General features: G+C 38.6%; 1 protein-coding gene across 5 annotated transcripts; it reads right to left on the bottom strand.

The window, feature by feature from the left end:
* Window positions 1-39,250: 39,250 nt before the first annotated feature.
* On the bottom strand, window positions 39,251-43,114 carry LOC148034826 (F-box protein At2g32560-like). Of its 5 annotated transcripts, XM_087679801.1 has the most exons (8): window positions 42,628-43,114; window positions 42,411-42,478; window positions 41,663-42,304; window positions 41,487-41,566; window positions 41,028-41,206; window positions 40,865-40,939; window positions 40,424-40,537; window positions 39,251-39,923 (listed from the first exon to the last, which is right to left on the bottom strand). In XM_087679801.1, the coding sequence occupies exons 2-8, from the start codon at window positions 42,471-42,473 to the stop codon at window positions 39,760-39,762; spliced, it is 1,317 nt and encodes a 438-aa protein (XP_087535927.1). In that variant the 5' UTR covers window positions 42,474-42,478; window positions 42,628-43,114; the 3' UTR covers window positions 39,251-39,759. The 5 variants fall into 5 exon arrangements, with proteins under 5 accessions (XP_087535927.1, XP_087535926.1, XP_087535930.1 ...); XM_087679800.1 differs by having other exon boundaries at window positions 42,411-43,114; XM_087679804.1 differs by lacking the exon at window positions 42,411-42,478 and having other exon boundaries at window positions 41,663-42,275; window positions 42,628-43,112.
* Between the last annotated feature and the right edge of the window lie 28,975 nt (window positions 43,115-72,089).

A 72,089-nucleotide genomic window follows, 5' to 3' on the forward strand; every position in this document is an offset into this window, starting at 1 on the left:
GATCCTACTTTTCAAGCTGATTGGAATAAACTAGTTGCAAATAATTGGATTCCTATTGATTCATTGTCTTACACTAATGGATTTATGTTTTATAAAAAAAGATAATGTGTGACTGTTCCATTTCGATCATTTGTTTTGCATGAAATTCATTGTCCCCCATATCAAGGTCATAGAGGAATTATATCTACTTTGCGTATATTGATTGAAGATTTTTATTGGTCACATATGGACACTGATATATCTAATTTTGTATCTGAATGCCTAATTTGTCAATGAGTTAAAAGGCACCACGGTAAACAATATGGTTTACTAATGCCATTATCTATTCCATCACGACCATGGGAACAGATTTCAATGGATTTTATCACTGGTCTACCTAACACTAAAGCTAGTCATGATATGATTTGGACTATTGTAGACAGGTTTAGCAAACAAGCATATTTTATTCCATGCAAGAAAACTTTAACTGCATCTCAAGCTGCTCAATTGTTTTTTAAAACTGTTTTCACTAACCATGGTTTACCAAAAGTCATTATTTCTTATCGTGATTCTAGATTCTGCAATAATTTTTGGATTACTTTGTTTGCTAACTTAGGTACAAATATTGATTTTTCATCTGTATTTCATCCTGAAACAAATGGTCAAACAAAAGCTACTAACAGTACTATTTTAGATCTTTTGCGTGCTTATACCATTTCAAAACCACACACATGGGATACATATCTACATTTACTTCAGTTTGCATATAATAACACACCACATACATCTACAAAGAAAGCACCATTTGAAGTTATTTATAGATATCGATTGCTTACACCTGTTACATCATTATCAAACAAAATTCAAACTGCTGATGATATTGCTAACATGCATGCTACTATTTTTTATGAAGTTAAAGATATGATTGCCAAAGCCCAGCAATCATATACAAAACAAGCAAACAAGAAAAGACAGGCTATGAATTTTAAAGTTGATGATTATGTTTGGTTACGAATTGAAAAACGAAGATTACAAAGTGTAGATAAATACCCCGTTGTCAAATTAGCACCTAGATTTTATGGACCATTCAAGATCATACACAAAATCAATGACAATGCATTTAAACTAGAATTACCACAACATTGGAAAATTCACAACACCTTCCATATCAGTTTATTACGACCTTTTAGAGGACAATTACCTATACACCCTGTCTATGAAAACCCTCCTTTGTTAGATGATGAAACTGAAATCCTTGAGCCTGAAACTATTATAGATTCTGACTTTATGACCACTAGAACTGGCCGTAGATATTCTAGATATTTAGTCAAGTTTAAAAATCATCCTGTTGAAGAGACCCAATGGATGCACGCTAGAGACCTAAGTGTTTTCCCCGCACTGTTAGCTCCACATTGAGCTAATAGCAATTGAGGACAATTGCTATCCCACCCCAGGGGTATAATGCCAGGAGGCATATTCCACAGTGGATTCCGTGAGGTTTTGCGGTGGATTCCATAAAATTTTATTACCGGGCTCATACACAAGGTGGATTCTTTGTGCGAAAAGTTAATGGGGACGCCTATCCTTTTCGGGTGTTTTATTAATTTAATGTGTAAATGGGTGATTCCATAGCGGGTGATTCCACAAAATACATATTTAAATTAATAAACGTTTATGAGTTTAGAGTGCGCACTCGTAATAAATTGAGGTTAGGATTGAGTTCTAACCAATTTATTTTTGTAGCTGAAGACTGCTAGGTATTCACTTTTGTCGGTTTAATTGTATTATTTTTCTAACAATTGTGAATGCTTCAGTTGATGTGTAGAGCAAGCAGCGGTGGCATTGGGAAGTATTGGAGGATAGCGTGTATTCAAATTATCATCAATTTTTTATGGGCACGTATCTTAGGCATGGCGTCCATATTTTGACGCGCTTATTTATTAAAGCGCTTGATATTTATTTATTACTTTTGTATGCGCATGGGCGCACGATTTAAATATTTGTATTGGACATTGTATTTGGGTATCGTCTGACTTCTTGGGCGCCTAATAGCTTTAATTCTTTAGTGGCACAAAAGCAAACACAAAAAGCTAAAGCGTGCTAATTGTAAATTGGGCTATTTTTTGAGCTTGAAGATGAATAATATATAAAATACATGCTTTGTGGAGCGCTCACAAAAGGCATGGGGGGAGATTGCACCCAATTGGTCTCTTGTTCATGTCGTGCAAGCTTTCTTCATTGTTTTTTGTGCAAAAAGTAGAGTTCTTTTGTTCTTGGGGACCTTCTGACGCTCACTACGTGCGCATACGGCGTCTGATCTGTGCACCACTTGATTATGCTCTAACTTCTACATACAGACCCAAAACATAGTCATCAAGATCCTCAAATTGATTAGATAGGTCTTTGTAAGCCAATGAGGGAAAATTTATGAAAATCTTCCTAGAATAGTCAAAAATCTACTTTTCATAAAACACATTGATTTTCCTTAGTCTTTTTGGCTCTAAACGCCCCATATCAATTGAACATAGACTTGAGTTAACCCACTCATGTCATGTACTATAAACTAAGGTCCTTATCTCTACATTCATACATAATGACTGAGCCTTTTAGTACTCCAAAATACCATCCAACAGGTAGGAAATAATAATGCATTTTTAATAAAGCTCACTTGAATCTTGACAAGTAGCCAAAAGAATGAGTCCAGTGCACACCCCCTCTCCTTCACAAAGAAAGCAAGAAGGAAGACCTCCTGATAATGGAAAATTTTCTCTACTTCTCTTTTCCATTGTAGCTTGAGCCTTGAAGGAGGAAAATACCCCTCTTCTACGTCATTTCCATTTTCTCTACCCCCTCTTACGCCTTCCTCCCATACAGCCATATCGCTAAGAAAAATGCTAGCAAAATTTTTCTAAACGACCACCAACTCTCCTTGAACTATCACATCAATTTCACCTAACATCCATGGCTCCATGAGGTCACAGAAATTCAAAAATCCCATTTGAAGCAAGGGAAGCAAGGAACGCGACCGATGGAGAAAATAACACAGTAGAAATTGGCAAAACCCCCATTATAGCAAAACTGAGAGAGGTAACATCTCATCAGTTTGAAAAAAAATAATTTTTTATAAGCATATCACTATATTTTGCTTTAAACAATTACAAACGCACTCTAAAGAAAATGCATATAAACCACCGCTTAGGAAAATAACCTAAGTAGTATAATAATTAACTATTCATTGAAAAGACTCTTTCACTTGGAAAAGTATTATATGCCAGTCATTAAGAAAATATCTTAATTATGGTTTGTTTCGTGATATTTATTGTTATTTCATTAATGACGCATGTGATCATAATAACACAAAAACGGTAGACGGTATTAGAGAAGGGAATATTTTATAATTTTTCCTTGAAAGTGACTATCTCTATTTCATTTTGCTAATGATAAACAACCACATATGAGTTTTGTAATAATTTATAGAAAATCATTTAGATAATATCATGAAATAACCAGTGCATTAAATCAACAAAAAATTGAATAGAAAATTTTGAAAATATAATTCAATGTTTGAAAGATTTTAAAAAAATTACACTTATGATTTTTGCATTGCCAAAAAAAAAGATTTTTAATAAAACAATCAACATTGCACTTAGGACATAGCTAAATGAAAATTGATGTTTCTAGATAACATTGAAAGTTCGGCAATGGACATCATCGATTAAACCATAGAATATGAGTATAATAAAATAAAAAATATTTTCTTACTGAAAGCACATGAAATGTTAATATTAATGATTATATTAGCGAGAGAGTCAATATCATGAGTTGATCCATGTACGAATCAGTGAGAAAACCTAACCTAAAATATCGAGAATATTGAAGCAAAAACAAGTATGAAATACTCGACAACCCTGAAACTATCAGGATCAGAAAATTAAATAAATATCAAAAGTCTACATGACTTGTTGGACATTGATAAGAATTTGTTGATACAAATTCTAAAGTCTAAACATACTTGGAAAAGCATTTGAAATCTTGCTAAGCGCGGGTTAGGGCAAGACAGTACATGAATTGCTTGCCATAGGTATAAATGCGCATATTATCTTTTAGGGAAAAAATACCAAATTTTTCATATAGATATAATAGACTTCAGATTTGCAAAATAACTTGGGGATCTCGAAAAAGAGTTGCAAGTAGGAAGTGAAACCCTAAGAATAAGGTGGGACCTTAAAAGAGAAACCCTAGATTTGGGTGGGGCTGCTTCCTATGTTAAAAACACTTGCTGCTATTTCTTTTTTATTTGTGCATGCATTGACGATTGCACAGGAAAGATTGATTGTGCTAACAACAATTAGATCTGATTGTAAATATATAAGCAGGATAATAAGAGGAAAGATCACCCTATGCCTCCCCCATGGCTAAACATGGAACCCTGCTCCAAGGGGGATTGTTTTATATCTCCGTGAGAGGAGCTTTGGGCCAGCCCTGACGGTGAGAGGTCTCTCAGTGAGGAATCCCTTAGACAGGAGGAGGCGGGAGTGCTAGGGGGGCTCTGGGCATAAATCTCTCGACGATCGCTCCTAAGAACTGCCTGACCCTCACACAAATCAGGATGGGATCCTGGAGTCCCCGGCATTGGTGAAGGAACGAAAATCTCATAGGGTTTCTTTTCTTTTGCACAGACAGAAGGGATTTTCTGGTAAACTGAGGTTCATCTTCTGCGTAGGCAGAAGCACTACAACAGAAACGAGGCATAGACGCGCATGTTAGATACGCAAAGTCAGACACGTCTATAATTACGTCTATATGTGCGTGTAAAAGAGCGTGTAAATAGGTGCGAATTTTGCATCTATATATCCACGTAAATAGACGCTAGTATAGACGCGCCTTCAGACACGTAATTATTTAACCACCTAAAATTGGACTTAATATAATAAAAAAACCAGAGTTAATAATTATTTTTGCATTGCTCTCTAATGAATGGCAGTTTCTCTAGTTGAAAAGCCTGATATAAGTAATTAGCGGTAAGCGACAGAAACCTTATTATACAACTAGTAGCAAGCATTGCATGTATCTCGTAATTTCTCTACTTGAAGATGATAAAAAATACTTCCTTTTTATTATGGAAATTTCAATTTAGCTTTAACTTGACTATTGATTCTTGAGTATGCACGTGTGCGCATGATAAAAACCATAGAATTAAGAATACATATTGAATCATTAAGCAAATTAAGTATGTTACAGTGAATGATCCATCTCATCTTCAATGAGATCAGCCCTTGCTAAACTATCTACTTCTAGGTCTATGTTACCAAGAGGTAACGAAACAAATAATTCTATCCCACTATCAGATGTGTTGCTATATTGCTCAGTAACTTCATCAATATCATCGACAATCACATTATTGTCTTCTTCTGTGTTTCCATGAACATCCTCGCGAGGTTTATCTTGTACTATATCACGCATATCATCCATTATGGTGTCATCATGTACATCATCATTAATTGTTGGATTGTCATATGCTATCTCTATGTCGGTAATATTACCATATATTGGTTTTGAACGATTAGATATAGGGATGACAGACCACCATCGGTTATTGTTTACCATTGGATGATACACAATGTATTTGAAAAACAAAAGCAAGAAACTTAAATACTTATTATATTGTGTATATGTATCACATGTATACATATAAAAAAATTAGCTTTTGCATATATACCTGCTCGCATTGTTGAGGTAGTACTAATGTGTCATTCTTGTTTTGGTGAAATTTTGTAGAGTTAATGATTACAAAACCACTTGGATGACGTCTGATTGTGCAATGCTCACCATTTATTACCACTTCACATCCAGTACATATATAGAGAAACGTCTGAAGTCAAGCTTCAAAATATCTTGGATCAAGCCACAATAACCTTCCATGGTACCATTGGCATCCTCGAAGTGAGCAAGGACACCACAATCTTGGGTATTTCTCTTTTCATCTATACGTTGAGTTTGAATATGTTTACCCTCACACCAAATAGCATTGAATAATGTGTACTAGTACTAAAAGATTAAGATCAAACATGTCAATTATTTATATAAAATATAACTTATAGAAACAAATTAATTGATAGTATGTCTCACCTTTGATAAGCAACCTCGTGTGTATTCCCACTCTTCTTGAGATATATTAATTTCCTCCTCTTTTTCCATTCTCTCCATTTCCTCATGTAACCAATCTATATCAATATGACGTGGGAGTGCATTTAGATGATCTGGAAATGAGACATTACGTCCATATCTGGTGCGTGCTTGTCTTTCGCTTTTTCTTCTTGCCCTTGCTTCATTATATAGTGTCACCCATTTGCTCATTACATCACTATTGAGCACACACAAACTATTTAACTTACGAAGTTCTTCTTTTGTTAGCACTTTACTCATTCCTTTTCCTTGAGGTATTATAGAGGTCATCCTCAAGTCTTCATCATCTTTCCATAGTCGTGGTTGAGAGGGGTCTACTTCAGCAAGATATTCAGAGATATAAACAAGGGATGATTGTACTAACCAACCCTTAGCCATGCTTCCCTCAGGCCGTGCTTTTTGCCTCACAAAATCTTTCAAGGTTTTCATAAAGCGCTCAAGAAAAAACATCCACCTTGCATGAACTGCCCCACAAAGTGCGATCTCATCAATCAAATGTACGAGTAAATGTAATTGAGTAGTCAAAATGGATCGAGGAAAAATTTCCTCCACCAAATAAACCACCTCAACAGATAATACTCGAGCATCTTGCAATGTGTTTGGATCAAGTTCCTTCGAGCTCACGTATCTGTCAGGATGTATTTGAGAATTACTATATTCATGGTTAGAGATACCCTTACTTGAATCATTTTGTGCCAATCTTGGGACTTCAAACCAGATAGTTGATCCACACCTCTTTTCTTTTTCTTTATGAAGGCTCCCTTGAGACATCTCATACATCCTGTGGGTGTTCGGAAGCTACATATTTGTTCCTTCACTATTTTTTCCTCATTCTTTGACAACATCCAAGGTGCATGGGGTAGCTCAATCTTTCCTCTAGGTCCAATGCATGGCCAGGCTCATCTCATGCGACCAATGTTATGTAAATCCTCCCTTACATTGACTGAATCACGAGCCCCTATCAAGTGATCTCATAATGTAGATACAACATTTTTGAATATGTGCATGGGATCCAACAGGTGATTGATCTTGAGTTCAGTCCAGTATGAAAGACGAAAAAATATAGAGAACCTAACAAACAAACAATATATTATGTAAACAATTCATCATGCTAAATACTTTAAAGTCAATCGAGAGAAATGCACTTCTTACCGATTCATGCCGAGTGGAGGGTGGTTGTCCGCATTAATCCATCTCTCCTTCCAATCTCGAATGGTTAGAGATTATGGAGTCATTCCATTAGTAGGGAGAACATATTTGGGATGGTCAATAGGAAGAAATCGATGATGATTGTCATAGATAACCTTCTTTAAATGTGCCGGCCTAGAGGAAACTAGAGAGGGACCGCAAATAGGACATGCATGATATGCTGATGTGGTTAAACCTAAATAAACAAGTGAATTAATAAAATGCAATTGATTCAAGTCTTGAATTTCAAATATAGAGTTATATACATGTACCTGAACACTCTCCGTATCCTGGAAAGTCATGCATGGTCCACAACAACATGGCCTTCAACGTGAAATCTCTAGAGGATGTAGATGCGCTTGTATCTTGCACCTCAATACCTTCCCATAACATTTCTAACTCTTCAATCAAAGGCTCTAAGTAAATGTCCATGTTTTTTACCTTGTGCTTTCCAGGAATCAGAAGGGACAACATTACATGTCCCTTTTTAATTGCCATGGATGGAGGAATATTATAGTTCACCAATACCATTGGCCATACACTGTATGATGTGCTTTTGATGCCAAATGGATTGATTCCATCCATACCTAAACCAAATCTCAAATTTCTTGGCTCTTCTTTGAAAACGGGCCACAAATTATCTATATGTTGCCATGCCGGTGTGTTTGTAGGGATCCTCCATTTTTCATCACTTGAACGATGACTAGCATGCCATGACATGAGCTTTCCAATAGACTTACACTTGAACATAAGTTTTATATGTGGAACAATTGGAAAATGTCGCAAAACCTTACGAGGCACATCCATTGACTTCATCTCCACTTCGTATCTTGATTCACCACAAACAGGGCACTCTCGTGCAAACTCATGAATCCCACGAAATAAGACACAATCATTGACACATGCATGGATCTTGACATAATCGAGGCCTCCCAGAGATGTCAAGTAATGTCTTGTTTGCTCTCTCTTAGTTGGCAATTTGTTTCCTTTTGGAAGCATTTGTGATAATAACCTACATATATTTTTAAAAGTGAGTTAAAAAACCACCAACGTATATTTGTATCTGATTTCAAAATAGAACAACTAATATTATGATTCATAAGCCAAATTGAATTGATACCTACTTCAATAACGCATTCAAACTGACATTACTCCATCCATAAATTGTTTGCAAGTTAAGTATCTCGAGGGACGCACGAAGAACGGAGTACGTACAACCTTCATACAACGTCGAGTTGCAATGTCACACCTCAATATGTATGGAGAATGGGACCGAGAAAAATCACCGGTATTCATTGTTTTTTTTTAACACTAAGATTGCTAGTCTATGTTACTCAATATATATCAACGTACATGAAACTCCCTTTTGTGGTTGAGCAGGATGCGGTGCCACATCCTCAGATGCTCCCTCCCGAGCGTCGAGAGGCTGCAAAACGTCGACGTGAGGAGGCAGAGTCTTCAAGAAGAGTGGAGACTGACGACCATGATAGTAGCCCTCATGAAATGCCCCATCAAGTCGTAGAGGATGAGATTTTGGACAACATGGTACACCATCTATTTTTGCAACCGGTTCAGGGAGAAGGTCACTCTATGAAGCCAGATGATCCACTATACGTAGCGTCATCTAATGTAGACGTGCTGGCAAACACGCTCAGTCGACTGATTTCAGTCCGACGACTGCCATTCATGATTTATTTGTGCTATATAAAATGCAATCATAAATCCTAATACAGAGAGAGAGAGAGAGAGAGAGAGAGAGAGAAAGAGGACTCACCTTGGGTGTTTGGTGTGGCGGGTGGTGGCGCTTCTTCCTCTCCTTGGTGAGTTACTCTCCCTTGATGCTTGCTTACTGCTTGTTGTTTCCTCCCTTAAACATAAATATTCTTTTTTCAAGACAAAGAGAAGCCCCGGGATTAGCTCTTTGATAGCATACAATGATAAGATGAATCTTTGCAAAGGAGACTTGAATCACCAACGAACATTCAAGTTTTTAAATGTCCTATAATCTCAATCTTCACCACAAAAGTAATAGAATCATAAAACAAAAAATGCCACATAACTCCAAGAAAGACAAGAAAAATCTATGAGGTTAGCCTTTGTTACTTGTTAGTAGCTCTTGGTTCAAACTTTACATGCCCATATGATAGGCCTTCAAAGTAATCTTCTGGCAAGGATTTACATGTATGGTTCGGGTGCTGAAAGAGAGAAAGGTTTCAAAGAAACATTGGCCCATGTGAAAGGGCTCTTAGGCTCATTTTTACAAAGCGTTTAGAGTAGAGCTTATGAGATTTGAGGAAATGAGATTATGGATGAGAAAGGAGGCTAGGAATCGAGGAACCATCTCGACGGCCCTACATGGACCTTCGCCACCATTCAAATGATCGTGTTATATAGATTTTTCGCCATCCTACATCATCTTAGTGCTAGCGAAGCATCACCACAAGGCGGACATGCAAGAGAGCCAATCCATCATCTAACTTAAAGATGGGATCCATGCATCACCACCAAATACATGCCAAGAAGATAATCCTTCTATTTTCATGCATCCCGTTGGTGACTAAATCATCGAGACGTCTCCTTGATTTTCCACATAGCTAAGCGGCCCAATATTCATAAGACAAGCCTCACGTAAGGCTTAACCAAGGTATCCTTTTAACCCTATAAACCCCCTTCACATAGGGGCTATGCACACAACTCATATTCCTATATCATAGGCCTTTCATTGTGACAAAAGTGCCAATAGTTGAATCCTTTAGCATTCTATCGATCCTCTTCTCTTTTAAATGCTATTATGCACCTAAGGCCCCATTGCCATCAGCGAAAGATAAATTGAAATTCTTCTCATCGCCCAAAGACTTGGCCTTGTGAGTAGGATACTTTGAGAAAAAAAGTTAACACCACATGCAAAGAAATATTACAAACACCTCACTTTCACACCCCCTTTTTTAAATAGATAGGTGGCCTCACAAAACCATTTCTTAAACTAAGAAGAAAAGCTTACAATTGTATCTACCATTGTGTAACAAGTCATGTCAAAAGACTGTCGTGTATTTTATGAATAAGAAGTGCCAGTTTACTTGTGCATCTAACTAGTCACGGTCTATAATTTTCAAAATCTTTTAAATACGAATATACACATGCTAGCACTATAAATTTCACATGATATTTAACATGATTTAAAACACACTAGGCATAGAGAAAAAAATCAAGGATCTTTTGATTGTAGATTTTATTCCTCAAGCCACAATTCTATAACCAAGGTTCTTTTATTTTCCCCTTGCATGCTAGATGGGCATTATTTTCATGAATTGAATCCATTGATTGTGAAAGACTACACAGAATAACATAGTTGAGACAACAAAGGTCAAATAGTAGTGTTCTTTGTATTCACTTTGTACATGAGTATAGATAAAGTCTTGGAAGCCAGGTTTGGCTTAAATACAATATATGAGAACTCAAAGATTACAATGTACACATTTTGGAATCAAAGATAGTGTGTATCATCCATCGTCCTTGCCAAAACCATGTGTTTAACTTTCTATTAACTTCCAAGTCTTCCTCTTCAATGTTGTTTACCTTCATAAATGAGACATCTTACATATCAACAATGTGAAAATGAATATAGTGTAACTAAGGAGTATACTATCTAAAATAGTTCAAGACTATAATAAAAGAACCAAATTACATCTAGCATTATACATCACATTTCCTTTACGAGCAATGGCATTCCAAATGCACCAAACAAGAACAAAACATTTAACCTCCATAGAAGAAACCCAATAAAAATTCACCAATAAGTTATTTAAATACCAAGAGAAGCATGCCTCAAATCCTTTATGAGAAGGCCGCTATTGGTGCTATGAAGAATCCTCCAATGGGCTTGCTCGCACAAGCATATATATATATATATATATATATATATATATATATATATATACATATATATATATATATATATATACATATATATATATATATATATATACATATATATATATATATATATATATATATATGTATATATATATATATATATATATATGTATGTATGTATGTATATATGTATATGTATATGTATATATATCGCTTGGAGATTTAGACATTTAGATGCTCTTTCAACTTCATGTTTGGAAACTGTAGGGAAGAAGGTCAAAGTTTGTGCGATTGAAAGTGTAAAGTGTAGATCACATTTATGATTTGTGCTAAAAGAAGCATAACATAGCCTTTTCATTTTTACATATAAGAGTATATTTATACAAATGTTATTTTTCACATCAACCCACATGTTTTACAAGATTTTACACATGATTATAAACACAATCATAAATTCATGATTGACCTTTGTATCTGTACTTCCATTTTTTTGTAGTTGACTATATTATATGCAAAAATGTACTTTTAGCATGACTCCAATAATCCAAAAAATGATACTTGATTCACCTTCTAATTCTTCATCCAATGAAACAGCTTTCTCTTTGTGTTTAGACCTTCGCTTTGTTGTACCAACCTCATTTGATTCACTTATATTACCTACGCAATATAAAGACAACAAAATAATACTTTAATAAATTGACTCGTCAAATGAAAATCCTAAACTCTATCATTCATGCAAATTGTCTTACCCTTGCTATGCTTCAACGCATCATCTATCATGGGGATATTCTTTCGTTTTCCCATGGACTTTTTCTTCATTGTAGTATCAACACTTGCATCAATAATGGCACCTAAGTAGTGTGAAGTCAACACAATATAATATCATATTCATGCAAATTAGAAACAAGGCTACTTGGATCAAACTAAAAATTTGCATTCCATCCAATATACCATTTGCCATGCTACCACCACAAGTCACCTTTATCCCCACAACATGAGGGACCATGTCTATTGTATTGGACATTTCTAATTTGCAAAAACAACAAAGTTAAGAAAACACAAAAGTCTAAAAAGTTATGATAAGTTTCATGTTAAACGAATACATTTTTAGAAAGTACCATTTCCTTCATCCTCTTCTTTGTGCATAGAAATTACTCTATTTTGTTCCAGAAATCCTGCATATAAGGCAAGTATTACTAAACAAATAGCTAAGAGCAAGAGTTACCACATATTTACTATGTTTGGCTCTCAAAGTACTTACTCTCTCTTAATTCAATCTCTTGCCGTGGAATGTCATCCAATGGATACTCTATCCACCATGGACAAATACGCATTTCCCATTCCGACAGACCCCTCTCAAGCAGTGCTTTTGAGAACATACAATTTTCACATCCCAAGTCCATCCACTCCTCCACTAGAGGAGGGAGGCTTTCTAGCACTCCACTTTCCTATAGACTACGCAACCATCTTTTCCAAAAACATAAGAACAAACAACAAAAGCACTCTTAAGTTAGAATACATTTGTACATATGGTATTTAGAAAATATAGTTTCTTTATACTAGAAATACATGTATACCACCCTCTTGCTTGATTGTGTGAGCTCTGGAACCTTCTCAGAGTCTCCAACATTCTTCATTTCACCAAAAATATTTGCAAATGCCTTTAAAATATGTAAACGTCTTTGGCCTTTAAAAAAAACATCAAAGCCTCCTGGAATCTCAGTGCCATCAACTTGTAAGCTCCTGATCAATAAGGAGCATTCTCCAATCATATGAAACCAATACACCTCTTACTTCATGTAGCTACGAAATCTCCTTACATCCGCAAAGTGTGACATAGTGGAGTCCTTTGCCTTTGTGACAGTCATGAGAAGTAAAATTTCCCTTTTTCTAATATATTGGTTATTGAACAAAACATAACTTCAATATTGTTGAACCAAATTATGTTCAATTCCAAAAAATAAGAGAACATTAGTCCATGAGGAAAACATACCTCTCCGCAGCAATATTAGCACTACAAATGGCATATAATTTGTCCTTGGTAATAGCCATCATGTTCTTTTCATCCCAATTCAACGCAAACAAAACAGAAAAGAAATCCTCTCCATGCGCAGGATTAGCTATTCCAAGGTACTTGTATCCTTTGTCCCTCAATTTATCTTGCTCTTTGTTTATGAATTGTTTTCTTTTTGCCTCTGGCAATGCAAGCTCCTTGAGATGGGCCTCCTCTTTGAGTATGGCAGAGTTATAGTAATCCTAAATAGAAAAACCAATACACTATTCTTAGTTATGGTTAAATTCAAGATACCACAATTTGTTATGCTAAAAACTAAAATACTATACCAAACTTTTTACCTTCCACACCAAAAGCGATATTAGCAAACATGGGTTCTTGTACCATGGATCATTGCCATGGTTACTTTTTCCCTCAATTTCATACTCTATTTCAGCCCACTATCTTTGAGAAGGGCTCATCCTTTCCAAAATGCTTTGTTTATCAGCGATGCCAAACTTTTGGAACATGAAAATTTCATGGCCTAGGTTGGGTTTGACATGTGCTCTTGTTACACTACAACATTGAAAATTGTCTTTAAATTTTAAGATTCGCACAAAAATAAAACCTATTCACATTCACATAACTAATAAATGAAACCTATTGGCATTCACAAGTAAATGAAATCTATTGGTATAAATAAAATATCTTGACATTCACACATAAATTATCTTTATATTTTGAGATTCACACATAAATAAAAACTATTGGCAATATTCACACACAATTGATGATCTATTAACCCATTTGAAAAAGTTAATAGTGAGAAGTGCCTATTCATTGCAAACGAAAATGTTTTGGTATTATAAATAGAAAGAAGTGCTGCAACGTGATAGAAAGTAGATCACCTGGGTTACTATGCCCTTCATTTTGGTTAGAGAGGGAATTTCAAGGTAAGCCTATTGCACAATGGTTCTGGTTTTGCAGTCATGATGTGGAGCATACATGGGATGTTGATAAACAAGTTAAGCATGTGCCCTTGCGACCAAGGATTTGGTCTATTGACAAGGGCACCAATGCTTCTGCAGAGGAGATTTCAATTCTTATAAAAGGAGGTTTTGTATTCAAGCATGATGGCATTCCACCTACCCCCAAAAATACTACGACCCATGGGACAAAACCACTTACCTCTTCAAGTGGCAAGCGAAGAAAAAAATGGAGACATGGTATTTCTAAGGATGCAGAAAGAAAATTTGCATTGGCTGAGGCATTGGATGTAGTTTTCATGGAAGAGAAAGTAGTGGTGGCAAATGAGAAAGTCATATTTTATGTTATGTCAGAGCATTTGTATGAGGTGCATGTCAATCCCGAGCCCTTTTGCACGTGTCCTGACTTTCAAAAGAGAGAGTTGGAAAGTAAACCCTTCCTGGCCTGCAAGCACATGTATTATGTCTACATTCGTGTGCTTGGGATGGACAAAAATCAACATATGATGATGCATCAACCTTCCCTTAAGCAAACTGATTTAAATTTTATGCTTGCCCTTCCGCGACACATAAAATGCAAATCAAAGACTTGAGAGTTTTATGTTGGCTATTGTTCAATGAGATGGGGACCATGCAGTACTGAATGAAAGATTTAAAGAGCATATGAAGAAGTGGAGATGGACATTCATTTTGGATACATGATGTGAAGGGACCACATATTTGGTATTTTTCTTTTTGAGCATAATCATGGACCAGTTATCCGTTTGTGGACATGATTGGACGAGGATCTAAAAGTGGAATTATTGATCATGCTTTTTTGATTCATTGAGGGGACCATCTATTTATAGGTTAGGGATCTCTTTATAAACTATGCTTATTTAGTATGCAAAGTAATTTCAAAATTCCTGATTTGATGCTCCAACTTCATTTTTGTTGAGCCAATTTTTTTTCAAGGTAATCTAGATCTTGTTCCTCTTCTCCTATTATGAAAAGTATGCAAGTTTATTGTTTGCCTTTTGCTATGATGAATACATCCATAAAGCTTGGTATTCACTGAGGGGGGTACCTATTTGTAGGTGATGGACCTCATTATAAATCATGCTTATTTTGTGTGCAAAGAAATTTTATTTTTCTTAATTTTAATGCTCCAAGTTCATTTTTGCTAGTTGTGACAATTTTTTTCTCAAGGTAATCTCGATTTTGTTTCATAAAGCTTATTGATCACTTCATTTGAATTCTCCTCAGAGGATTGTCTATTTATGTGTGAAATATCTCTTTATAAATCATTCTTGTTTTGTGTGCAAAGTATTTTCATTTTTCCTGGTATTGATGTTTCAAGTTCGTTTTTGTTGATTGTGATACTTTTTTCTTAAGGTAATCTTGATCTTTGTCCTTTACTCCTATTATGGAAAGCATGGTTACATAGAATCTAATCATGTATCATCTACTCTAGTCACAATATATATTATGGTTGCTTCTCCTTCCCATGTTACACCTTCTCAATTGTTTGCTTCCCCTTATCACGTTATCAAGGTGTTTTTTATCTAAACGATGTTCTAATTTCTAATTTTCATTTATTAATTGGGTATTTTTTATCTAAACCATGTTTCATCTAACCTTTGATTGGTAAGTCTGCTATTGATATAAACCATGGCCAAGTTTGATGTTGAACCAAACCATGATATGGTTGCTTCCCGTCCTTATGCAACAACTCTACTCTTTGCTTCTCTTTTGCATATTGCTCTTCCTTCCACTTTCCATAGTCAATTCTACTAATTTTTATTTTTAGCACAAGGTTTTCTTTAAATTCTACATGAGTCAAATCATGCCTAAACCTACACAGGAGGAGCTAGACATGAGAAAGACCTTCAGAACCGCAAATGGTAAACTAGATTCGTTGTCAAAAGCTACAAACTATGATGAGAAGTGGTCAATAAATGATGTAATCTTTGCCATTGGAAAGGTTGAACAAATACTTGGCCAAATTTTTCAACAAGAGGATGAAAATGATATATCCCTTGTAGATATGTTAGAGTTAAAGCTCCCTACAACCATTGCATATATGAGAAGCTTTGGAGTGATTAGTAAAAAAGATGAGGAAGATATTGACATTTGTTGCTCTATCAAGTCCACATATCGATACTATATAATAGTTATATATGAGTGGCTTTCATAATTTGCCTAAATAGTTGCAAGAGAAATAATTATATTTTCCTATATTGAGTTCTTTTTGTGTTTTGTTTAGATTGACTCATAATTTTAGAGATTAGTCTGATTGATAAGGGTACTTTTTGAGATGTGTGGTAGAAACCCAATTTTGTTCATTTTTCTCTCTTCGGTATATTTTGAGAGAACTTTGAAAAAAATTGTCCCTTGAATAGCTTGTTTAATACAAATTTTCAATATGGGTAACAAGATTATCCCTCATAAAGTTACAAATTTTGTGAAAAAACTCCAAGTTTTGGCAAATACATTGAAAAACTCCAAGTTTTGGAAAATTTTGTGAAAACTTTTCAAATTGGAGGCTTGCTTTTTTAAATCCCCCGTTACATTGTTTGGAGCCGATTGCTACTAGTGCCTTGTCTTGTCTTGCATCTGGCTTTCCGAAACTTACTTGGGATATTTCTTGGCTTGCCAGAGTTATATTTGGGATACAGTTGATGTCAATGGATGCTCTACTTGGAGGCTACAGAGCCTATATGCTCATGATGTCTTATTGATTCTTGGTCTTGGATCTTTCATCATTGGTGGTCTCATATGCCTTTCTTGAGCTTCTTGGCTTGATCCATACAGCTTTTGTGCCAGTATAATCATGCCTCCTTATGCTAGTGGGTTATGACTTTGGCCAAGTAAAGGACATGTGATGTTAAGAACTAGGATGCATGCAAATCAACCCTCAAAAAAGGAAGGTATTTCAACAAATCACCTTACTTTGCGCACATGATAGATGCTCATTGGGACACATGCATGCTTGCTCTCTCTTCCATTCTGGCTCTCATAAAGTAGCATAGTCATATGCCATTTAAAGTGTGAGCGGGGCGAAGGGCTAAAAATCTAGCTCCACTCACCTTGAGGTGGTACCATACTATGGAGGGAGAGGGGAACGGAGAGGAGGTATTGATGATGACAAGCATGGTAATAAAATTTTTAACAAAAAAAAATTCAATTGAATGCGTAGAGAAAAAGGTCTACATGTGTGTTGAAGGTATCCAATGGGAGGCCTAGGATCCCCTTCATGCCCTACTAGCATGATGCTAAATGGGTGCTAGCAGGACGAGTGTGAGGGGAAAGCTCTCCCCACAAACCTTGCCAATATAGGGGTTTCAACTTGCCCCTCACCTTGCAAGTATAGGGTTCACCCCTTGTATTAGTAGGGGGAGTGGGGATCCATTCCACCCACTCCCCCCTAGGTGTGACCTGGCTCTAACAAGCCATACTATTGAAGGCGGTATACTGCATTTGGACACTATTATAGGCAAGGAGTAGGGTGACTGGGGGGAGAGAGAGAGAGAGAGAGAGAAGGGGAGGGTTGGGGGAGGGGGAGGGGGCTCCTCACGAGAACAACAAAACGTGCAGGATTCTGAGATCCTGGGTATTTGCTTTTCTGCCACTAAGAGCAACTTTTGTGCAGGCAAGGAAAAGGAAAAGGAAGACGACAGAGGGATCAGCGAGGAAGCAAGCGGACAAGGCCATGTTCTGCCAAATTAGGAGCTGGGGGGGTTTGGCCTGTTATAGCATAGCGACCCTTTACATAAATGCACCAAATATGTAAGTAGCCTCCGCAGTCACACCTCCATCTGAGGTCGCACTAACTATATATCATCCCTTCCCTTGCATGTCTTCAGGGAATCGGCCCTGTTTCTCAGCAACGCATAAATGTGCGTGCGTGTGTGTGTGTGTGTGTGTGTGAGAGAGAGAGAGAGAGAGAGCGTGAAGTATACATGAGGTGAGAGAAGCCGACCGCCACCTGGCGGTCCGGATCACTCGCACCCACCTCTTGCTTTATCGGGCTGGAGCTGCCCTCAGTCCAATAGTGGGGGGAGATGATATATGTGCTGCTGGCAGCTGCCGGTTCATGCATTTCTTCCTTGAAGAAGAGGCATATCATACTGCGTACATCAAGGAGCGTTCTTGAGGTGAGGGGTTGCATGAACCGGGAGCTTCCATAAATTATTCATTCTTCTTGCGCTCTGCTCTTGGACTGAAGGGAGCTCCACCAGACAGAGAGAGAGAGAGAGAGAGAGAGAGAGTCGACGATCCTGTGTGCTTAATTACTTCAGGCATGCAGACCCTTTCATCCTTCTAAATGTAGGTTTAGCATGTATCGTTGGTCTATACAGCGCGCTCTTCTCTCTCTCTCTCTCTCTCTCTCTCTCACACAAATCCTTCTGTCTCGTGCTTCGTACTCGAGCCATTCTGCCTGATGATGCTTCTTCTCTTCAAATCTCCACCGTCAAAATGTCGCAATTGTGTGGTTACGATTGAATACTAAGCAGGATATTGATGTCAAGTGACTTGCCTTACGCATGGGCATTTGTCATTCATGGAGTTGGGGAGGAGGTCACTCTGATAAATTACCATTCTATCGCCTAACTCTTGCTAACTATTGTAATATCGTTCTAGTGCCCACCCTCTCCCCTTCAAATTCCCTTGAGGTATAGAGATCATCCCTTCCATTTATCCATTATCCCCTTCATGTGCATACAATGTTCACAATTTAAGCACATCCTAACATTTCTAGTAGCAATCACAAAAACCTTTGACTCAACACTCTGGAGGGATTTTTAAATCAAATTTTATTTGCTAGTCATTCTCAATTTTAACAACGCTACAAAGTCAATGTTTTCAAACCTTATTCTTTCACTTTTGAAGGTTATTTGAAAATTTTGAAATTCATTTTTCTTAAAGCCTCAAGTTTTCAGAAACAATAGGTGTATATCATGTCATGCATAATATATATCGCCTCATCCTGAATGGTGACAATCCCAGTTTATTGGCTAATATTAAGAACAGGGCTACTCAACAAGAAACAATGCAAAGCAAATGATAGATTTCAACAATAAAATCCAAAGGCCTATGGCACGCATGAATGATGCACTAGAAACAATGTTGAATGTATCGTGTTGTGCAAAGTGCATGATTGAAATGTTTTTTAAATCATTGACTTGTAAATACATAAGTGACTCCTTTATGTACTCTTCTACAAATGGATTGGTTAAATTCAAAATGAGAAAAGGAAATCTTATGTTGTAAAACAATGACATTCACATTGTTTTTAAAAAATGATGGTGATAAAAACCAATTACACAAGCATTAAAACCTATGCTCAATATGATGTGAGGCCTACATCATCTTCACCTTAAGTATTTTTCTTCATTGTAATATCCTTATCTAATATTCACCTAAATTAATTTCTCATTTGGAGATGTGAAACTCGTTTTTATTCATTTGAACTTTGCTAATTGGAGACAAAATTTTCAATACATTGGCTAACGTTATGCAATCACACATTTTACATTTGAGGTAAGGGGGCTAGCCTTATCATATAATCACACAACTGATGTTTAAGGTAATGAAACTATAAGCATGTTAACATTTATACAAGCTTGAATTACATTTAGAGTAGGCAATAACAAGGAAAATTGAAGAATTTGGACACCAATATAGATTGTCCAATCCTTATTTGGTGAATTAACATGCTTGGTCATCGGAATGTAGATTGATAACATCATTAAGATGACTTTGTGGATACATACACCAAAAATAATGTCAACACTCGACTCTCTCTCTCTCTCTCTATATGTGTGTGTGTGTGTGTGTGTGTGTGTGTGTGTGTGTGTGTGTGTGTGTGTGTGTGTGTGTGTGTGTGTGTGTGTGTGTGTGTGTGTGTGTGTGTGTGTGTGTGTGTGTGTGTGTGTGTGTGTGTGTGTGTGTGTGTGTGTGTGTGTGTGTGTGTGTGTGTGTGTGTGTGTGATATCTGAATGCATATTCTTCCATGTGCAAAAACTCATATCGATGAATATACTAATGATTGGGGGGGGAATCAGCAAGGATCTAGCCTCTGAAAAGGCAAATCCCTATTATCCATGTCATCATTCCATTAGGCATGGATTAATGTTCAAGCTTGTATAAAACCCTATCTAGACCTGCAAACAAAAGTGGTACATATTGCACTAAATTCAAAGGTGGTACTTAGATTCTGTGTAAAACAACAAACATATTCTAATCCTTCAATATACATTTACACATATTAAACCAAGAATTCAAGAGAACAAAAGTTACAAGATATAAAAGAATGGAGAAGACATGCATGGCATAAGATTGGGTATAATTTCCCCTAATGCATGGGCGAGCACCTCCCCCATGCATGTACATTGAAAAGCATCTCCTTTTTGGACTCTTGCTTTCCTTGCATGAATGCCATGCTTTTACTTCAATATTTTCTAACATCTTTTTTCTATGGAACCTAAATTAAGATCTACAAAATAAAAATCAAGCCTACTAGGCCTTATAAAATAATTGTATCCAAAGAAATTTGCATATGCACTTACAATTTCCTTATGCTACGAATCACACAAGAATACAATAAATCCATGTTATGAAGCATTCAACCATAATGAATTTCTACACATTAAATGAACTTCTTCAAAATATTTATTCTCCATAACTCCATCTAATAATATGTTCATTGTAACACAAAACACATTAGTATCTTCCATCAATTTACTAGCCATAATTTGACCAATATCATATGTGTGCACTCATGCAACAAGTCACGAATTGTGTGATAAATAAACCAAATTCACAAATAAATAAAATAAAAACCATATTATTTTCATAGTGAGTTTCGGTAGACTCTATAATTTCATAATATTTCCTAGGATTAAAAATCAATTGCTCTTAGTTAATCAAATTAAAAAAACCACATGGTCAATCAACTATGTGCTAGTGTTTCCTCATGTGATGAATTTGTACATTTTCTATGAAAATAAGGTAACCATGGATCTCCATGGAATACTACCTAATGTAGCAAATCTATGCTTGCAAGACATTAAGGTGACTATAAGTGGTAGGCATTTACTATATGGTCATAAGCTAGAGTTAGCACTAAGTTTTGAATCCGTTGAGATTCATCAATAGAATGATTTCTATAGTGCATTAGATAGCTATGATACTAACTTGTAGTTCTAGTTGCGGTCTAGTCATGGTCAAGAATCACTTTAAGTATCAAAATTTGTGTATCTTCCTCTAATAATGGAGGGATATCTACAACTAGAGTTACATGTGATATTCGTTTAAAGGGTCTTAGCAAGCTAATACGGAATGGATTATGAATTTGGCTACGAGGAGGAAAGCCCAAATAGAGTAGTCTATAATATATTGAACATAGTTTATCTTTGGATGCTTTTCAATGGTTTTAGTCTTCTGTTTTCAATATGAAGCAAGGGGGAGTCATTTTCTTTGAACTTAGCCATGTAGTATTTCTAAAATTAAGAAATTATGAAGTAGAAATAAATCATTTTCTTTGAACTTATAGGCTTGAACGATATAAGATCTCTAGACTTAAGCAATTATGTTTGGAGATTGAACTAGGATAGATAAATGGTCTTGTATATTGAAGTCGTCTAACTAGGATGGAAAATCTACTAGGACTACAAGTAACTTGCATGGGGAGGAAGACATAGGATCATCCTCTAAAATGGATATAATATCTAGGAAAATTATTACACATATGATAGGAAATTAGTATTGAAATACATGAAACAAAGAATGCCTATTTAAGGATATTGTAAATCCTAGTAACTTGTACATTAAAAACTCTAAGTATTCAAATACCTAGTTACATCTAAGTATACACATTCTATTGAATGTATGTATGATTAACATCATATATAATAATTGATTATGTAAATGTGTTAACCTAATTATCAAACATTGTCAATAATATTGGGGTAAATGCCAATGGCCAATAGTCGAGCAAGCACCCTTTGTATATGAACACTCTAGATAATCATATATAAGTAAAGATAACAAAAAAATAAGGGTATTGTTTATTTTGTACCCACATAACTCTCGTGTTCTTCTCTCTCTCTTAATCATCCTCTTACACTCCATAGCTTCTATCTCGCATCCCACCATTGTTTCCCTCTCAACCAGTATCAAAGTGGCATTTAGTGTTCATTGGAGCTTGTGCTTTTGGAGCAAGGAGTAAGAGAAGTGAAGGTTTGTATTATGAAGGTTGAGGATTCGAGCTTCTTCTTTAAAATTGGCACTTGTTGTCCATATCTTACTAGATATATTATCCTCATCATTGAGCTTCACATCTAAGAAAAAGATGTGATTTCTCTTGTGGAGCCATTGAGGCTCGATTCAAGGTCTTCAATAGCTCAATTTGCTTATATTTGGGCAACCATTAGTGGCTTGAACTGATGCAAAATAGTGTTTGGAAGGAAACTAGAGAGGAGAGAGAAGAGTGCAGAAGAGAGAGAAATGAGGAGAGAAAGATTGGTGAGAAGAGAGAAAAACTAGAATGGGAGATAGATGTGGAGTGAAGCCATGAAACCTACAAGAAGTTGAGAGATGAAGTGACTATTTTGGTTGTTGAGATGAATGATGAAAAAAATACAAGTCGCTTACATCTTATAGCTAGCTATTGTATCTTGGTATTTTACTTTTCCCAAATACTATATCTTGCTAACTCTTTACATTCCATCCTTGCCCTATGGTTTTTGCCCTCAAAAACAAAATGGTGGTTGAGATTATAGGCAATACTAGTACTTCTCTATTTTTAGCATCACAAAAGATATAAGAATGTTTGGAGGTAATCAAAATTTTGGTTAAAATGAAGACTAAAGTAGAAGACTCTTTAGTATATAGCATCTTGATGTCTTCAAAGAAAATTATTAGCCACAAAATCCTCCTCATGAAATTATGTTTACATCTAGTAGACAACTTACTATATAAAATAGACCTTGTTCAACAAAAATTAGAGGTAATTGTTGGGGATAAAGGCACCTTTTGCCTAGCCGCCCATGTATTACTACACTGACAGTACCCCCGCCTGCACACTACAGGCGGCAAGCACCCATCACTGTCACTTCATTCTTTATTCTAATTTCAATGACATCTGAATAAAGGGAAGGTTGGTCACACATTGTGACAGTTGGAGTTCCAACATTGTGTGTCTCTCTCTTGCTCTTGCTCCTTCCACCATAGCTCTTGCTCCCGGTTGTGCTCCCACTTCAGGGCTCACCTCCCTTCATCTCATATTAGAGCATTATTCTTTACGAGCTGATCTTGGTCACTCTCAACTTCCATTCGAATACCTACAGCAATCATCTCTTTGTTGGCAGCCATAGCCACTCCGTTCGAGCTTCCTTTCGATTGCATTGTTCTTCGACACTCTATGAGCCTTCTCGAGTAAGTTGGAGCAACCCCCATAGCCATCACCTTATTGGTGCAGCATCATGTTGTGTGGAACATGCCCTTTTTTGGCAGGAGCTCACATTTTTCATCTCCTACAACATATCTTCTTCATTGGGTAGTTATACAAGCACTTATACACTTGGTTTTGATATTTGGCATTGATCCTTCCACTCTTGTATTCCTTTTGAGTGCTAAGCTTTAGTTTTGGAGTGTTATAATAGTCTACAAGCTGTCATAAAACAGGGTAGCACTTATTGATGTCTACACTCATTGCCATTGGTTGGATGATGCCCGATTATGCCGCCCGGTTGATGCTTATATATTCGGGGATGCTATGTCATTGGTTGGGCTTGATGTTAGAAAAATTTGACAACTTCATTTACTATGTTTTGGCTGAGACTTTCTGGCTGGAAATATAGGACAACACTCTATTTGATGCTTCTATGGTCAGCTTTATTGGTCTTATGATGCCGGGAAGTGATGTCTACATGTATAGGAATTCTATGCCCATGTTATGCATTGGATTTGGAGCCAATTTTGGTATTAAAATAGCTTGGTTTGATAATCTATTCATTGTTGTATATAGCAAGGCTAAACCACTTTTAACAGGGATTTTATGTGCCTATTGCTTCTGGCTATGATTCGAGTGTTCTATATGCACTCCTCATGTGTGCTATTGATGCTAGTGCATTGGTATATCATATGCCCATGATTTGAGGTGGCTTTGAGCTTCATTTGAGGACTAGTTTACTCAGTTTTGACAGTGAATTTATTATTGTAATAACCAGGGCTGAAGCCTATTTGGTCAGTGTATATGCTCTACCTATTAGTCACAGGTGACTCATATGACTACACGGATGTATACGGAGGTTGCACGCATCTTGTATTGCTCTAGAATTCCTATTAAGCTTCAATTTAGCTCTGTCTTGGTTGGCATTTGATTGACATTGATCTACAGTGGCATACTTTGTGACAGTCATTATGCCTATGATCTATGCTTGACTCTTCAGTCCATGATTTGATGCAATGTCAGAAATGCAAGCTCCTTACATTGTCTATGTTTGGTGTGCAAATCGAATGTTGGATGCATACGTAGCAAGTGTCGAAAGGTCCCCAAGAACAAAGAACTCTACTTTAAGCTCAAAAAACAAGAAGATAGACTTACACGACATGAGGTAAAAAGACCAATTGGATACAATCTCCCCCCATGCCTTGTGTGAGCACTTTACAAGGCATGTATTTATAAATTTATTCATCTCAAAGCTTAAAAATAGCCCAATTTTACAATAAGCATGCTTTAGCTTTTGTGTTTATTTTTTTTCAAATAAAGAATAAAGCGGTTGGGTGGCCCAAAAGTCGAGATGTGCCCAAATACAATGTCTAATAATGAAATATTTAAACCATGCGTCCATGCGCATTCAAAATAATAAATATTTACCAAGCGCTTCAATAAATAAGCGGCCTAAATAGATATGAGTGCCATGCCTTTAATAATAATACGCGTACCCATCAAAAATGATAATTCCTTCTAGGTAATTTGAATATACCCTATCGCCTAGTGCTTCCCAACACCACCACTGCCTGCTCTACACATCAACTGAAGCATTCACAATTGTTAGAAAATAATAAAATTAAACCGACAAAAGTGAATACCTAGCAGTCTTCTTCACCTACAAAATAAATAAATAAGTTGAAACTCTGTACTAACCTTAATTTAATACGAGTGTACTCTAAACTCATAAACATCCATTAATTTAAATATATATTTTGTGGAATCACCCATTGTGGAACCACTCACGTGTACATTAAATTAACATGATACCCGAAAAGGACAAGTGTCCCTGTCAACTTCTTGCACAAGGAATCCACCTTGTGTACGAGCCTCGATAAATAAATATAGTTTTACGAGATCCACCGCAAAACCTCACAGAATCCACCTGGAATAAAAAACTCACGGAATCCATCGTGGTCTCATGAAATCCATTGTGAAATATGCCTCCTGGCATCATATCCCCGGGGTGGGATAGCAATTGTCCTCAATTGCTATTAGCTCAATGTGGAGTGAGCAGTGAGGAGTAAACACTTAGGTCATGAGCGTGCATCCATTGGGCCTCTTTAACATGATGATTTTTAAACTTAACCAAATATCTAGAGTATCTATGGCCAATTCTAGTGATCATAAAGTTAGTGTCTATAATAGTTTCAAGTTCAAGGATTTCAGTTTTTTCTTCTAACAAAGGAGGGTTTTCATAAATAGGGTGAACATGTAATTCGCCTTTAAAAGGTCGTAACAAACTGATATGAAAAGTATTGTGGATTTTTCAGTGTTGGGGTAATTCTAATTTAAATGCGTTGTCATTGATTTTGTGAATGATTTTGAAAGGTCCATAAAATCTAGGGGCTAACTTAATAACAGGGTGTTTCTCAATACTTTGTAATCCTCTTTTCAATGCGTACCAAACATAATCATCAACTTTGAAACTCATAGCTTTTCTTTTCTTGTTAGCTTGTTTAGTATATGATTGCTAGGCTTTCGCAATCATGTCTTTGACTTTAGCAAAAATAGTAGCATGTGTATTGGCAATATCATCAGCAGCTTTAACTTTGTTTGATAATGATGTAACAAGTGTAGGCAATCTATGTCCATAAATGATTTCAAAATGTGCTTTTTATGTAGTTGTACGTAGTGTATTATTGTATGCAAACTGAAGTAAATGTAAGTGTATATCCCATGTTTGTGGTTTTGAAATTGTGTATGAAAGCAAAAGATCTAAAATGGTACTGTTAGTAGCTTCTATTTGTCCATTTGTTTCAGGATGAAATGCAAATGAGAAATCAATCTTTGTACCTAAATTAGCAAACAAAGTAGTCCAAAAATTATTATAGAATCTAGAATCACAATCAGAAATAATAACTTTTGGCAAACCATGATTGGTGAAAATAATTTTCAAAAACAATTGAGCAGCTTGAGATGTAGTTAATGTTTTCTTGCATGGAATGAAATATGCTTGTTTGCTAAATCGATCTACAATGGTCCAAATCATATCATGATTAGCTTGGGTGTTAGGCAAACCACTTATAAAATCCATTGAAATATGTCCCCATGGTCATTTAAGAATCGGTAAAGGCATTAATAAACCATATTGCTTACCATGGTGTCGCTTAATTCTTTGATAAATTAAACACTCAGATACAAAGTTAGAAACATCAGATTCCATCTGTGGTCAGTAAAAATCATCAACCAATGTACGCAAAGTAGAAATAATACCTCTATAACCTTGATATGGGGGACAATGAATTTGCACGCAGTTACACACAACCTTTTCTCCTAAAACATAAATCCGTTAGTATAAGACAATGAATCTATTGGAATCTAGTTATTTGCAACTAATTTATTCCAATCAATGTGAAAACTGAGATCTTGGTCATAGTTATCTTTTATAGGGATAAGGGAATCAAAAGATATAACAAAGATATTATGGATACTTGGTCTTCTACTTAAGGCATTGGCAATAACATTCTCTTTTCTAGGTTGATATTGGATAAGTGGATGAAAACTTTGAATAAAAGAAGCCCATTTAATATGACGGTCAGAAATTTGTGGCTGACTAAGGAGATGTTTGATACTTTTTTTGTTAGTTTTGATCATGAATTGAGATCCCATTAAGTAGTGTTTCCATTGACGTAAAGCTTGTACTACAGCTAGCAATTCCTTATCATAAGTAGAATAGTTGAGTTCATATGGTTTAAGTTTGCAGCTAGAGTAGGCTATGGGATGTGAATCTTACATAAGAACAACTCTTATTCCAGATCCACTAGCATCAGTGACTACTAGGAAGAATGGTCTATTAAAGTTAGATAATTGCAAAATAGGGGCATGTGTTAAGGCATATTTCAGTAAATCAAAAGACTTTTGCTGATTATCAGACCAATGATGCACAATACATTTCTTTAATAATTTTATCAAAGGCAATGCAAGCAATGAAAAATTTCTCACAAATTTTTTATAAAAGTTGACAAGACCTAAGAAAGAATGTAATTCATGCACATTTTTAGGTATCGACCAATTCAAAATTGCTTCTATCTTTTTAGGATCAACTTTAATACCGTCAGATGAAACAATATGTCCTAAGTATTCAATGTGGGTTTGGAAAATTTCATTCTTTTCAAGATTAGCATATAATTGATTTTCTTTCAATAATTTTAAAACCAAGGATAAATGTTCATAATACTCGTTCTCATTCTTACTGAAAACCAATATGTCATCAAAGAAAACAATTGCACAATGCTGATGCTTCAAAAATATGTGATTCATCATATGATTGAATGTGGCTGGTACATTAGTTAAACCAAAAGGCATAACAAGGAATTCATAATGACCAAATTTAGTTCTAAATGCAGTTTTGAAAATATCAGGTGTATCCAGTCGTACTTGATGATATCCAAATTTAAGATCTATCTTGCTAAATATTGTGGCTCCTTGTAGTTTATCCATGAGGTCGTCTACCCTAGGAATCGGATATCTATTCTTGACAGTGATCTTTTTTAGGGCACGATAATCAATGAATATCCTATAGGTGTTATTTTTCTTTTTAACTAATAGGACAAGTGCACCAAAAGGAGAACTATTGGGCCTAATGAGTCCTCGGGTTAACAATTCTTCAACTTGGGTTGGAATTTCTTTCTAGTCAATTTGATTATGTCGATAAAGTGCTTTACATGGTGGTTGAGAACCTAGAATTAAATCTATTTTATGATCTTCAGGACATGTAGGTGGTAAGCCAAGTGGTAAGTCAACAGTAAAACAATATTTAAATTGCGAAAGAAATTATGAGTGCCTAGGATGCATCTGATTTTCCTTAGCTTCAATTTCATTTACCCATATTAAATAGGATTTGCTACCTTTTCTTAATGCACGTTTAGCTTGTGTGTGACTAAGCAATTGAAAATTATCTAAAGTGTGCGTACCATGTAATGTCATTTGTTTCCCATTAGAATGAATTTTCATTGAATGCGTGGAATAATCTAATTAGGATTATATTTATGATGCCAAGGCATTCCTAAAATAATGTCACTAGATTGCAAAAGCTCGAGAGAGTCGGTTATCGCTGTCGAGAGGGAGACCCAATGAGTGTAGGTAATCAATCGAGGACGCCACAAACCAAGCTCGAGTAGTCATGAATCCATGCTTTGATACCAGTTAAAAGGAGAGAAGAATTGAATCTTTCTTGAAAGAGCTATGGTGGGACGCTCAAGCTCAACTATCCAAAAATCTATATAACATCCAAAGTAGCATAAATAACTTCCATTGAAACAAAATCGAATGCTAAGGAGCAATGCAAGCTCAAAACATCAAGTACATGACATTCGAGCATCCAAGATACATGAAGCATAAGCCAAGAGAAATTTATGTGCTCAACATAATCGCCAATTTTAATTTCTAAGTCATGAACTTCTTGTGTACCATTATATCTAGTACCTAAGAATGAAGCCTTGATGCGATAATGAGTTGAAAAAGTATGTAGATTCAATTCGTTGACCAATTTTGTAGAAATAAAATCGTGTGTGCTCCCCTCATCATGTAAAACAATCTTTTCTTTACCATGCATAAGACATTTCATCATTAATAAAAAATAAGGATTTAGCATACCTGGTAAAGTATCTAAAGTAGTACCAATATCGTCATTGTCTTCTATGAAATCGGGCATTTCCTCATGGTCTTTATCTTCAATCGCTCCCAAGTAGTTGATGTGAACAGTTGGTTTTTTGGATTGACAATTCACCACTAGATGTCCAAGTTAGTGGCACTTGTAGCAAACTATGGTTTTGACTTTGGAAACATTATTAGTAATAGCGGAGAGTTTAGGGAAGTTGGGATTCGACTGGAAAGATGGCTTAGGATTTGAATTTGTGTTTGGTGGTAAAGCAGGGGGTCGTGTCTAAGATTTACGAAGAGAAGATGGAACAAAGAGATTTTGATTGAATCTTCGAAAGTTAGAATTTAATTGCTTTGTACCGAAGTAACCGTTAGTTGGAAATTGTTGTGGTCGATTTTCTCGTCCTCGAATTTTGTCTTCAGCATCATGGGCCAAAGAAATCGCATCCTCGAGCCTGTCGTTGGCTTGAACATGTTCACCTCTACATAAAAGTGACCAAGCAAACCGGACATAAACTTGCGCTTGTGGATCGCCTCAGGTACATCTTCAAGTATTCGAAGTTGCAATAAGGCATTCCAGAAACGCTCGGTATATTGTGAAATAGGCTCGCGATCTCTTTGTTGCAGAAGATCCCACTGTTTGATTGCTTTTTCGTGGAATTGAGGTGGAAAAAAAATTTGTAAAATTTTCTTTTGAAAAGCCTCCCAAGTAGTAGGAAAATCAATACTTTTGCAGATAACAATCTACCATAGCGATACTCTGCCCACTAAATGGTTAGTGACACACTTGAGTTTGTATTTTTCGGCATACTGTTCTTCATGGAAATAATCATCAAATTAACGGATAAAAGCGAGAACAGTCTTTCCATCATGTAACCCATTAAAAGTACGGAATTTGAAATTTCTTTTACTTATCTTGGCTTCTTTCCTGATAGATTGTGCCTTGAGTGTCACATCAATCGTATGTCATATAACATCTTCGGGTTGGGGTCCATCTTGTTTGACAGTAGATCGTTGAAGAGTGGCCAGTTGAGCTTGCAAAGTTTGACGTACTCTTCGTTCCTCTTGAAGTTGCATCATAATTAGGTCCAATTTTTGCTCCATCGTTGGTTTTGGTAAGTCACCTTCTGCCATAAAATCTTCCATATTTTGATCGATCATCCTGCAAAATTTCAAACAACCTCACACACTCGAAATCTTGTTAGCGGGATGAGCATAGCTCAAAGTTGGGTTTACAAGGCTTGCTTTTTTTTAAATGGATTTTTATAATCTTTCTTCTTTTTGCAGGTACGAAAATTGATGAAATCCTTCTTCCAAGTGGAAAATATACTGCATGTATCAGTTTGCTCGCTAGAAATTGTATCTGTCAGAGTGCAGATACGAACAGGGGCTTGCTGAAGGTTAAAAGCCGGTTTGAAAATATAGCAATGGGAACAACTACTATGTAGGAGGTTATTAATAAAACTTCTAAGCTTAATTAAGCTTAGTATTAAGCTTTTGAACTTATGTAAATCGTCAGCAAATGACCAGGACGAGAGGATGTTGACGCCGCATTCGACGCCGTCCAGGACATGCTGCTGCCACGATTGCTTGGAATTATGGGAATAAGCTTCTTTTTAAAGCTTATTATGCTTTTAAGCTTAAATTGACTTATCTCTCTTCTCTGCTACTCTGAGGAAAAAAATGTGTTGATGAAGGAGCTTTCAAAGTGGTCCTCCATCCGTCTGGAAGTGGTCCTTCGCGATCCAACAGCACAGCAGGGGGTTCTTCACCACTAGGAACATGTTGGTATTGACAGTTCGTCGACTATAGAGCCCGTTCATTCTAGGAGCTTCGCCTTTGCGTGATGCTTATTTGGGTTGTCAGAGATTTGACATTGACAGTTACATGATGTACTGGATGTTATAGGTGATGCTTGACCGATCCCTTGCTCTAGATGCTCCGTTGATATACGATCTTGGCTCCACAATGTCTTATACATTCACATGCTATCTTTGAGCTTGGTTGCTCAATTGACATGGATCTTTCTATCAGTGGGAGCTTCATGCTATCTTTGGATATTGTAGAGCTTGTGGTTTATGTAGTTGAGCTTCTTGAGTAGATGAGAGTGGGATCTCTTACATGTCTATGCTTTTAATAGATACTTGTCTGCATTGGATGCTTTTGGGCTGATTTGATCTATCTTCTCTTGGATCATACACCGACCTTTGTTAGGTATTCGGGTGTTTGACTCATGGTTCTTGGCTGCTACAGTGTTTGTTACATGCCTACTTCATGCAGGATCTGACCTGGCAGTCATACTTGACTTTGGATCGTTGTTATCTCATAGTTTACTCTCTTTTTCTCACTACTATGATTTATTACATTAAGATATTTTATGCGGACCATGATGTATTTACTGAGCTTAATCATATCATTTTGATGTACTTTTGATACTATTTGGTGGACAACTGGTCATTTTAGTAGTTTCTCTTATTTTCAACTTGTTTTGGCAATGGTTTGAGCCTGTTTATTGCTAATTACATCATGATATTTTTTGCATAGTCTGCCTCTATTTGACTCATTATGGCTAGTTATCTCAAAGATACGGCTTTGTTTAACATTGCCAAGTTGGATGGCACCAACTATGGCTATTGGAAGTCTCAAATATGACAAGTTTTGGTGCAAAAATTGCAGATTAGGCCACTAAGAAACAAAGGTATTAAACCCAAGAATATGGATGATGATGATTGGGCTAATTTAGATGCACTATGCAAGTCCACTATCATTTTATCACACTCTGAAGAGTTCCACAATAATGTTGTTGAATATGAAGATTAGAGTGCATGGAAATAATGGGAAAAGATTCAAGAACTTTATGCAAAGTAGCCCTACTTCATAGATGTATTGGCTTAAACAATTGATGGATCTCCGCATGAAGGAGAGGACCCATTGTCTGCTCACTTTAGCCAATTTCATTCTATCATGAAGAATCTGCTTCAACGAGGTATTGAGTTTCAGGATAATCTGCATCCTTTGTTTCTACTTGGCACTTTACTTGAGTCTTGGGATGTATTTCACACTATGATTTGTACCAACAAACTTGATGGGCTGAAATTGAAAGATGTAGAGAGCGCTCTTTTGATTGAAGAAATTAACAGGAAAAACAATGATGCTTCCTACAGTTCATATGCTTTATCCATGAGAGGTGGCAAAAGTGGCAAGAAAGATAATGATCATTATGGGAAGGACTCTTAGAAGTCATGATCTAAGTCACGTGGATATAACAAGTCCTGTGGATGTAAGCCTAATAGTACATGCCATTATTGTGGGAAAGTAGGACACATATGGCCACAGTGCCATAAGATGCACGATGACAAACGCAAAGAAAAGGGGGGGAAAAAGGTGCAAGAAAAATCCAATTAAAGATTGAGGAGATAAATGTTATGTAGCTTGAGGAGTCCGATGGTGACTACATCTTAGCAGCCTCTTCATGTGATGCCTCTCAGCTGTGACCGAGGTTTAGTCAATTCATGCACATTGTTGGCTCTTGAATTCAGGTGCATCTTTTCATGTGACCCGCTACCATGAGTGGTTTCATACCTATTGAAGTGTATCTGGTATTGTGCGCTTAGGTGATGATCGGTCTCTTGCTATTATTGGCATTGGTAATGTCACTCTATAGTTTTCCTCTAGTAGCACTTTTGTTCTGCATAATGTATGTCATGTACCTACCTTGACTAAAATCCTTATGTCTGTTGGGAAACTTGATGATACAAGTTATCATATATGCTTTGGTGATTCTGCATGGAAGATAACTCGTGGCAGGATTGTTCTTGCAAGAGGTTCTAAGTCTGGCTGCCTCTACCCCTTGGTTGTATCTAGTTCTATTGACCATGTTTTATCAATGGGTTCTACTCCACATGTATCTCTCTGACATGCTCGTCTTAGGCATATGTCACTTAAGGGAATGAAAATTATTAGTGCTTTGCAGTATCTTCTGCCTTTTGATTACTCGCATTTTGAGTTGTGTGATCATTGTTTATATGGCAGGCATACTATGAATTTGCATAAAAAGTCTGGTATTCCACACATGGGTGAGCCTTTGGCTCTTGTGCATTCTGATGTATGTGGGCCCATGCATTGTCAGTCATTAGGGGGTGCAAAGTACTTTGTCATATTTATTGATGATTATTCACGTAAGGTTTGGGCTTATCCTATAAAGTAGAAAATTGATGTCTTGGCCATCTTTCAGCTTTGTCTTTCTTTAGCAGAGAATGAGTTTGGGCATAGGCTAAAATGCCTAAGGACCAATAATAGGGGTGAGTATGTCTCACGTGCCTTTGAGCAATTTTGTGACAAGCCTGGTATTAAGTATCAATTGACCGCCCCTTACACCCCTCCCCAGAATGGTATGGTTGAGTGATGAATAGGATTATCTAGGAGGGGGTCCATAGTATGCTTAGCCAAGTAGGCTTACCACATCATTTTTTGGGACTGAGGCAGTCTCTACTGCCGTGCATCTCATTAACAATATGGCTTCAATCCAAATTTGCTACTACAATCGGTCACATTTGAATGTAATTAGGATGTGGTAGGTCTGGACTGAGTTTATACTTGGACTTAGCACTTTTTAGGAGGGCATGGATGCAGTGTCATCACTTGAGGGAGAGGGCTTTGGAATTGCTCAATTAGTCAAGTGGACCGCTCGAAGTTGGTTAATATTGCTAACTTCATGATGTTTGTGGTGGGAGCAGAGGGGTCTTTAGAGAGTGGATCATCAAGGTTAGGATCTCCGTCTTCCTAATCCTTTCTTGGATCATAAGGATTTGGGGATTCTTCTCCTTGATCTAGGCATGGTTTCTTCTTGACTCCAACTTTGGGCTAGAGGCGGGCTAGAGGCAGGCACTCTAAAAGTGCTTCGGTGCAGGGCATGGGTCCATTGAATCCTAAACTAGATGGGCAATACCAACCTTCTACATATCTCATGCTATTTTGGCCTATTGTTCCTCTAGAGTGTGCTACCAAAGAAGTGGATTATACCTTCCAGTCTTGGTTCAAGTCCAACACCGCTTGCTACAATACCTCGATCCTCTCCTCTGCCTCAGTGTTCCACTACTCCAGTGCATGGCAATACTCCACCATGATCTGCCACTTCAGATCGATAGAACTGGTGGTGACGTCTATGGAGAAGTCAAAGAAGTCTAGAGCCTGGGGTTGCAGAGATGCATCCTCCTTGTTGGTGGTACTAGTGGGCTCATCATGGCAATATGCTTCACCTATTCGCATGCCTCCAGTCTTTGTCAGTGTTCCTAGAGAGCAGCATCCTTCTACAGAAGTTGCTCATAGAGGGTAGTGCTGCCCTGTTTGAGGCATTCCACTTGGGTGGTGAGGTCCTACTTCTAGTGTTGTACCTGATCAAGAACCCATTGATGAAGTTCAATGACTAATGAGCCATTTCTCAACTAAATTCCAAGTGGTGTTCAAGGTGCTACTCCATAGGGTCTTAGGAAGGGTTAGGACTGGACGACATCCCCACAGGTGATGAGAGTTGACTGGTGGGGTGGGGCTTAATTAAAGCAAGTGGTGGGAATAGCTGATTAAAGTGCTATCCACACATTACCTTCGTTGTTTTGATGTAGGATAGCCTATGGGATAGGCATCTCACCTTGACAAAGAGGCACTCACAAGGAACAATGACCGACGCAATGGGGAGATCGGGATGAGAGAAGAAGAGAGAGACTACCTTTTTTGAGATGTGGAACACCTTGTAGAGGGCCTTGACCAGGAACCTTAGGGTATCGAGCTTGGATTTGTGGATGTCGATGAGGTTGCTCAAATGGTACTCCTTTTTTAGCATGGGGCCAAAGACTTCTTCAATGGTTGCAGGAAAATGGATTTTATATAGGCACAACTTCTCCTACACTCTCTTTGCAAAAAACTAGGTATATTTGTGGCCTTGAATGTGGATTGTGGAGCTTCTGAGGAGCTACTCTAGGATGGACTAAGTGTTGGGGTGGACTGGGATAGTGCTCCATGGGAGCTTGATGAAGTTAGTGAGCTGTAAGGAGTTGAGGCATCTATGGCTTAGAGAGAAAACCTCCTCAATATAGTGAGTTGGAAGGTCACCATGATAGTGTTAAGATGGAAGAAGGGCAGGACAACTGAGAAAGCAAGAGAAGTGAAAGTAGGTTTGAGAAACATGCCAATGCTCACAAGTCTTGGATGACAAATAAGAGTGTTGAAAAGGAGAATCTTTCTTAAAAGGCCATTTGGTTAATGCAAAATGACTGTAGCCAATGCATATGCATCATGCCAGCAAAATAGGCCATAACAAGGCATGATGAAAATGTGTTTTTTGAGATATCATGCCACCATTGGGAGTATGAGTGAATGAGTGGGATTTATAAATGAATGCCACATCAACAAGACAAGTGGCTTCTAGTAGCAATTCGTAGGCAAGTAACAAATGGGGAACAAAATCTGCAATTTGATTGAGAAGGAGTGATAAGGGAATTTGGTTTGGTAAGAAATGGGTATTGGAATCCTTCACTGTGATAGTGATGCAATCGAAATCCGTTGATAGGCTTTGGCAGATAGAAAGAGTTAGTTTTGGAATCATGAAAGACCCAGAAAGGACTACTCCATTGAAATTTGAGCTTTCTCAAAAGCCTGCCCATTCGAGTCTTAAAGACTAGTATGAGTTGACTATTTTGAAAAAAAAATCTTGGACAGTTTGTCCACTGGGTGCTTTTGTTGAGCTTGGACTTTGGATAAAATGTAGGTGTTATAGATCTAGTCTTCTTCCAATTGTGCAATGGCTTTCATCTGGAATGGAAGAGATCTCTTCGGGATGAGCCAATCTTGTACTGTGAGATGTAAACTAGGTACTATATACTCCAGAGGTGCAATGGCTTCTAGACCAAATGCTAATTTGTACCGAGTCATGTTGATAGTGGCCTTGAAGGAAGTCCAAAAGACCCATAGTGTTGTAGGGAGCTTGATATCCCAATATTTTCTATTCTGATATGCCAACTTGGTTGAAATTTTACACAGGACCTTATTGGTTGATTTTGCTAAGCCATTGGCTTGTGGATAATGAGGATAATACATTTTATGTACAATGAGAAAAAAGAAGGTGAGTTCTCCGATGACCTTATTTACAAAGGTTGTACCTCTATCACAAACCAATTCAATAAGAGTTCCATACCTAGTGAAGATATACTAGAATAAACATTCAGTTATCTAATTTGGTAGTGTTGTCTAGTAGAGCCCATGCTTCTACCCATTTTGTGCAATAATTATTTGCAACCAGGATGTGCTTGTTTTTTGTGTAAGCATCTACTAAAGAGATCAGACCAATAAAGTCGAAACCCCTTTTTTGGAAGGGCTCCAAAGGTAGGATTGGTTGGAGTGGTAAGCAGTCTCTATGATTGACCATCACACACCAGCTTGCTCGATTTTTCATATTGTTGCTTTAGCAGAGCGAAGTGGCCGCCGAAAATCCCTTGATGAGCTTTCTCTAAGATGACAAGCTACTCCATTGGAAGTACTACTCTTTGTAGCACTCTTGAGAGGGTGTGATATTACAACTAGCCTATAATGGCCTCAAAACATCAGCTCCATAGAGCCAGGTTCTACTTGCATAAAATACCGGGGACAAAACTATTGCTATCTTTGCATAAGCGCACTACCAATAGCCATGTCAAAGGCATCAAAAAATACATGAAAGGTTCTTTTCCAATCTAGTGGAATCATGATTGGGGCTCTAGAAAGTAATAGCTTGACGCATGGAGAAATGCCAAGTCGGCCTCTTCATTGCACTAATAGACATGTTTGGCCACATGCACCAATTTATTCAAGGAGATGGATAAGCTCAAAAAATAAATCATCCTGCATTTATTAAGTCTATTCAAAATTGGGAAGATGATTATCATCCCCTTTTGTTTAGGATTATGAGAGCTTGGTGGGATAAAAGTAGAATTGGAGCTTCCCAAAATTAGAAAATGAACCATGCTTTTTGGGGACTAGTTGTCCAATACCCCCCCCCCCCCCCCCCCCCCTCCCTCCAATCTATATAAACACCCACTATGGAAGCTTGGAAGCACCTTCTCTCTCTTCTTAGATCATTAGTTGTTTGACACCATGGAAGTGGTCTAGGACTTTCAATCTCACCTTCTTCACCTTAGAATCATCATCATCGTCATCATCATCATCTCCACCCCCTCAAACTTATTGTCAATACAATCTTGTCCCAAGATGGCATGTTTGTTGATATAAGCTCCCACTTGCTTATTACAAGCTAGCTCAAAAAATACCCAAAAAGTATAATGTTGAATTGTGCATGAAATAAAACTTTCATTTTTAATTGTTTTACTTTTGCATATATCATCAAATATCAACAATGTTTCAAAATGTGGAGCTTTTCCCTTGAAACATTTTGTGTTAAACCTTACAATAGTTTCAAAATAAAAATCTAAAAAAAATGCATCCAACTACTCAAGATGTAGCTTCCAAATAAGGGAAGTATTAAATGTTTGAAAGATCTACCAAGATCCAAAACCCTTACATGCTACATGGACAATTTACTTCCATCTTGTCATGTTAATAGTCTTCCTCATGTAAAAATTAAGTTGTGGTAGAGCATAAACTCAAACCCAAGTAAGCATCTTACTTAGTTATCAATCATTTATTTCTTGCAATGTATCAAAACTAGGGCATGTATAATAGTACCTCAAAATAGGCCCCAAAGTGTATTTTCTTATTTGTGCATAAATTGATGAGGAAAGAACTTAAACACCAAGTGTACCATTGTCCATCTACTAACCACCTAAGCTCCATTAATACTTTCCACTACAAGATTTATTAATCTAATATCATTAATGCCAAATAACATTTAAGGACCAAAGGTTTACAATAGAGACTTTCTAGCAATAAGCCTAGTTGACCTCACATAATTAGCAACTTGAGGAGAGACATCATTACAAACTACTAAGACAATAAGAGTGCAAAGATGGATAAGGCCTCTAGGACAAAGAGGCCAACAAAGGGGTGTCTACTTAATAGGGTAACGAGATTCCCCCAACTTGATGCTTACATTTTCCCACGTATTGTACATAACAAAAGTTGAAGAGTGAAGCTCTCCTTTCGTAAAAGAAAACAAGTGCCTTATTTACTAGCCTACACTCAAATTTTAGATTGAGGCTTCACATCATCCCCTAAAAAACAATTGAACTTCGTTTGTTAGTCCCCTTATCACAATCTTTGGAAAAAAGTAAACCCTCAATTTATTTCTTAGTCCTTCCTTCACAATCTTTGGGAAGAAGTAAACCAACCACAAGATTTCACATCCTTATGCTAAATTTTAGAGCATTAAGTAAAGCTTCTACTATAAATGAATGATTGCAACACAAAAAAGTTACCCAAAAAAGAGGTCAATATTAGCCATCCATAAAAACCAAAATTCCTATCTATATAGGAGATCTTAATTAGACTTTATAGCTAGCAACACCTAAGTACAAATGCTCAATAATCATATGTACAAGTAGTAACTTGAGGTTCTTTAAGAATATGAGTTATTGTGATGTTGATGCTTCTCAATTTCATTACAAATGGTGTTGCCACAAATAAAAATTTACCAATGCCTGCATCGCTTGTGCAAGTACACAAGGGAAAATGGCATTAAACGTGTAATTCTAGAGCTACATGAGTGCCATGCTATGCGGATAGCAAAGGCGGCTAATTCTCTCCAAAATCTAGAAGACAGAGAGTCGTGCTCTCCCCCTGCTAAGTAGTAACTCACACAAGCCTAGTATTTTGGCTTCTTGCTCACATTTTCTTCTTCCTCAAGACTGATGAGCACTTAATGATGTTAATGCAGATACTTCTCTCATTAAGTATTCATTACTCAGTACTTAACAATGCTAATACACGTCACTTGATGTTGCATTGCTATGAATCAAAGAGCACCAAGTCCTTCGATCATTTAGCAAACATTAACAAAAACTTAGAATAGCTTACCACAAAATGTGTCTAGTGCGAAGCTACATGGGCAAATTAATACAATTCGAACAATGGAGTTGTTCTCTTCAGTCCTATCTGTAAAGATGGAGACCATACCCTCCCCCATTCACCATGGTGTCAGTAGTTCTTGCATACGTACCCAAGTCTTAATAATGGTTGCAATCCAAATCTTATGTGGACACTCGTTTCTCTGCATCTGTGTAACTCTCCCATCTTTTCTTGCCCAAAATCGTTGCTCTGTTCACTCATTCGTGAATGGGTTATTCGAGGGAGCTTGGAGCTCAAGCTCTTCAAGCGGCATTAAGGCAATAGCTATCGGCTTTCGATCTTTACAGAATTGATGCTAAGCTTACATGCATGTAAGCTTTTTAAAAAGTCCAACAATCATACTATTGCATAATCAGGAACACTAAAGATCACACTGCTCAGCAAAGAGGAATGTTCAAACTACTCAAAGTAGTTAAAGCTTTTTAAGAGGAATAAGGTTTTTCTGCAACAAAAAACTTTGAAGGGTTTTTCCAACAGTTCTGTTTACTCATACCTGAAGAAGGTGTGCCACAAGACTGAACTTCTTCGAGAAAATAGTAGCTTTGATGAAAAGACAAAAACCCAAACCTAGTTCGGAACCAGAGCTCTGCACATAATCCCATAGTCAAAATTACAGCTCTCTCTTTGTGTGAACTGAGAGACATTTACTATATCCTGTTAACCGATTCAACAGCTTATAAACAGAGAGTGTGATTACCAAACCAAAAGAGACAGTCGAATGAAAGCTTGGAACACAACACGCAATATACATGATATGTGGCTAACCCCAAAGACAATCAAAGCCTTAAGATAAATAAATGCCAATCACATTGATACACACATATATCCAGTCTCAATGTGAGACTAGAGGAGCAATCAGTGAACCTTTCCCACTTCACCCCGTGAAACATGCAAGCTCCCTGCACTAGATTGGATATCTGTGCACCTTTGGAGCTGCAATATGGGTCGACCCAGTTCCAGTACAAACTTCAATTTTCAATCAGAAATGGAAAAAAGAATTGTGGCAAGCCCTCTATTCCAGGGACTCTTTTGGCCAGAGCTCTTTCCATGTGGAAATTTCCCCTTTTGAGCACAGTTTTCTTATACCAGCATAGAAGCCTTCGGTCTCATTTCCTTCCTCTCGATGTGTCTTACGGTTAACCGCTGCTCGCCTCCAGCGGGATCCGGGTGTATATTGGTTAAACTCTAGCCACAAAATATCTGGCCAGGAGATAACAGTGCTCAATCAGTTTCTGTTTATAGAGAAAAAGACGTAAATAGATCATGGCCTAAAACATCTACTGTAGATGCATTTTAAAAGTTTCAATATAACAAAAAACCTATTGCAAAACCATACTAAAAATCTCAATATATCCAAAACACACTTTACAAGCTGCCAAATTCATCACAAATTAAACAGATGCACCCACTTCATTAATACATGAAGAGCTTGCACAAGTCAACAAACAAAGTACTGCTTTAGTTGTTTACTAGACATAAAAAACAGCTACAACCAACTTCTTAAGTGGATAAATTGAGCAGACTCACTATCTAAATGACAACAGCAATGCCTGTCATCTCCATCACAAGCTTCTGAGTGTCCCACAACACCATACCACCAACCTGCAATTTGAATCAGCCAATGAAGTGATCACATGGAGCACACCCCCAAAAAATTTATTAGCCTGCTACATCAGGTTCTGGCTCTTACCATATGGAAAAGTTTTGTTTCGTCTCCACTGCACTTCAACATGATCCCCAGGACATAAGTCATAAAGACAATCAGAGAGATGCAACTCATGTGCCGGAGTAGAGACAGGTGGTGCCCGCAGTCTCTCCCACTCCACCCCCTCCTCCACAACAACTGAACGAGGACCATGTGGTGGATACCTTCAAAATGGTCACAAAAGAAAGAAGACTTTAGTTCAACCTCAACATGCACATTTAGATGTAACTAGGTTTGAAGATGATTATTGAAACCATAGCATCCAAACTTCATCCAGAAGCAGTAAGCTTAGCCAATCATAACAAGGAATCACAATGACGTGTAATTTCATGAAAATGATCCCACTGGTAATACAGATCCAACTCGACAGACTGTACTTCAGACATTTACAAATCCTACACATCCCATCATACTTCGTCATTCAAAGGTGCATCAAGGTATTACCTAGCAGTAAATGTGTCAGTTTTGCGATCATAACTCAATTCAGCATCATAGCAAGATAGCATAAAACCAACATGTCCATGCTGCACAAATCACAGGAAACCGAGCAATAAGAAAACTTGCAAAGCTACATGTATCCTGCGTTTAACAATCAGCTCAACCAACAATTCAAACAGTACCTCACGATTGTAAACCTGTGCTGGAAACCAGTAAGCACCTGTTTCTAAGGCTGAGTACCATGCCATGTATGAGCCAGCAGAAAGAGGCATTTGTGTCCTCTCAGCTGAAGCACGTACTTTCAACCATGATGGAGGCCACAAGCATGAAAATGGGCAAACCAAAGGTTTACATGCAGACTGTTCATCTGTGATGCTCGACTGCAGACTGCTCTGCCACTCCTTGAAAGCTGCCGGGCCAGCGACCTTCAACCACTTAGCATTGACGTGAGGCCCCCATAGATAATCACTCCTGCATCTGCTGTGTAGCTCCTTGCAGACTGTGCTCATCTTGCAGAGACTTTTTGGGGGCAATTTGGAGAGCACAGTCTCAAGGGCGAGATCGGGGAGGTCGAGTAATGAAATTTCATCAGAAATCTCCATGTTTTGTATCCTGGACGAGATGTGCTTTCTTTTTAAGCACATTGAAGTCAGAAGCTCCAGGGCTCCTCCTTGAAGGAATCTAATAAGCAGACTGCAGACCGTGGAAGCCAACCAGGAGGGAAAATTTGTCATTTGATGGAATGTGCGGATGAAAATTATTTCCCAGCAAAGGCTATGGCGTTGAGCACCTTTGCTGAAGCAACCCACCAAGAAGGGTTTGTGCTGAGCAGAGATACCACTGGCACATTATAGATTGATGTGCAGACACACCATTATCACATACTATCACATAACCATCAGCATAAAAGAGATTGTTGAGCAGACATACAGTTGCGACCCGATAGACTGATTGGGCAGAGATATCTAATAGATGGCTGTGCAGACATGACATCAGACCTGATAGATTGATGTGCAAAGCATACCATTGACACGTGATTAGACTGACTAACGCAGGATTAGACTGATTGAGCAGAGATACGTATAAAAATCTACGAAAAAGGGACTGACAAAAACATCACTGAGAAGGGCTAGTCTTTGAAACATACCTCTTACATTTGCCGAGAAGAAATTTGCGTTCGGAGGGGTTTGATGATTTTGTAAGTGGGGGGTAATCCGGGGATACGTCTGGATAGGGTAGGGGCAACTGGTGGGTAAAAGAAAAATAGAGGGTGAGAGTGAGAGTGAGTGAGAGTGAGAGAGAGAGCCTGGAGAGGGAAGGGGGCGTGTCAGGGCTAGGGCAGGTAGGCAAGGATGGGGCTGCGGGGGCTCTCTCTCTCTCTCTCTCTGGGTTTGACTCTCTCTATCCCTTTTCTTCCACTTATGTATCTGTGTAATCTGTGTCTCTTTGATTCTCTGATGGCGCACACAAGCTGTGCATGTCCGACTATAATAGTATGACGGGCTAGGCCAAGACTAGGTAAAACAAGAGAGCAGCGAGATCCAAGGCTCGCTAACTTTGCCGCAAAATTAGCAGAGAACAGCGTTAATCTTCCCCGCCTGTGTCTCGCCTCTCACCATCGCAACATCGACAACAGCATCACCGCGCTGCCCCGGATCGGATCAATTCAGCCCGTGTCCAGTCTGGATCCTTTTACCGGGCCCCCTTGCACACCTGCCCCCGCCAAAAAGCACCCCCCTAACTGCCTCCCTCCAGCTTAGCCTCCGTTCCCACTCACTCGAAGCTTTCGACAAACAAATTCTCACTATACTTCCCACACTCTCAATAACAACAACAAACGTCATGAGCTTCTCTACAATACGAATTTTTGACATTTTCTCAACATCATGAGCTTCTCCTCAAAAGGCAATACATATCTAGCTAAATGCGATTGGGAGCAACTGGCTACCAACCTCCACCTTGAGCTGGCATCCCCTACCTCCAACTGCACCTAGCTATGTATGTGACAGCTCCCAGAAGCTCGTGAGCTGTGCACGCTCTAGAGAAAAACAAAGGACAACAGCCCCTTTTCCCACATGGGAAAACGTCTAAATTTTCCTGTGTGATTGCCCACAACCTTGCCTTTGCATGAGCTATGATGAGCACCGCTTTTGAATCATTTTTTATCACCTCATGCATCAACTTCTAAAATGTACCTAGTCACCCACAACTATCAGTGTTGGTGGTGGGTCAAAAAGCATCCATCTACCATAGGGTTGTGACACATTATGTGGCATTGATGACCCTCATTTTACATTAATTTGCATTGATGGCCCTCGTTTTAGTATCCTAGATATTGTTATAAGAAATGAGTGTCAATCAAGGGATAGGAGAGCAAACATGTTGAAATGGCAATAAGATCGCAAGAGAGAAGATAAGCATATATAGTGCCCACTAGGATGGCACACTAACCATGCTCATGGGTTAGGTCCAAAGGGTGACTAGCCAAAAAACAACCACCCACAACAACCAACACATGACTTAGTTGAGCTTCTTAGATTCCTTACCACATCAACATGTGTGCAATCATTAACTAGTGCTCTAAGAACCTAGGGTCCTTTGCATGCTCTGCTCAATCACATATCAGCCTTCATTTGCTCTTGCTTGTACATCTTTTACCATTCCTTAAACACACATGAAGTGTTAAATAGTCGGTTGGATATAAGTCAACAAGTAACTCCGATTCAATCATAGGAAGATAAGATGTGATGTCCAACACCACTACAATGTGAATAGCCAACTAGTTGAAATCTTCAAAGGGAATCTCATGTCACATTGCTCTTTTTCCTTCCAAATCAAGAGTAAAATGTGGATAACCATGATGGCATGATACAAGTCAAGGTGAGCCCCTTCCTTCATCAATCTCTTCCTATTGATGATGAGCTAATTAAGGAGTGCATAAGAGGCCCTATAGCCAAGTATCTTTGCATAAAGTAGTTGGAGAGAAGGATCTTGCTTGTCAACCTACATAATTTATCATTAATACTTTGTTTGTTAATAGTTTAGGAATGCCCCTTTCACTATTGATGATGGGACATCAAAGGGGTGCATAAGAGGCCCTATAGCCATGCCATAGCACAAGCATAATGCATTAGCAACAAAATAGAATGGGTTGGAAGATTACTTATTGGTCTACACAATCCACCACTAAAACATAGTTTGTTCATAGTTGCAAGAATGAAGCAAAAGTGTTAAAACTTTGTGTTGTAGAAGCAGCAATCAATTTCAATTCTTGGATCGACTATGACTTTCGGCCTAAACTTAGGGTTTTGTAAACGGAGCTCATTACATTACGTAGGCGATACAAAGATAGTCAACAAATCATTCATTTTGCATCAACAATATAAGAGAAGGTGTTAAGAGGTTCCATGTTAGCTTGCATAAACAACTGATACAATTTAGGAGCCTTAAGGCACTACCTTGACACCTTATAAAGCTTATGTATTATGAGACATGTATTACATCGGAAAGAACACCCAGTGTAAAAGGATTGGACAGCTCATACATGAGACCCACTACCCTTTCCACTAGGAAAACCTTGAAGCTAAGCATGTTACTAATGAAGGTAAGGCTTCTTGGTACTAATCAATTAGGTAGCCTTTTTAAACCCATGTTTGTTATTAGGTGTAAGAATGGGCTCCTTCACTATTGATGGTTGGTTCATCAAAGGAGTGTGAGAGGCTCTAGAGTCATTCCACAATATATGCAATTTGCATAAGTAATCAATTAGAAGGATTAAGACCTAGCTTGTTGGCCTACATTCTTCACCACTAAAGCTCAAGGACTTTATACCCTTCCTTTGGAGTCATCCAAATCTAATGTCTAATGAGATGAAACATTGGGCATTAGAAAGGACATGAAATACCCTCATGTTTATTGGATGTTATGCATGTAATGACGGTGAAAAGAAAAACTCCCAACAAAGGTGCTCATCTCCACTATTTATGATCCTTATCTTTCAAAGAAGTGTTATTGGGCAAGGATGCCACGGCCGACCATTCTGTTTGCATTGCTTGTAAGGGCATAGGCTTACATATCAGTTTAGGTGCATCTTAAGATAAAAAATTCACCTTAACTCTAGTTCTCTCATTGTAAGACAAGGAGTGTCTCCTAGTTTCCGTTCTCTTTCTCATTTTCTGTCAAACTTGGTGCACTGTGCCTTTATCTGGTGGCGAGGGCACAGCCATGTCTTTCTCTTGTCGAGAGGGGAATGGGAAAAAGTGTATGGTTGTGCCAACTAACAGGGAAGCCCCGCATGACCGCTGGCTTATTTTGTGCGCTCGGGGGAAAGGTCGTTAATGAGGGCCCTAAAATCGGTCACAAAGAGAGACCCAAGACGAAATGCGCGGTGAGAAAATATCCAAACCACGCGTCCATGCGATTTATTTCCATGTTCAATTAATCAAATAAATAGGTAAAAATGGGGCCAATCAGCAAGCACGCAAGTTGCGCGGGATGTGCTCGGGCCTCCCGCTCATGCGTAAACATCACATCACATATACTCATTCCAATTTCCTTCGCCCTTGGGGCCCATTCACCCGGCCGTCCCAAAAGTGCTTGCACCTTCTTGGCCTTCCATCATTGCACTTTCGTCTTCTTTCCATACGCCTACTTGTTACATAAGAAGGGTTTCACACGGGACACAGTTCACGGATTTAATCAAGGATACATTCGGTATTATGCGAAGGCCCTCTTTATAGCCAAGCCACCACAGAAGTTATTGCCCACTCTCTGTGCCCAGACATCCAAACTAGATAGCTAGAAGCACAAACATGAACTGAAGCTTGGGAAAAGCAATCAACTAACACAATCGTCACAACTCGTCGTATGGTTTTGCTAATGGCTTACAAAGCCAAATACAAACATCATGTGTAATAAAGGAGGCCTTACAACGCAAAAGCCTAGCTAAAATGATCAGTCTTGTGCCAATGATGGAACAAATTCTGAATTGTTGATTGCAAATATAAAGCCTCCATGCCAATCCATTAACTTTATAAAGAGTGCTATGTTGGCATATTCACCGAAGAGAACACATCTTAAGTTAACCCTTTCACTAAATCCTTCACTTTGTAATTTTGAATTGAAGTCCTCTTGCTTTTGAGCATCTCCAAAAGACGTACCCACCATTTCTTTTACTTGTTTGCAAATTACACATAATAGAGAGATAGAGAGACTCTTAGAGTTGGTTGGTCATCTGAAAGACACAGCTCTCTTTAACATTGCCAAGTTGGATGGTACTAACTATGGGTATTGGAAGTCCACACCTACGAAAGGAAACTACATTTTCCAATTTCCCTTGAAATTGAAAAAGAAAGCAAAGTCAATCTTCCTAAGTTCCTTCAATTTGCACCAATACCATAGAGGTTTGCCCAATTCAAATTTAAGAAACTTAGTAGCATGATCATGATTGATTGTTGTTGAGGTGGGCCAAACATCCTTCTTGTTCTCCGAATTGCCACCCATTCATTGAAATTCTTTCTCAGACAAATTCAATGCCTTCTTGATTAAGGTCTTTAACAATCAATAGGTAGAGGAAGCCCTTTGATGGTGTCTTGCTAAATCTTCAATTCTGATTTCCTTTGAAGCAAGTCAGTGATAATGGCAAACAAAAAGTGGTGCAAGGGGGCACCCTTGCACCTCTTCAGAAGGAATGATAAAGTGATAATGCCATTAACAAAAAATCTATACATTGGTATTAAAAGAGTGGAAACAATCCAAATGAAATTGGATCAAAATCCTATAAAACCAAGGAAAGAGACAGAATGAAACACTTGAAAGAGCCAAAGTTTACTTTTTCAGATAAAGTTCCATGTATCTAGTTATAGTTAACCATCTAAACCATATCATCATTGTTGCAAATGTTCCAAATAGCTTGGAAGAAGTCAACTGATAGGCCATCCAAGCCTATTGCTTTGCTTTTCTTCTTCCTACATAAAGCAAATTTCACTCTTTCTTGTTGAAAGGGATGATCTAAAATGCTATTTCAACTATGGTACTCAGAGGGCATCCATCCATAAAGTCTTGGAGTTTGCTGGAGTAATTAACTAAGTTTTCATCCTCTTTCCAACTATGGCACGCAATCACTTCCTAAATCCTTACAGATATCAAGATCATCCAGTAAGATGTTGCTTTAATTATCTTCAAATTTGACAACAATTTCTCTTTACTTCTTATATTTTAGTGTTCTATCGGTGTTAATGTCTTTAACAAGGAAGTTGATCAGCTTGGGGACCAAGAAGATCAATTATATATTCAAAATGATGATGAATGTATGGATAGTACATATGGGTAATCATATTTATGCCAATAACGAAGTTATCATGGATGATTTTTTTTGGTTTTGTTGATGATTTTGTGGAAGATAATGCAATTACTAAGTCAACTTTTAGTAAGGAGTTTTTGCAAGCACTTGAAATGTGGTGCTTGTAATGAAAAATGTATCAGCTTTGGATATATTCGTTTAAGATACCCATGTTTCCATCATTCAAGATACTATTTTAGATTATTGCAAATTCAACTTAAAGAAATTCAACAAAATTTCAATTTTATAAACATTCAAGTTGATTACCCATATGTGTAGTTTTCAAAACAACATCTTTTTGATAGCAAATGATTAGTTCTCCAAAGTGTTCAAATTTGAAGAAGTAGTCAAGAATCACATGAATTTGTAAGGTTGTGTGGCTTTCGTAAAGATTCGGATGTGATATGTTCTCCTAATTGATCTCCAATTGAGATAATTCAATGGTTTTTTTCTAAACTTGAGAAAGAGATGAATATATAATAGAAAGTGCAATACTTGAAACTTTATTTGTCATCAATCAGCTTCAAGAAGAGAAACCATTGCTGCAATAAGAAGTTTCTCAAGAGAGCAATGCAATGGATTTGGAAGTGTCTCATTATTTTGGGGTTATCAATGCTCGTGAGGGAGTTGTGTTGCACAAGGATAATGTGATTTTGCTAATTTGTATGCTCAATTGGCATTTTCGTATGTTGCATGTTACAATGTTATTCTTGAGGATATGTATACATTGAATGATCAAGTTGTTGATGTTCCAATTCACGCTGATATTTTTGAAGTTTTTGGGAAATCTCTACGATTTGAGATTAACAATGTGTATATAAGAAAGTTTGGCAACATTATTTCATTGTAATAAGTACCATCATCCCTTAATATTAATGACTTATATAGTAACATCTTGATTGGCCATGTTTTTCTATCCACTTCTTATATAAAGGACCAATCTTAATATTGATTCTAATCTTAATAGTTCTTGCAAAGATACTTATTTAGTTGAAACATCCATGTGTGCATGGTTAAAGAGTTCAATATCGAGTCCTCCATGACAAATTTATTTGGATAGATTAGGAATCTACATTGTAAGACCTCCCTAATACTTTATTACACATGCCATAAAGACTTCTTACTAGAATCTATAAGGAACAATCTTTATTCTGACTACAATTTAGCATATATTACAAATATATTAAATAAAGATAACACTTTGGCAAATGATAAGAATCAAACATATGTTTGCATATTATTAAGCACAAAAATATATCAAGAAAATTGTATGTGATAAGGATTGGGCACATTTTCCCATTTTTAAAAGTGCCACTATCTCTTACATTAAGAATATAGGTTTGTTACATTGTTTTTCCTAACTCATTATTCACGCCTTATTTAGTGGGCCACGCTCCTACTTTTAAGAGACCTTTGGGAATATAAATGTATTTGTAACATTCATGTGTGCATAGCGAAAGAGTTTAACATCAAGCCCTCAATTTGGTAGGTTGGAGTTCTATTGGAGGAAGTTCAATGCTTTATGACATGATATGCCAAAAGTTTGTTAATATAATCTTTTCTATGGGATGTACATGTCTCTTCCTTTTCTTTTTCTTAAATGGAGTTATAAACTTACAAAATTTCAATAATGCTCACAAGTTTTTCAAAGCTAAGGGTATAACTCAATTCCTTTTCCTTTTCCTAAATGGAGTAATATGATAACAAATATAAGGTTCCCATATTGTCTCTTGCTCGTCTCTTATGAGTATTGATGTGGTGCACTATTTAAGTGACCAATAAATAGTTTCTGAAGCATGTATTTTTTGGTAGCCTTCACAAGCTTTTCAAATCTAAGGACATAAGTTGATTTCCAAACCAAAGTTGGCATCATGCTATTTGGGGGAGAAAAGAGTTATCTTAGCATACATAGCTAAAGTGAGGGAGAAAATATCCCAACTATTGCTAAAAGTCTTCATAGTTAGAGGAATCGAGCAAGCATAGTTATTGAGTCTTTATTACTACTTCCTTTTACTTATAGAGATCCTCACTTTCTTGTTATCATCTTTAAGAATTATAACCAAAATGAAAATAGGTAAAGTGATTTTTAAAGAGACCAAGAATTCCTAAACTAATTCTTAAGATTACTAAGTTTTAATATTAAAAGGTGAAGTTATGACAAAAATATGTCATGTTATGCCAATGGAGTCGTGGTATAGTGGATTGTGTGTGGGTTGAGTTCAACGGGTGCATGAGTTTGATCCCTACATCCCACATCCTTGGAGCCACAAACTTATTCACTTCCAAAAGTATGTCATGTCATGAAATGCATCATACGAGTCCCAACCATTAGTAAGGATAAAAAACCATTATGCTCGCAATGAATTAAGAAGAGAAGTAATGATATCATTATTGGTTCTTGTTTTTAATAATGTGAGAAGCATATTGAGCAAAGTAAGTAGGTGACATTGTTGGTTTTAATTATGTGACTTGGTCAATATAAAGAAAGGTCTAGAGTTACATCTCCATTAAACTCATTGAATACTTGCATATGCATGCATATCAATGATAGCGCCATACAAATAACAATATAAAGAGAAATCAATAGAAACCTTTTAATATGTTATGTTTTTCAATGTTATGGTGTGTTATGAGTGACTTAGTACTAAATCCACTCTTATATAAGCCCACTAGTAGTTGATAATTGTAAGCAATACTCTACCCTAAGCACGAAAAGACAACACTTTTCCCTCATTACACAAAGAAGATGTACATGAAAGGCAAGTACCATTTAGGGCAACAATATTGCTAGTACCAACTGTTGAAAGACATGGATCTAGAGCTAGGACATGGCTATGAAGCATGATAAGTTGAAAAAACTATAAGAGAAAGACAACGAAAAGGAAATAGAGAATGAATAAGAGCCAACCACAAGTGTGAGCTTCAACGAGAATGATTAGTCTTATTGTCTTGCTTGATGCTTCTTTGTATAGACAAATTGTTACGACTGGTACACTATATGCATCCTCCTTTTAGTGCCAACTCATCCATCCACTTGTGACTATCCTTACCCTTCCATTCCCTTAGGAAAACTTCATATACTCAAGACTCACATATGGTGATACCCCCCTTAATGCATGGTTGGCCATTATCAATTGCCATTGTTGTTTGAGATGTGGTGTGATTATCGCGGCACAAAATCTCCTATGATTCTCATAAGCATGTGTTGTGACATAATTAAGATGTAGCCTTTTCCATTTAGAAGAGGTCTCTATCAAATATGTATTTGTTTATGATTTGGCTTAAAGTTGTAGGCTCATTAATTGTAAATTTTTGTGCTTCTTTTTTCTTTGATGTTTGTTCATTAGACTTCCATATTTATTTGAGACTTTGCTTAGTTTTTTAGAACATGAAAATGCAAATGCCAAACTGTGCATTTGGATGAGAATGAAAATCACACTACAAGAAGGTCTTAGCACTTGCTTTTCCCCATGGCATATTGGGAGGTCACCATATGTAAACCCTCTATATCACATACATTCAAAGGATATTAGAAAATACCCTTTCCTTACATGCTATAAGGTAATAAAATGACCCCTTTTCCTTTGAGAAACTTACGAATTTTTTCCAAATTGTAATTAAAAAACCCATTCTATAAATGTAATCTTAGAAGTTTTATTAAGTAAAATAATCCTTCTATTGATTTCACATGGTACACTTACATTTTTTGAGGTGACCCCTTGAGATGGCATATGCCTAATCCCAATACGATTTATTAGGTAACATATACACAAATTTCTTTGTATAAGTGGAAAGACAAGCAGTGGATTTATAGAGTACCCCAAGGATATCACTATGTATAAATCCTATATATCACATGCATTCATGTCATGTTTTATATATCACTATGTAACCTATTTTGTCATACTTTCTTGACCCTTTGTGAATTTTTACCATAATTCATATATTCCTTACAATAAGTTTATTTTTTTCATGAAGAATTTAACAAATCCTTATGTAATAGATATAAAACAATGGTTTTATCATGTCATTTGCAAACCTTCATAAAAATTTTGAGCACTTTGTAATCCCCTTTTCAAGGCATCAATGATCTTCTCAATCAATTGAAACACATTTATAATCACCTAGATCCGCCTCTTTCATGGTCTTTTTCAGGTTTAACTTTCTCCATATATGTTCTTGTTAATAAAGTAAAGTTAAATTCTGCACAAATAGATACTCATCATACCCTACCTTTGTTGGCGTTCATCATTCCCTTCTGCCACAAAAATCTAGTTGGGTTTTATGATTTAAGTATACCCTTCTATTAAGAAAATTATAAATGAAATATAAAAGCCCCTTTCGTGAATAAATTTTTACCTTTTAAAATCTTTCATCTTGTGAATCTAAATATGCAAGATTATCTTTTTTTATATTCCCCTTTTTTGAACTCACGTGACACAATTTTTATACATAGCGATCTCCCCAAGTAGAGTACTAGCAAACACGCTTTTACAATGGCATCATGAGTAAAATCGCAAGATATTGGTGTCCATGAAATGATCATCATCCTAAGGAAAAGCTAAATTATACATTCATCAATGTCTACAAACTCAAGTTCCATGCACATAATGTTCGCCAAACTATAACCATCCCATGACGAAGATAATAGAATAAGAAAAAAAATGTGGATACATGATGAGATAGGAAGATTCCCTTCTAGTCCTTCTTCAATCAATCCTTTTGTGAATGAAAGCACACAATGAGAAGTGAAAAGTAGAAAAATAAGAGAGAAGCTAATGCACAATGGGGTGTAGAAGGTGTAGCACCCCCTTATTCATTCATTTGCCAAAAGAATAATGAGTGACACTCTACATAGGAGTAGTAGGAAGGTTAGAAGATGGGCATATATAGCCATGAGGCCTCTAGCCCACAAGTTCTGATGACAGAAATGTCAATGTTCCCTTAAGGGAGAAAATTTAACCATAGAGCTAAAAGCAAAGATATTGATGAAAATATTTGAGTATGACCTCACCCAATGGCATCAACTCCAGCAACGTGCGAGCCACATGGAGGTCAAAATCTTTGTAAGAAAATATCTAAGGTTCATAATAGTTGTATCTTGAGAAGTTGTATGCACTTATCCTTAATCACTTCCCTCATGAAATAATACATCATATTTGCATCCTTCATCTTTGCATGAAAAACTAGATTTTGTGCAAAGTGCATAGCACTCTAACTATTCTTATGCAAAATTTCAACTTATCCTATAATTCCCAAATCTCCCATTAGATTTTGTATCTGCAACATACTAAGTTTCTATGGTAGATAAGGTCATATAGCAATAATTCATACTAGTTCACATAAATTTTATGTAACCATCACTCTTGCAAGAGTGGCTAAAAATAGTATTATCTATGATGGAACCTTCCAACCCTACAAAGTTGAGCCATATATGATCCTACTCCTTTCATGATCACAAGGAATTTATGAGCTCAAATTCCTTGAAGATTCCATGCGCCTCCAAAGCCATCCTACATTATGGGGACACTTACCACTTAGTCATTTGCCTTATCAAGCACTCGAATGATCACACACACAAAAAAAAACCTAGAACTCTTGCAAGAGCATAGGTCCCTCACTTTGCAAGGTTAGTTTCTCCAACATCGTGCAAGATGCTTAAGGTATGTTGGTTGGGGATCCCAATAGCCAGTGCCAATATATCCTATTTTCCATCAGGTATCAAAGCATAGATTTTTAAGGTAAGATAACCATTGCATTCACACATTAATAATCAAGTACACTACAACAAAAAATACTATATTAATAATTCACGATTATGCGCATATGAATCTACCCTTGCTTTTATCATATGTCTGCTTCCTAAAAAGCAAAAAAATTATCTAAAGTTGGTTCCATGGTTTTGTAGCACTTTGTCCAGATATTCTTTGCCAATATAATTAACTTAATTAAAAAGTATTTATAATTTAGCAAATTTGGTTATCCTTGTTTGGCCATCCACCATTACACGTGAGATTATTGTGATCTTGGGTTAGCATACAATTACCAATATTGTAGGTGGTGAGGGTTTCAGTGCTTCCTTGGGGTTGCATTGAACCTCAACATGTACCTCCACTTCATCAATGGATTCATCGATGACATGTTTACATGTATCTCTCTACATAACTTCAAGACCATATAATGTAGTCTTCAAGATGCATTTTGCACTTACTATGCTAATGGCCTCCAAACACAAAGCTATTATTGTGCTAGATGGAAATAGAGCAAGGGTATAACAACATGCTCAAAATTTATGTGAAAAAAAACTCGATAATTAGACTACTGCATTTCTCTTCCTTGATGGGGTCTAGTAAAGGTCAAGTGCAAGCTCGAGAAATGAAGAATTGGTCATGGACATATGAAGATGTTGATGGAGATGCAAAGTTGAAGAAAAAGATTCTTATGTTGTTGATCATCAATGGAATTTTAGATCCAAGATGATTATATATATATATATATATATATAGGTTTTTTAGGTTACGAATCACCATTACCTCTTAAAGGGAAATGGGGTACATCTTGTGTATTAATAATGTATGATAAAACTCTTATTCATAGTTCTCCCATTAGGAGGGAGTGTTGGAACTAGTTAATAGTCAAAGTGTACAAGTGTCATGTGTAAAGATATTCTAAATTAGACAAATGGTTGCATGTGACCCTTCATATGCATGTACCTATGTAATCATGTCTTTCAACATAATGAAAAAAATCTCTTTGTGAGCAATCTCTCCGAGAATTCTTCGTATTCACTGCAACAATGCTATTCTTCCTTGTTTCCACAGTCACATGACCTTTGTTCACACCAGCACAACTGGCGTCTTTTGCTTCATTCTCCCCACCCAAAGTTGACACTGTAGAGCCTATCACATATAATTCCACTTTAATCTTGGTCATATCCCCCGCAGATGACCAGTTGTGGTCATGTGTGGGTTCATTGTGGTGAATATCTGGTTGATGTGGCACGGGATATTCCTAAGTATCTTTATTTAACTAGACTCTCCCAAGTTGTGCTAAATGTGAGGAGAGCGTATCGAGTTGAGGTGGATGCGTGTCATGCTTCCGTGAAAGTAAAGTAGGATCCGCCGGCGGTCACAAGCGATTGCATCGTACCAATGTCGCTATGCGCGAGGTGCAATGCTGCTGCGATCAGACAAGTGGCCGTAAAAGCCATAGATGTGGCACATGGCCTGCGCACTCTTCCCTTCTTCTACATCAACTATCCGCTGCGTTCATGCATTGACTGTCACATTCTTGATATCCAGGCACAATTCATCTTTGTTTATATCCGGGTGACGTGATGTAGAGAGAAGAGTCTTGTCGATTTGTACGTGCATAGTTCTCTGCAACCTAATTTAGCTTCCTACTATCATCACAATCCCACTACTTTTGCTTGCCAATTGCCTTCTCTGTAGGCTCTCTATCATCACTTGCCACGTGTGCAATTGTGTCACCTGCGCTAACTACATCAATTTGTAGGCAACTCTGTTGCACTCTGAATTATCCAATGATTTGATGCATGTGGCCCTTCATCTACTTGTTGCAAGTAAGCACTTCTCCTATCATGCCCTTTTTTTTAAAAAACCCTCAAGGGGTTCGAGAGAGGGGGGAGGAGGGTCTCTCTAGGTATATCATGGTGTTGCCTACATATGCACCTATGAGGGAGATCAAGAGCACAAACATGCATTGTAACAACAAACGAGTGTTCCTCCTCCACGTAGGCCTTGTGCCTCCATAATACAACTATTCTCTTTTGCTCTCAAAACTCTCTTGCAAGCTATACTCTCTCCTAGGTATGTATGTACTTGTGAACTGAGGTGGTTGACTGCTTGTGGGGGATTATGGTGCAAACCATGGGTGACAAGCAAAAAGTTGGGAAAAGTACTCTACTTGCTAGATTCTCACTCCTAGTGCGTCACACTTGGTATTAAAGCTCTCCTCATGCGAAGCCTAAATCTTCACCGAGCGTGGGAGCAATTCAGGCAAGAAAGCTAGCTATGGTTCATCAACATGCGTGGACACAACAAGAACAAAGGTGAGAATAGAGATGACCAACCAAGAGGAAATCTCACAGGCCCTAGGAATAGGTCAAAGCATACCTCCAAATAAGGGGGATGAAGGATATGCAACTGAACTTGGCAATGAGATAGAAGCAACACCTCAATGTAGGGATGTGCTATGGAATGATTCAAATCCGGTGGAGGCCATGCAGGAGATGTTGAAGTATTTGCTAGCCACCATGTTACCAAAAGCTTTGGAAAAGGCTCAAGCCCAAACTGACAATAAGTCTGATCACAGAAGATGGAGAAAGAAAGATAAAAAAGATTGGGATGACTCTTCATCTGATAAAATTGGGAAGTACAAACCCCAGGTCCTGTTGGGGGTAAAGGTGCCTATGCCTAGCCACCCGTGTATTAGTTACATGGACAATATGTGCATACTCACATACTTGTACACTGCAGGTGGCGAGCACTTAGCAGTGTCACTTCATTCTTTATTCTTTCAATAACATTTGAATAAAGGGAAGGTCGGTCACATAGTGTGATTGTTGGAGTTCCCACATTTTATGTCTCTCTCTTTTTTGCTCTTGCTCCTTCCACCATAGCTCTTGCTTTTGCTCGTATGCTTCCACTTTAGGACTCACCTCCCTTCAACTAGTATTAGAGCCATCTTTTCATGAGCTTGGTCTGGTATTGCCTCATCAGCTTGCATTCAAAGGTTTCTTCATTAGCAACCATGGCTTCTCATTCGAAGGTATGCTTTTGATACTCTGTATCTTCTAGGCTACTTCTAGCTGCGTTGGACCTCTTTAAGGCCTTCCTCCCTGGCAAACCTTGGAGCTTGCCTTGCTCCCCATTTGCCTTAGCATACCATGTAGTATCCCTAGGACAGGCTGCACAATCTATGCTTGTTCCTAGCACTCTTGGCAACCTTGATGATCATTGGAAACACCTCTCGGCACTTGTATTTGGCATTGGACATCGATCTTGAGCTCTACATTCACTATCATCGCTGTCCATAGTTTTGGGACAGCCTATCCTTTTGAGTTCTACAGTGTCTCTACATGCTTATGTGATGCTTCTACTAATGCCCAGGTATAGGATCACTTGTGGATGTTATGTCAATGCATTGGAGATCATTTTGGGATGATTAGAGCATTTCATTTGCTTAGTCTAGACAGAGATTTGCTACTATTTATAATAGAGATGAAGCTTATTTTATCAGTGAAAGCACATATCTATTGCTCCGGGGTGCTTACCAACTATTTGGGGGATGTACCGATACTTATGGATGATGTGACATGCTTTATCATGGTTCCAGAATGCATTATGATTGACATTGTCTAAAGCTCATTTTGATTGACATTGTCTATCATTTGCTATAGCATGCATCCACTTGAGACAGTTTATGCCCATTATCATTGGATGATACTCGGGCTATCTGCTTGGATGTTAGATGTCTGATATGGATGCTAGTATATGTCCTGGCTATGTATGATGGACATTTGGGCTTTGTCTTGACTTGGATTGAGTTATTTTGGAGCTTTGGACAATGACATTGGTATGTTATTCATTAGCTTGGATGCTATAGTGGATGCCTTACTGGCCATCTTGACTTGGATACTCCAGATGTATGTCATTGGATCTTGGATCTTGGATGCTATGTACATGATGTATCTCAGCTTTTCTTGCTCATTCCACATTCGACTTTGTTCTAGTGGGAGCCACTTCATTGACTTTGATGTTATATAGAGCTTATGGTTATGTAGTTGAGCTTGATTGTTGACATAATGGGATATTCACTTTATGTACATGCTCTCTTTACATGCTATTTGTCTACAGTTTATGCCTTGAGGACTAATCTAATTTGACTTTGTCTTGGACTTGCACCTATCAGGTCTTGTTAGTTGTGTATACATCTATCTTTACTTCTTATTGAGTTTCTATTATCCCACTCAGTAAGTCGTGCCTTTGGCAGGCCCCCTTAGTTACCCCAGGACCTGCTACATGCATGATCGTTATGCCAGTTGATGTATACCACACTGATAGATTGTTGTTGAAAGCTTTGGGTACTTCCCTTATATATGTTGGTTGCTAGAGTTTCTTACATACCCTGCATGATATAGGATATCACCTAGCAGTTCCAATTTATCATATCTTAGTGATAGCTCAGTTTTGGCTTGGTTTTCTTACTGTTGTACTTTATTTACAACAAGCTGTAATTGTAGTCTATGCATCATTTAATGAGGGCAATCACTTCTATTTGAATCTATTTTGGTCATAACTTATGGACAACATCTTGGTTCAACAATTCCTCTTGCTTTGGGATTTAATAGTGCTTTTAGGGCTCTTTGCAGTAATTATAGTAGCCTCCTTTGATAGTTTGTGCACTTGTTTTCCTTCATGATGTGGGTAATGGCTCGAGTGATAGTGTTATCTTTAATATTGACAAGTTGGATGGTACCAACTAAAACTACTAGAAGGTCCAAACTACGAGAAGGTCCAAACTACGAGAAGGTCCAAAACATAAGGGTGCCAAGCTCGAACTTATTGATATAGAGGATTGGGTTGAATTAGATGAGCTATGTAAGTCCATCATAATATTGTCCCCCTCTTAGAAGGTGTTTTATAATATATTCTTTGATGGGCAGTCCCCATGGGACTTATGGGAAAGGATTTACAATATGTATGACCAGTAGAGCCCTATTTCTTAGATGTGTTGGCTGAAGCAACTCATGGACCTTTGCATGAAGGAGGGCACTTCTATGTTAGCTCACTTAAATGAGTTCTATTTCATTATTAGTCATTTGTCTTAGCAGGGGATTGAATTCAAGGGTACTCTTCTTCCCTTGTTCCTCTTAGTTACATTGCCTAAATTATAGGATACATTTCTTATTGCTATGTATGCCAATATGCCTATTGACGGGGTACAATTGTAGGATGTAGAGGATGCACTCTTGATCGAAGAGGTTAATAGAAAGAATGTTGATGCTTCATGCGCCTCTCATGCATTGATAGTTAGAGTTAATAATGGTAGGAGCGGTAATGGCTGTTGTGGGAGAGACTCTCAAGAGTTTCGCTCTCAATCATGTGGATAGTCTTGCTTTAAGTCTCGTGACCGTCAGTCTCATTGACTTGTCATTATTGTGGGAAAGCAAGTCATTTTCGGCCACAATGCCATAAAATGCACAAAGACAAGCACAAGAAAAAGGGCAAGGGTAAAGGATATAACAAAAATAATTATCGCAACATTGTTCCTAGCAAGTCCAGTGTTAAGATTGAAGAGATTAATGTTGTGCAGATTGATTCTTATGATGATTACATACTTGCAACTTCTTCTATTGATACTTTACTATTGAGACTAATGCTTTTTCAAGGTACACTTAGTGTTGCTTGATCGATTCAAGCGTGATATGACTAGATTTGTCCGTTTGGGTGATGACCTGACATTGGACATAGTTGGTATTCGTGATGTCTAGTTTGGCAGCATGTTTACTCTTCATGATGTACATCATGTACAGGCTCTCACGAAGAGCCTTATCTCTATTGGCACTTTGGATGATGCAGGCTATGTTGTTTCTTTTAGTGATTCCTCATGGAAGCTTACCTGTGGGAATCTTATCATTGCACGTAGTGCTAAGTCTAATACTCTCTACCACTTGCTTGTATCTAGGTTAATTGACCATATTTTGGCAGTGGATATAGTTTCATATATATCTCTAAGGCATCCTCGCCTTGGGCACTTGGGCACATGTCCTTGAAAGAAATGAAAATGCATACCTGTTTGTAGTAACTTTCACCCCTTGACTATAAATATTTTGAGTCTTGTGATCATTGTTTATATGATAGGCAGACACACAACGCGCATAAAAATTTTGGTATGATATGCATGGGTGAGCCTTTGGCTCTTGTTCATTCAGATGTTTATGGTCCATGCCTTGCAAGTCGTTAGGTGGTGCAAATTATTTCATTACTTTCATTGCTGACTATACACATAAGGCCTAGGCATTTCCCATAAAGTAAAAACTAGGTGACTTGGCTACATTTTAGTGTTGGCTTGCCTTGGCTAAGAACCAGTCTCTAGGTATCGACTGAAATGTTTAAGTTTAGATAATGAGGGTGAATATGTCTCTAAAGACTTTGAGCAGTTTTGTGATGAGAGGAGTATTAAGCATCAGTTGATTGCCTCGTACACCAGCCCACCCCAAAATGGTATGGATGAGTGCATGAATAGGACGATTCAAGAGCAAGTCTGTAGTATGCTTCTGTAATGAAAGAGACCTAATTGTCCTAACTAAGGGGAAGGAGAGAGAGAAGGATTGCAGGAGAAGAGGGAGAGGAGAGAGAAAGGCAAGAGAAGAGAGAGAAAGAGGGAAAAAAGAAGAAGAAGAGGAAGAAGAAGAAGAAGCCATGGAAGCTTGAGAAGGTGAAAAGAGAGTTTCTTGATAATTTCTGTGATGCCTAAAAATACCCTCTTACACCTTATATACCGTCAGTGTGACTAGTATGTTCCCACGCCATATTCCCATGATCCCCGTTCATTACAAACCATCCCGTCTCATAAAGTTTTGGTCCTAAAAAACAAGGGATGTAGTCATGGACTGTAAGGGTGTGTTGTAGGAAATCAGCCATAACTTTGTGTGAGAAACTCCGAATGGGATAGTTGAGGTGTCGTTATGGAGCCCATGAGATGTACTTTCAGCCCATGTGGGTGGGGCGGGGTTGCAATCAGGTTAGGACCAAAACTGTTACAAAATAAAGGGTTGTCCAGGAATTACTAGTGTGTTGTCCCAGATGGTATGGCTGGAGAAAAACAGCCATAGCTTCCACTAGGGAACTCCGATCGGGGCAAGTAAGGTGTTGACACGGAGCCCTCGAGGTGTACTTTCAGTCCATGTATGGAGGATGGGGTTGATTATGGACCAGGACCAAAACTGGTACAAAACAGGTGGCTGTCCAGATGCAGACTGTAGCCCAAAACAGGTGTCATGGTTAAGTTCCAGCCAATACGGCCTCCTTGAGGTGTGGAAATTCATCCAAAATAGATGCTGGGTACCAAGAGGCTTCCTCTATTGGTAGGCCTTGCCATTTGATTAGGTATTCATGTATGGAATGGGTGCGGAGTTGCTTTTCACGTTGCCTAATGACCGCTTCAGGAATATACTGGATAAGGCCCTCCTCATCTATGGGTGATAGCTCCTGTACATGATCTTTGGGAGTACCAATGAAAGATTTCAATTGGCTCACATGGAAGACATCAGTGGGAGGGAGTTGGAGACGGTAAGCCAAGTCCTCAACCTTCTTAATGATTTTGTAGGGCCCATAGTAACGGTGTGCCAACTTGTTGCAAGAACCATCCTTTAGTGTAGCATAACGAGACTTGGGGACCTTGAGGAGTACCAAGTCACCCTCTTGAAAGTCAAGGGGTCTTCTTTTTGCATCAGCATGAAGCTTCATGTGCTCTTGAGCCCTTTTGAGGTTTACCTTGCATGTTGAAGTAAAGCTTGCATGCGGTCCAACTCTTCTTTTCCAAGGGGGTTGAGCTTTTCATTGAAGATCATGGTAGGGAGGGGCACCCGATAACCATACAATGCTTTGAAGGGAGAGACTCTAATGCTCGAATGAGTGGACTTGTTGTAAGAAAATTCAGCCAAGTGCAGCCATACATCCCAAGAATTCTGCACGTCATGACAAAAATGTCACAAATAGGTTTTAAGCCACTTATTGACTCTCTCGGTCTGCCCATCTGTTTGCGGATGATAGGTTGTAGATAGAGCCAATTTGGTCCCCATGGAGCTGAAAATTGTCTGCCAAAACTGACTCATAAATGTGGTGTCCTGGTCATGTACTATGACGTGGGGTAAGCCATGCAACTTAAAAACATGCTCCATAAATTGAGTGGCAACTTGAGATGCTGTAAACTGGGATTTTGTAGGGATGAAATGGGCTGCTTTAGTGAGTCGGTCAACTACCACATATATACTATCCCAACCCTTCTTGGTTGTAGGTAAATCAGTGATGAAATCCATGGTAATGTGGGTCCATTTTCCTTCGAGGATAGGTAAGAGTTGCAACAATCCACCCGGTTTAAGAGTGCTATCTTTATTTTGTTGACAAGGCACACATCTAGACACAAAGTCTTTAACATCCCACCATAGGCCTTTCCAATGGAAGCTTTTTGAAACTTGGTCATATGTTTTGAAGACCCTAAGTGGCCAGCAATCGGTGAAGAATGCATCTCTTCAAGGATCCTTTGGGTGAAAGGAGAGGCATGGGGAATCATAATACGGCCATGGATCCAAATGAGGCCATTGTGGAGCTGATATTGGGAGTTGTCATCCATGACACCTTGCTGTAATTTTTGGAAAAGAGGGCTGAATTCAGCATCAAGCAAGTATGCCTCTTGGAGCTTTTCAATCATGGTGGAGTTCAGTGATGGATGAAACCTTGCATGCCCACATGCGAGAGAGTGCATCAGCCACTACATTGTCCTTGCCACGGGTGTGGGTAATCTCAAAGTCATAGTTTTGTAGGGTAGCCACCCATCTACGTTGTTTGGGAGTGAGGTTGGGTTGAGTCAAGAAGTATTTGAGCACACGGTGGTCACTTTTCACCTTAAATTTGCTGCCATACAAGTAGTGATGCCACTTTTTGATAGCATAAATGACTGCCAACATCTCCTGATCATAGACATGCAACTCTCTCTCTTTATCATCCAATTTTCGGCTCTCAAATGCTACTATCCCGTGTTCTTGCAGCAAGACTACACCAATACCCCGTCCACTAGCATCACACTGGATGGTAAAATCCTTTGAAAAGTCAGGGCATACGAGGATGGGGGCTGAAGTGAGCAAGTCTTTCAACTGCTGAAAACTGTGGTCAGCTAATTCATCCCATAGAAAAGCCTCTTTTTTCAGCCTGTCTGTTAACGAGGCTACAATTGTGGCATAATGGCGAATAAATCTCCGATAAAAAGAGGAGAGGCCAAGAAAACTACGCAAGGAGGTAGTGATAGTGGGGGTGGGCCACTCCCGGACACATTGCACTTTCTTAGGATCAGCTTGGATGCCTTTTTCACTAACAATGTGTCCCAAGTACTCAACCTCTATTTGCATGAAGACACACTTGCTTTCTTTGGCAAATAGCCGGTGCTCTCTTAGTACATCAAAAATTTGCCTGACATGCTTCAGATGCTCATGTAGTGACTTGCTGTAAATGAGTATATCATCAAAGAATACCAACACAAACTGGAAAAGCCATGGCTGCAATATTTTGTTCATTAAGCTCTGAAATGTGGCGGGTGCATTAGTGAGCCCAAATGGCATGACAAGGGAATGGTACAAGCCATGGTCAGTAGTCTGAAAGGCTGTTTTGACTTCATCACCCACCCTCATTCTGATTTGGTGGTAACCGGATTGCAAATCAATCTTGGTGAAGTAGCGTGCTCCCTTGAGTTCATCAAGCAAGTCATCAATTTGAGGGATAGGGTATATATTTTTGACGGTGATCTTATTGAGATTATGGTAGTCAATGCACAACTCGAAGGATCCGTCCTTTTTCTTAACCAATAGAACCGGAGAGGCATAACGGGAAGAGCTAGGCTCTATGAACCCATTTCAGTGAGCTCCTTGACTTGCTTTGCTACTTTCTCTCTCTCACATTTCGAGAGTCGATATGGGGGTTTATTGATGGGCTTGGCATGGGGCTCCAAGTCAATCGGGTGATCCACCGATCTCTAAGGGGGAAGGGTAGTGGGGGGTTGAAATAGGTCCTCATATTCAGCCAAAAGCACTTTTAGTGCTGCATTTTTATTTCCCAAGGTGCGTTGGCCATCATTATCCTTATGCAAATGCAAGACAAAGATTTAAGAGTGTTTATTGAATTCCTTTTTGAGTTGTCTTGCTGTTATAAGTTGAAAATTTGCAATTTCTTTGATTCCCTCCAAGTGTACAAGCTGCCCATGCATTACAAACTCCATAGACAGCTGAGAGAAGTCCATAGAGATTTTTCCCAACTGCTGAAGCCAATCACATCCCAAAACAACATCCACGGGGCCCATATCAAGGGTAATTAAGTCTACCTTTGCTGTGTAATTTTCGGCCAGCATAAGAGACACTTGTGTGCATACATGGGAGCTCACTTCCTCATTTCCATTGGCCACTTGAACCCGAAGAGGTTGCTGTAATTCAGTGGGAACACATGTCAAACTTCTAAGAGTCGATTTATTCACAAAACTGTGCGTGCTGCCACTATCTATGAGGATGTATACACTCTTGCCATCAATGTTACCATGTACTCGTAGGGTGTTCAGGCTCCTAGAGCCCGTCCATGCATCCATGGAGATCGAGCAAGCTGATATAGTGGTGAATGAGGGGTGCCAAGGGTCATTCCCAAGCATGTCATCAATGGGGCAGCCACGAGGTCAAAAGGGAACCTGTCCAGTGAGTCATAAAATTGATCGGTATCAAGATCCTCTTCATATTCAGCATTTTCAGCAAGTGTCATCATGGGAGAGTTGTCATGCAAGTCCTCTTCTAAGTTGTCACTATCTTCTAGTGCATACATGCTATTAAACTTGACAATGGCGTTCTTAAAGGGGCATTTGGATGCATGATCAGTCGTGTACTTATCCCCTCATTTAAAGCACAAGCCTTTGGCTTTTCTATCCTTGACAACTTCAGGAGGAATGGATTTTTGACCATTAGGACTGAAGCCATTCCTTGTCTTATTTTCAGCATACTTTGGGTCACTTTTGGAGGGTGGTGCTGTCCCAAAACTGCCATATTTCCTTTCAGCATTAAAAGTGGGGTAAGTAGGGATTTTGGGGCTGCCAATCCCTGCATTGTTGCTGCGATAATTATTAGAATATGGGGGTTGCCTGATAGGGTATCTTTGTTGTCCTGCAATGGGCTGCATGCCCTCATTGCGACGGTATTTCCGACCATAGCGTTCAGCCAATTCTATGGCTGCAAACAGGGTGGCTGGCTTTTGAGCTATTACATCAACTGAGAGATGCACATCTAGCCCATAAATGTATTTATGCAATTTGGCCTCATCACTGACTGCCTCAACATACATGGATAGGTTCATAAATTGGTTGGTGTACTCCCTCACGGTGAGATTTCGTTGATCAAACTGATACCATTGCCTAGCCAAGCGTTCTTTTTCCACCGAGGAGACAAAAACTTGGATCATATGCATCTTGAACTCTTCCCAATCACAAAACTGCTGATTTTCTCTTTGAATGAATCTCCACCATGTATGGGCAAAACCTTCTAAATGAAGGGAGGCAAAAATAATCTTTGCCTCATCAGTACGGGGGTAGATGAGAAAATAGGCTTCCAATTTAGAGGTTCATTCCTCTAGTTCAGCTGGGGATGAGGACTGCCCATTGAATTTAGTAAACACAATCTTGTCAAGCAGCTCATTTGGGCCTTGTTGCCCATGAATGCCATGTGCTACATGCTGCCCATACATGCCTTGCTGTCCAATCCCCGGCTGTCCAAAATTTCCATGGGGACCATGCTGCCCTTGCATTACATGAGGACGAAATTGCCCATTAGGACCTTGCTGTCCAAAATGTCCATGCTTCCCATTACCATATGCATGCTACCCATTGCCATATGCATGATGCCCATTGCCATGTGCATGCTGCCCATGTAGTCCTGCATTCCATGCTGCCCAAGATTTGCATTGGAGCCATTCCCCTGAGTGTGCAAATAGCTTCCGTTACGGGGGAGTTGGGGTGCCAAGGATGGGCTTGAAGGATTCGTAATGGGGGAGGGAAGGAGGGGCTCATCATGTCGAGTAGAAGGCTCACCCATCTCATAAGTGCTATGGGAAATGCCATGGGTACCATCAAGACCTTGTGGGCTATGCCCGGTCTCCAAGGGGGGGGCGGTTAGCCTCACGGGGAGGGACATACTCCTTGGGTCGATCTGAGGGGGGGGCAATGGTGGGGATGAGGGCGCCCATGCGCTCTATGAATAAGTCCATCTTGGCCATCATCTCGGAATGACGGTAATCTTGGCGGGTTTCCATCTCCCTGTGGTGTTGCTCCATCTCTCGATGTCGTTCAGCATGATGGGTCTCATGTTGGCATAAGGTTTGGTTGAGCAGAGATAAGCGGTCTATCTCGAGGGCACCCTCTTCAAACATGTCTTCACGATCCTCCTGGGCTGAGCAAGGATCGTTCATTGAGGCATGGGAGTCCCTTATTTCATGCTGAAAGTCCTCCTGGGCTTTTGCTTTACCCTTGTGGCCTGCCATCCCAAGTGCAGTCCACCAGACCCCTTGTTACAGAAATGACGATATCTTGAGCTAGAAAGCTCCGATTGCCAAAATTTTTGATTCAAAATGAAAGTTCTCGATCCCCTCTATGAGGCTATGTAAAAATATCTCCGACAATAAATGATCAAGGCTTTGCTGTAATCGCTTTTTGTGGTCTGACTGTGTAGGACTGCTGCCTGTCCCACAATACCTCTGGGCACAAAACTGAGTGTATCTCCCAAACCATAGGACAGAATAGGGAGATTTTTAGTTCAGATCAAAGGGGAGGATGCCCTCTTCGAATCAAGCTATAGAGCCTGCACTCAGTCACACAAGAAGGCTTTGCTATAATCAACTTTTGTGGGCTGACTGTGTAGGACTGCTGCTTGTCCCACAGTACCTCTGAGCACAAAATTGAGTGTATCTCCCAAATCGTAAGGCAAAATGGGGAGTTTTTTAGTTCAGATCGAAGGGGAGAATGCCCTCTTCGAAATAAGCTATAGAGCCCGCGCTCAATCACACAAGAAGGCTTTGCTGTAATCAACTTTTGCGGGCTGACTGTGTAGGACTAACTGCCTACAATACCCTGCAAAGATTCCCTCAAGGAGCATACCTTATCCCAATGGTGAGGGTCTTATCCCAAGCATCGAGGGCCTCAAAGATGGCTCTCAATGCCACATAGAGCTATACATCCTTTGCATTCGTAGTTCATTGCTAAGACCATTTCCATAATTGCATACCCTGGCCTTCTTGCATTGCATCCACCATACGTTTCCAAGTGATACATGACATTACCAATGCATGTAGAGGGTTGTAGACTCAAATGATCAGGGCTCGGGCTATTCCATCAAATGTACCTGCACCTGCAATAATTCTTGGGCTCCAGATCACCGGGAGGTGGGCAAAGTTCCCCCCGAGCCGAGTTGTGCATCCGTTCAGGGTCTTTGATGGCAAGGGGGGGTCACCCCTCTTTTGTCTTGCCACCTCGCCTGGCATCGGGCTTTTCCTCACCCGGAATATACATGCCAGACATTTATTAATTAAACACCCAGTATGAGATGCATTTCAAGAATCAAAATTTTGGGCTTTTCATGAAGTGCATGGAATTGGAATGGGGAATAGGGATAGAGAGCTTACCGGCAGTGACTCACTGCCTACTCACCCTTATACAATGGATTTTTTTATCAATTCTTGGCTCAGCCAATTCACAAGAAGTCAAACGGGTTATGGGTAAGCAAAAATATAATCTCAATGAAGCTTCAGCATGAGTAAAATCCATTCCAATGCCATAAGATCAAAGGGAAATTACTGGGATTAATATTCAGCATGCATACAATGTTTGGGACTCCTATTATCTACTTGGACTCATACATTCTCTCAAACAAGTGGATAGGATTCAACAAGAGGCTTAAATGGAGAGAATGAGAGCCAAGAATCGGTTACCTTGAGTCTTTTGGAGAAGAAGGCAGCCACTAATGCCACTTCAGTCCTTCATGAGAGCTCCAATTTGATCTTGCATGCTCCATAGCTCCAAAATGGTTGTGCTCCGTCAAGAAAGGGTGAAGTCAAGCTTGGGGAAGGATGGCTCAGGACCTTCCCATGAAGAGCTCTTGCTGAAATTGAAGCTCCACTCCCATAGCCATGGCTGCCCACAAGTGCATGTCTTCAAATCTTGCTTCTAATCTTCTTCCCGTGCTTCTTGATGGTTGAAATCTTGAGCTAGGCTTGAAGAGGGACTCCCGGGGACCAAGAAAAGACCAAAATCTTTAAGATTTTTGAGCTTGACGCCAAGGTTCCATGGCTGCCATGGACTGCACCAGATCAGGGTTTCTTGAAGTGGAGAGGGGAGTCCAAGAGCTAAGGAGGAAGCCTTCAATGTCGCCCAAGAGACTTGCCAAGAGCCAGGAGTGAGATCCAGGGAGGAGAGGAGGGCTGGGGAGCTGTCCAGCAGGCTAGGAAGCAGCCATTTTTTGCGTTGCAAATTTCAGGGCTACTCCTGGAGGGTTGGAGGATGACCACCCAGCTTAGCCCTGCTTGATTAGTGGCTCCTGAGCTTTAGAAGATGAAGGGCCAAGGCTGATGCTTCATGGAAGAAGGGGGAGAGCAAGATTTGGGGCTGGTTTCCTCCATGGGAGCTTGCAGGCAGCTTGTGGAAGGAGGAGAGAGAAGGTCTTCTTGAAAAGCAACTGAGCTTTTGGCCTTCTCTAACTGTGCTACCCTCCTTTTTGCCCAAAACCCTCAAGAAACTTGCATGAAAATTAGTGACAACCTGTCAACTTTGTCTACCCGCCTCCAGATGTGTCCATGGTTCTTGGAAAAGCTCCAAGAAAGGCTGCCATAGTCTTTAAGAGGGCTGACAGCCTGCCTGAGTACTCATGTGTACCTGTGAGAGAGATGTAACTGGAGTTTTCTAACTTGTGGGAAACTGTGAGAGCCCTAAATCTATGGGAAAAGAGAAGGATCAAGGACAAAGCTCTGATACCACTTGTAATGAAATAGACCTAACTGTCCTAACTAAGGGGAAGGAGAGAGAGAAGGACTGCAAGAGAAGAGGAAGAGGAGAGAGAAAGGCAAGAGAAGAGAGAGAAAGAGGGAAAAAGGAAGAAGAAGAGGAAGAAGCCATGGAAGCTTGAGAAGGTGAAAAGACAGTTTCTTGATAATTTCTGTGATGCCTCAAAATACCCTCTTACACCTTATATACCGTCAGTGTGACTAGTATGTTCCCACGCCATGTTCCCATGATCCCTGTTCATTATAGCTTCGCCAGGTAGAGTTACCACAATGTTTTTGGGATGAGGCAATTACTATTGCCATACACTTGATTAATCTATCCCCATGCATTGCTCTTGACTATTAGGTTGCAGAGGAGGTATGGTTTGAAAAACCTCCCTCATATACTCATCTGTGTGTCTTTGGTTGTGAGGCCTTCTACCATGTTTCCAAAAACAAGTGCAATAAGCTGTATCCTAAGTCTAGGAAATGCATCTTTCTGGGTTATGGGGATCCGAGTGAGATGGGCTCTCACCTAAGCTCTTAGAAGGTGATTTGCAACCATGATATTGTCTTCCATCATGAAGAGAAAATGCATAAGCAACCTGCTACTGTACAACCAGCTAGACACCTTGCAGCAATGGCTAATACTCTAGTGATGCAGGTCTTTGATGCTCCACAGGATGTATAGCTCCCACAGCGATATGTTTTGAGGTGGTCTACTAGAGATAGATGAGAACCTGCATAGTTTGAGCCCTCTATTGATTATGTTATGATGACACATGTTGGTGAGCCTCTTACCTATGACAAGGCTATGTGCAGAGGTGATACTCACTCTTGGGAAAGGGCCATGCGATTAAAGTATGACTCACTGCAAAAAAATCATAAGTGGGATTTGGTTCCTTTTCCTAGTGGTAAGCATGCTTTGTCATGCAAGTGGATGTACAAGTTGAAAAGTACTCATGGACACCCCAAGCTGGCATATAATGCCAGATTGGTTGCTAAGGGCTTTAAGCAAGAACATGATGTAGAATTTGATGAAGTCTTTTCTCCTATTGTACAGATGACTACCCTATGCTTGGTACATGCTTTGGTTGCTTGGCTTGACTTGGAGCTTTATTAGATGAATGCCAAGACAACTTTTCTTCATGGGGACTTGCATGCTGAGGTTCACATGGAGTGGCCTAAAAGCTTTGTAGATCCTAGCAGGGAACACCTAGTATGTAGATTGCAAAAGAGTCTTTTTGGCCTTAAGTAGGCACTTGGAGAATGCTATCACAATTTTGATGTCTTTATGCATTCATAGGGATATTCTTGTAGTGATATGGATCCATGTTTATACAAGAAATCTCATGACAGTATCCTTACAATTTTCATCCTCTATGTCGATGATATGTTGATTGCTGGGAGTGATCGTGATGAGTTGGATGCCCTGAAAGGTTAGCTCAAGAAGAGCTTTGAGATGAAGAATATGGGATAGGCCTCACATATTCTTAGGATGTGCAGTATGCACGATCCCTCTAAGGAGCTCCTCTACTTGTCATAGAAGAAGTACATACAGAAGGTCCTTGAGCGGTTTCGTCTGCACGATATTAAGCCTATTGGCTATCCTTATCTTCTCATGTGAATGTTAGTCAAGCTGATTGTGTGTAGTTTGATGAGCAGAAGGCCGATATGGCCAAGATCCCTTATACATCCGTGGTGGCTAGTTTGATATATGCCATGATAGCCACTTGTCCTGACCTAGCAGATGACATTCGGATGCCATCAAAGGTATCATGAGATACCTCAAAAGTACAACATCTATGTGCATATGTTATGGTGGCCAGGATACAAGAATCATGGGATACACTAACTCTGATTATGTAGGACATGTAGATAGTAGGAAGTCCATCTTTGGCTATGTCTTCACCTTTGCTAGAGGTGCTATTTCTTGGATGTCCAAAGTGCAGAAATGCATGGCCCTCTCTACTACAAAGGTAGAGTATGCTGCAGCCATTGAGGCTTGTAAGGAGGCTCTGTGGCTAGGCCGTCTGGTGGTAGATCTTGACATTGTTGATTGGTCCCTACACTGCATTCAGATTCTACGAGTGTTATTTAGTTGGCCTTCCATGTGAAGACAAAGCACATTGAGGCATTCTATCACTTTATTTGAGAGGTCATTGAGGAAAAGTTTATTGAGTTTTTCAAGATCTCAACTAACCAAAATCCTACAAACCTACTCACTAAAAGTCTCTTAGTTGAGAGTTTTTCCTTCTTAGGAAGTTGATAGGAGTTGGATGAGATGACATCTTTCCTAATCCTATTGTACTTATGTACATTTGTACTTTGCTACCTTTTTCTTATTCTCTCCTCACTAGGGGCACATTCACCTTTAAATGGGAGGTTGTTGGGGGTAAAGGTGCATGTGCCTAGCCGCCTGTGTATTAGTTACACTGACAGTACTCATATATCCACACACCTGTACACTATAGGTGGTGGGTGACCATCACCTTCACTTTATTCTTTATTCTTTTAGTGACACTTGAATAAAGGGAAGGCTAATCACATAGTATGACTATTGGAGTTCCCACATTTTGTGTCTCTCTCTTTCTTACTCTTGCTCCTTCCACCATAGCTCTTGCTTTCGCTTGCATGCTTTCACTTTAGGGCTCACCTCCCTTCAGGTCCTAGATAAATACAAAGGAGAAAGGGACTTTGTGAGTCTGAATAGATGGATTCATGAAGTGGACAACTACATGAAGCTACTTAAGGTATCAAGCAAGAGAAAAGGATTAGCTGTTGGAGCGTGACACTTCAAAATGGCTTATGTATGAGAGGATAAGTATGGTTGAAAACTAACATGGGATGAGCTACAAAGGAACATGAAATATTACTTTGTGCTAAATAATGAGCCATATAAAGTCAAAGATGAATGGAGAAAGATGAGAGAAAGTATTGGGAAAATGAGAGACTATATAGAGAAATATGGAGCCCTAATGCTTCAATTATTACCAGGCATGGATGTTACTATGAAATTACATGGTTTTTGTTTGGAATGTAATTGCGGGCTCAAAGGGATTTGGAAAAATAAGAGGCAGAAAGTGTTTTGGAGGCCATGACAATGGTTGAAAGTTAACTGATTATGATGGTAGGAAAAGTGGGGTTGGTCGTGGTACCTCCTACAGAGGGAACACACTCTGACTAATTCAACATGGGGAAATAGACAAGGTGAAGGATCTTACCAAAGTAATGTTTCTAGAGGTAGTGGATGGAATAACAGACCTTTGGTTGGAATACAATGATGGAGCTCAGTTTGAGTCAACACCTGCAAATAGTTCTGTTGCTTGTAGGATTGTGAGCTCGGGTGTGGGTTAAGGGAATAATGAAAATAGAGGAGGCTATGTAGGGAAAAATAGGTACAATCAAGGTAGAGGAGGCCCTTTGACTTGCAATCTATGAGGATGACCTCACTTTGCATGAGATAGTCCAAGA

This window comes from Lygodium microphyllum, chromosome 6 (genome assembly GCF_053477565.2).
Source record: "Lygodium microphyllum isolate KBCC chromosome 6, Lygodium_microphyllum_v1.1.10, whole genome shotgun sequence".
NCBI lineage: Eukaryota > Viridiplantae > Streptophyta > Polypodiopsida > Schizaeales > Lygodiaceae > Lygodium > Lygodium microphyllum.

Bases quoted from the DNA above. Each gene is read 5' to 3' on its own strand.
- LOC148034826 (XM_087679801.1), bottom strand. From the start codon at position 42,473: ATGTCATGTCTGCACAGCCATCTATTAGATATCTCTGCCCAATCAGTC. The intron at 42,305-42,410 runs GTATGTCTGCTC...ATCTCTGCTCAG, and splicing joins CAGTCTATCGGGTCGCAACT to CACAAACCCTTCTTGGTGGG. The intron at 41,567-41,662 runs GTACTGTTTGAA...TGATTTGTGCAG, and splicing joins CACAGGTTTACAATCGTGAG to CATGGACATGTTGGTTTTAT.